The sequence below is a fragment of the Lygodium microphyllum genome, chromosome 30 (assembly GCF_053477565.2).
Source record: "Lygodium microphyllum isolate KBCC chromosome 30, Lygodium_microphyllum_v1.1.10, whole genome shotgun sequence".
NCBI lineage: Eukaryota > Viridiplantae > Streptophyta > Polypodiopsida > Schizaeales > Lygodiaceae > Lygodium > Lygodium microphyllum.
Window position 1 is genome coordinate 29369216 of NC_141164.1, and position 72089 is coordinate 29441304.

Genomic DNA, 72089 nt, shown 5'->3' on the forward strand with positions numbered 1-72089 from the left:
TTAAGATTAATAGCCGTCGTAAGGCTTATAGCCGTCGTAAGGCTTGAGCTTTATAGGGTGCAATGTCCCTTTGGTTTCAACTCCTTTCATGTCTCATTAGGTGTTTTCTCAAAAAGTCATACACCAACTATGCACTCATCAATGTCAAGCTAGTCCGCCGAATATTACTCACCCCTTAGTTGATACTCACTCTACACCTAGATTCACACCGATGTTCCCCCAATACTTTGCATCAAGATGTAAAAGCATGTTTCATGTGGCAAGAGGATTCATGGGAGGTTGACATAAGGAGCACAATGTAAACTTTGAAATCTTTGGCAACACGAACATTCGTGTGTGTGTGTGTGTACACGTGTGTGTTTGTATGAATGAATGGTACACACGTATGCACACACATTTTTTTCCTTTCCTCCTCTTCTTGTTTTTTCTATGCTCTCTCTCTTTATGTATGTATGTGTATGTGTGTACATACATACATACACATATATGTATGTGTTTAATAGGTGTGTCTTGTGTGGTCTCATAAATATGTGTCCTCTCTCTCACACTCATCATTTTTATTTGATTTCTTTCTCTTGTCTCTCGTCTTTCTTCATCTCATAAGTGTGCATGTGTTTTATACATGTGTGAATATTTGTGTAGTCTTATAAGTATGTGTATTCTCCTCTCTCTCTCTCTCTCTCTCTCTCTCTCTCTCTCTCTCTCTCTCTCTCTCTCTCTCTCTCTCTCTCTCTCTCTCTCTCTCTCTCTCTCTCTCTCTCTCTCTCTCTCTCTCTCATATGTATATGCATGTGTCTATCTACACACTCACACACACATTTTTTTTTCATCTTGTTTTTTCTATACTTTGTATATGTGCGAGTGCGCGCACATGCATATATGTATATATATATATGTGTGTACATAGGTATATATGTGTTTACATGTGTGTCTATTTGTGTGGTCTCATAAATGTGTGTGCTTTCTCTCGCTCTCACATTTTCACTTTCTTTGCATCCTTTTTTTTCCTCTCATCTCTCATATTTCTTCACTTCATGTGTTGAATATATATGCATGTGTATATATGTGTGTATGCATGTGTGTGTATAGATTACATATATATGTACATGTATATATTTGTGTATGGATGTGTGTATCTATATATGTGCATGTGTGCACATATGCAAGTGTGTGTTTTATAAGTGTGTATACATTCTATCTACTCTACTCTCTCTCTCTCTCTCTCTCTCTCTCTCTCTCTCTCTCTCTCTCTCTCTCTCCATTTTTTCTCTCATATATGTTTACATGTGTGTGAGCATCTATGCATGTATACATAGATGCATACATGTACATATGTGTGTATGTATACATGTGTATGTGTTCATGTATATTCACATGTTTTTATAGTCTATCTACATTTGTGTGTGGTGTTAGAGCATGTATACATTGTATAAACATGTTTAGATGTTAAAATTATTATCTCATCCCATATATTCAATTTTTTAAAAAACTCTTTTTTGTAGTGTGTGCACATTTGTGAATGTTTTTACAGTATGTATACATCATATACTTGTTCAACCATTGAAATATCATCTTGTTTTATATGTGAGAGAGAGAGAGAGAGAGAGAGAGAGAGAGAGAGAGAGAGAGAGAGAGAGAGAGAGAGAGAGAGAGAGAGAGAGAGAGAGAGAGAGAGAGAGAGAGAGAGAGAGAGTGTGTGTGTGTGTGTGTGTGTGTGTGTGTGTGTGTGTGTGATGATAGAAACTAAATATAACCCCCACTCACCCTTCAAGAAAAATCCCTCTTTATTTCTCGAATATCAAACTTATCCTCCTTATGTCACATAGGCTTGGGAGCCGTTGGTTCGTTAGGGATTCCCAAGGCAAATCTCCAAATAATATATACAATACAAGCAGATATGGGGGGGAAGTCCATGCTACCCATAGCACTATCATGATGGATTGAATTGAAACCCATCCCATTATTTGGCACACAATGCATGTGCAAGTTGCAACCTCCACTACTCTCAAACTCACCCCTCCTTCTATCACTCTTCACCCTAAGAAGCTTTGATAGATGAGCTTGTAATTAACAATAGTACACTAGTAGTTGATGAGGTACATGAACTAAATAGTGTTGTGTAAACCCAATCAAATAAGGTTAGTTTGAAACTGCAAGTTGGATAGCAAAGTTATATACTTTCTTTTTCCTCCCTTTGGCATAAGTAGTTGTGGTTACTCTATTTATTTGGCAATATAGGTAGAGGGTGTCATTGCATGATCTGGCTATTGTAACATGTGACTAGTGATCCAAATCTATCTACAATCTACTTTAAGCATTAGTTCAAATGGTGGTGGTAATATAATTAATACTCCTAGTAATAGTAGATGTATTGCTTCCACTTTCAAGCTCAGATGTTGCTGTATGTTGCATGTAATAATCACAAATGCCTCATTTTATTAATTATGAAAAACGTTTTTAACAACACATACAAAAACCTTGAGTTAGAAAGTTTAGAGGGATTTTTGGATCAAATCACATCTATTTTTTATTTATATAACTAAAACTAGTGTTTCTTGTGTGCTTCACATGCATAAAACACTATGTTGCTTCACAATAGCTTTGCTGCTACTACGGCGGCGAAGTGATGTTACGAGGAATCCCTATCGCATAGCAACTTTGCTCTTCTCTCCCCCTCTCCTCTTTTTCTTTTTTTCTCTTCTCTTTCCAGTTTTTCCTCTCTTTTATCCCCCCCTCTCTCTCTCCCTCCCCATTTTCTATTTTGATTCTCTCTCTCTCTCTCTCTCTCTCTCTAAGTTTCTTTTCCTCTCTGTCTTTCTTAAATTTTCTTCTTTTTCTTTTTCTTCTTCTTCCCCCTCTCTCTAAACTTTTCTCTCTCCAAATTTTTCATTACTCTTAAATTCTCTCTCCAATTTCTTTGCTCTCTGTCTCTCTCTCCAAACTTTTCTACCCTAAGGTCAATTTTCTTCATTTCTCTTAAATGCTCTCTCTCCTCTCTCTCTCTCTCTCTCTCTCTCTCTCTCCAATTTTTTCCTTCTCTATTTATCATTCAAACACATTCACTCTCCCTACTCTCTCTCTTCACACACACACACTCTCTCTCTTTCTCTCCACTTTTCCTTTTCTTTCTCTTCTTCTCTCTCTCTCTCTCTCTCTCTCTCTCTCTATCTATCTAAAAACTTTTTAACCCTCTTCAATTTTTTCATTTCTCTTAAATTCTCTCCAATTTATTTGCGTGCGCTCTCTCTCTCTCCAATTTTATTTCTTCTTTGCATATCATTCACACACACACACACTCTCTCTCTCTCTCTCTCTCTCTCTTTGTGCTCTTCTTTCCTCTCTCTTTAAGAAGTCTCTCTCTCCATTTTTTTCTCTCTAAATTTCTTTCTTTCTCTCTCTCTCTCTCTCTAAATTTTTCTTTCCCCCTTCCCCTCCCCCTCTCTCGTACCCCCTCTCTCTCTTTCTCTTTTGCTCGCTCTCTCTCTCTCTCTCCCTTCTCTCTCTCTCTCTAAACTTTTTTACCTTCTCCAAGTTCTTCATTTCTTTCAAATTCTCTCTCCTTTTTTGCTCTCTCTCTCTCTCTCTAAATATCTCTCTCTATCTCTCTTAATATTAAAAATTGTATTTTTAAAATAATAAATTAGTGTGTGTGTGCGTGTGCGTGCTAATCAACCACTTGTTTATCATTAACACTTGTCTGCCATCTTGTTTGCTTAGCTACTCGTCTAGCACCTCGCCTATCTGTCTATACCGCCTCACTTGCCTCACCTTGCTTCCTTCGACCACTTGTTGTAGTTGCCGCAACTACTTCTGCTACTCCAACCACAGGTTTTGCCCTGCGCTCGCTAGTCATAGAGAGTGCAATTGCCTTCATGTTTGCCCATCTTCCGCTTGCTCACCCCCATGCCTATCTTTGATTGTTGTTGCTCTATTGTCAGTCTCCTCGCCTGTGAGCCCATTAGCATGCATGCCTCCTATTTGACTTATAATCACTGCTTGTTTTGCCACTATGATCGCTCCACATCAGCCTTTTGCCAACCAATGCAGCTTGCCACTATGGTTGGTCGTCCTACCATTGTTGTTGGCTCACAACTACTTGTTGCTCCTCTAGACCAATGCACTAGTTGCTTTGTGCACCATCCATGTGCCCATGCCTATAGCCAACCCATGCATCTTGAGAGAGAGAGAGAGAGAGAGAGAGAGAGAGAGAGAGAGAGAGAGAGAGAGACGGGGCGGGGGCGGGGGGGATGTGTGCAACCTTACAGTGCCCTCGGCCACGCCCCCCCCCCCCCCCCCCCCCACACACACACAAATGTTGGCTCAAAGTCCATTCGCTTGCAACTTGAGAGAGAGAGTGTGTATGTGTATTTAGGAGGGGAAAAGAGGGAAAGAGAGAGAGAGCGTGTGTGTATGTTTATTTAGGAAGGAAAAAGAGGGATTTGAAATTCAAATTTGATCTAGAGACCTTTTACAGGTTTGCAATCACTCAGGAGGTTTGAAGATCATCGAACTTATAATGTAAATTATATATAATATAAAAATAAATTATAATATAGATATAAATATGACTATAAATATAAGGTTCTTAAACTTCTCTTAAAATTTGAAGGTTTATAAATAAACTCCTACAATTCATTTTAGATAAAACATTGGTTTTTCGCGAACACTGTTGACTGAACGCGGATGCTTTGGATGGGTGGTAAAAAGAATAGTGTTATCCAAAAGCAAGTGGCCAGCTCTCTCCGATCAATCTTTCACACTCCATTTCTTTCAATCTCAGTCGTGCTGCTGCAACAAGAAGGCTGCCATGGCTGCATTAATGAGCAGCTTCACGCCATCTTCCATTCTGGCACCGATTTCCTGCTTCAAAGGTCGTGCTTACACCGCTAGATATCCTCTAAGGCTTGCATGCGCGGCATCAGCAGACGATTCCAGCAGTAGCAGCAAGGGCCTCTTTAACTTCGTCACAGACAATGAATCCAGCAAAAGTGCCATCCAGCTCCCGAACTCGCCCGCACAGGATGGTAACCTTGGTCAGATGATCAGTGTAAGCTCGTTTTTCTGTCCATCTCTGCTTTCCAGTGCAATTACAATTCAAAATCTTCTTCTGTACAAACACGAGATTATGCAGTTGTTTTTGTTTTTGTTTGCTAGTTTTGTGTGTATGTGTGTGTGTGTGTGGAGCAGAAGTCTGAAGGCAAATCAATGCTTATTACGAGATGTTCCGTGGCTTCTAGGAGCATTGTAATCCTTTGGCACAAAGCGATACCATTTGATAACTGTGCAATATCGTTGTTACACTTTTTTGCTAGTTAACAAAAGAACTCTTGTATATATTGTAAAGTCTTAGCTAGTTTTGTTGTCAATGTGTTCTACTAGCAAGTCCGAGTTCTCAGGAAATCGTGAAGGTTCTGATATTTATTAAGTGACACAACGAAGCCTTTGATGCATAGAGTGTCAGAGTGCAGCGATGCGGAAGTGTAGGATGAAGACTGAGAGAGAGTGAACACAGAGAGAAGAGAGAGAGAAGGAGACACTGTAAACACAGAAAATCTGCAGTGTAGTATGCTGTATAAGAGTGCAGAAATGCACAAGGGGGCAGAGGAAATATCTGCGTATGTCTCCGACTTGATGACCTCGATCTCCATCAGCCCGAGCATAGTCTGTCTCAGCCAACAGATCTCAAGATCAGAATCTGAAATAATGAATGCTGGAGCGTCCACAAAATCGACTATAAATAGCCGAAAAAATAGGAATTCCCAGCACCAGGTCAGCCGGCTGACTGCAGAAAAACTGGCCGATTGCACAGCCCTGCTGACATGGCATCCTGCCTGCTGCCGTACGCTGCTGACGTGGCATCCTGCCTGCTGCCGTACGCTGGCCGACTGTCCAGGAAATGACACTGGCTAACATAGAGGAATTTGGAAGAGAAGAGGCTTGAAAATTTCCAAGTGACTTAACTCCAGGATGGAAAAATGCTATGCTATCCATCTATGTCATGGGAGCTAGATCTTCTAGAGGATTGCAAAGGACGGAATACAGGTGGATTCTTGTGTGTGCTCACTTGACACAGCTCATCATTTATCATCACCATTCCATCACATCAAATGTTTTTCATGATTGCAGTCTGAGAAGGGAAGATGTTCCTTACTCCCTGTAAATCCAAAATGAAGATATCTTCCATCAACAATATCAGGAGGTTTTGTGCAACATTAGAATTATGCGACCATGTCATGATCTTAACTAATACTGTAACATCTATCCATGCAGAGGCTGTTATTAATATGCTTGACAGCTTTTAATTTCATCTTATGTGTAGTTTTATCCCAACAATGAACGTGAACCACCGAATGCAAACCATAGGGTTTTGTGCTTGGCTAGAATGACCCAAAAGTTAGAAGGACGAATATTGATGACTGTTATGAACACACCTAAAGATTTTGATAGTATTGAGGATGAAACCAATGGAGCACATGCTATTTTTTTAAGTGGAGGATTCAACAATTGACAATGTTTGACAAGTCAGTTGAGGGTCATTCATTCTAGACCCCATGTCTTTCTTGTTGTGACCCAGGACTGCAAAGTCTTATTGTAGGGCATGGTCATGTACACAATCTCTTCAAAAACCCGATCATGCTAATCTTTTTGTAAAACTTAATTGGTGTTGTTGACTTGAGTCTCGACTTTGCTCTTCTTGGTACTAATCCCAAAAACATGGATCCCTAAGGAACTATTGTATCATCATCGTGCATGATTCAACATTTCATTCAATTTTTACATTTTTGAGTTGTGTGTCATAGTGTTTGCCATATACACATTGTATTTCTCCTGGCAAACCTTGTTAGAGTGAAGCAATGCAGAAGTGTGACCATGACAAAGAGTGAACAGAGAGAGAAGAGAGAGAAAGAGACAGTAAAATGTAGAAAATCTGCAGTGAAGAATGCTGTATAAGGATGCAGAATTATACATGGGTGCAGAGAAAATATCTACGTATGTCTCCACCTTGAGGACCTCGATCTCCATCAGTCCCGAGTGTAGTCTTTGTCACCAACAGTGGTGCGCAGATCGGATGCTGTACGCTCGCGTAGTGAATGCCGGAAGGTCTCCAAGAACAAAAGAACTCTACTTTTTGCATAAAACTCAAGGTAAAAAGCATGTACGACATGAACAAGAGACCAATTGGGTGCAATCTCCCTCCATGCCTTGTGTGAGTGCTCCACAAAGCATGTATTTTATGTATTAATCATCTTCAAGCTCAAATAATAGCCCAAATTACAAAATAGCAAGCTTTTAGCTTTTGAGTTTGCTTTAGCACAAAATAGGAATAAAGCTAACGGGCGGTACCCAAAGAGTCTGGCATACCCAATACAATGTCCAAGTACAAATAACATAATCGTGCGTCCATGCGCATACAAAATAATAAATAAATATCCAATGCCTCAATAAATAGGCATGACAAAATATAGGTGCCATGCCTAAGGTATGCGCCCATCAAAATATAAATGATAAATCGAATACTCGCTATCCTCCAATGCTTTCTTCCGCCACTGCTGCTATCTCTACATATCAACTGAAGCATTCACAATCGTTAGTAAAATAATACAATTAAACCGACAAAAGTGAATACCTAGCAGTCTTCAGCTACTTAAATAAATCAACTGGTGAGAAATTAATCCTAACCTTAATTTATTACGAGTGCGCACTCTAAACTCATAAACGTTTATTAATTTAATATGCATTTTGCGGAATCACCCGCTATGGAATCACCCATGTACACACTAAATTAATGAAACGCCCGAAAATGATAGGCGTCCCCATCAACTTCTCGCACAAAGAATCCACTTTGTGTATGAGCCCCGGTCATCAAAGTTTACGGAATCCATCGTAAAACCTCACGGAATCCACCGTGAAATATGCCTCCTGGCATCAAGCAGGCTGAAATCTGTCAGATACAAGTGTGGAACAATGTGTTGGAGAGCTGCTATATATAGCAAAAAAGAAATACCAAATAATGACTAGGTCGGATGCATTAAATGCAGCCGACTGGTGTAGAACTGTCCGACCTGTATTGGCCGACTGCACCTGTCCGATTGCAATCTACCACATGGCATCTGTTGGCAGTGATGGCGTGGCTGCTGACATGGCACCTGTGTGTCTGGTGCTCTGACCTCAGCCTGCTCCGCACACTGTAACACTCTCGAATGACTGCCTGGCTGAAAAATACACATGTACATAGCCTAATTGAGAAAAATGCCTGTCTAGGGGGCGACAATCTCTAACACCCTCTCTTAGATCTTGGACAGGACATAAGGCTATGGGATCTGGCATGTCTCCGAAGAAGAGCTTGGGGAAGCGTCTTTGTAAGCAAATCTGCAAGATTGTCCTTTGTCTTGCAGTACTCCACATCTATAGTCGCATTCAGAAGCGTCTCCCTGATGAAGTGGTATTGGATCTCTATGTGCTTCGTTTGGGCATGGAAAACAGGATGCCTTGCCGAGACAATGCAACTCTCATTGTCACACCGCAAAATAGTAGGACGAGTCTAGGGACAGTCAAGCTCCTCCAACAACCGCCGAAGCCACACAGTCTCACATGTGGTAGAAGATGCACCCTGATACTCTGCCTCAGTCGAAGATAGGGCTATTGTGGGCTACTTCTTGCTACTCTAAGAGATAGCACCAACACCCAAGGTAAAACAATAACCTGTAGTAGACCGCCTTTGTTCCACATTACGAGCCCAATCTGAATCATTCCAATCGGCAAGAACAAGATCAGTAGCACCCGTACCTACTGGATAGGAAATCCCTAAGTCGGAGGTCCCCCTCAGATACCGTAGTATCCTCTTAGCAGCTTGCCAATGCACCTGTTGAGGTGCACTCATGAACCCAACCAAAAGACCTATAGCAAAACAGATTGACCTGTGTGTGGAGGAGCCAAATCAATGATCCAATCAACTAACGGTAGCGGGTAGCATCTGCCAAAGAAGAATCTGTGTGAAGTAGCCTTCCAATTCGGATGCGGGCTATAAAAGCTAAACCCCTTCGCAGCCATCTCATACTCATCTTTCACCCAGTCAGAGTTGTTGTTCCAGCTAGCCTTAAGCTCTTTACCTATCTTCTGTCTAGATCGCATCTAAGCTTCACACAGTGGAAGTGCACGGGTGGACAGAGCCATCTTTGTATCAGTTGTTTGGAGTTAAAGAATTTACTGATTCTCCTCTTATCTGTTGTGTACTCTCTATCTCTTTCTCAGATTCTGTTCGCTGCGCCGTGTAATATTTTACATGGTATCAGAGCCCAAGGGGCTCTAGAGATCGGAGAGCGTGCAAGAGGCAAAGGCTTCAACAGCAAAGAGAAACGATGTCGACTCCGGGAAGCGGTTCTGGCGCATCAGGAAGCGGTGCTGCTGTACCGGCTATTCAAACACTGAGGATTCGTCCACCAACCTTCAGCGAAGGCAAGTTAGATGGTACAAACTACACCTTGTGGAAGTTCAAAATTACAACTATCCTTGATTCTTATGAGCTTCTGGAGATTGTGCTGGGGACTGACGCAGAACCACAGCCTACCCCCGACCCATCAAATCCTAGTGTGATGATTCCTCCGAATGCAGATCTTCTACGAGCTTGGAAACGAAGGAATGCAGATTTATTGTGTGCCTTAGTTACAAGCTGTTCTGACAGTGTTTTGACTTTGATTCAGCATACAACCAAAGCGTCAGAGGCTTGGAATGTACTAAGGAGTCAGTATGAAACACGAAACCAAACAAGGATTCAAAACTTGGAGAATCAACTAGCAGCGGAGAAGTTTGCTGAAGGAGAGATGGTTGAAGCATTCATCACTCGGATTAAGAATCTGCGCGAGATGGCTGGTGCTGGGATACAAAAGACTAGCGAAGAGCTAGCTCGAAGGTGTCTTCGGATTTGTCCACAAAAGTTTGATGGACTAGTAACTGCCCTTAATACTTAGGTGAGACCTCAAGCTTTGACTTTTGAGGAGTTTTGTGCATTATTAATGGAGGAGGAGTTGAGGCTGAAAGCCCGAGAAGGAAGCAACAATGGAGATGCTGCATTCTCTGCCAATGCAAAAGGCAAAGGTGTTTCCTCCACCAAAAATGATGGTGACAAAAAGAAGAAGGGCGGCAAGAAGAAGTTTCAAGGAGAGTGCTTCTATTGCAAGAAGAAAGGACATGCAATTGCAGATTGTCGTGTCAAGAAGGCAAATAAAAAAAATGGTACCCTTAAAAGTAAAGGGAAAGAGACAGCCAATACAGCTGAAGTAGAGTTGGAATTATTCATGGCGACCATTGAGGAAGTGTGCTCCTCGGCGCAAGAATAATCTACCACTGACTCATGGGTGTTGGATAGTGGGGCCTCCCGTCACATGACCAACAAGAAAGGTCTATACAGTTCTATGCAGCCTCTACAAGAATCCATCACTGTGACGGTTGGAAATGATGCTAAATGCCCTGCTGCGGGCACAGGTACTATTTCTTTTGTTGCTACAAATGGTAAAGTCAAAAAGCTTTCAAATGTGTTGTATGTTTCCGAAATCAGGAGAAATCTCTTATCAGTTGCTGCCATAACTGATCTTGGTCATGAAGTGAGGTTCAAGAAGACAGGTGCAGAAATTATTAATAGTGCTGGCACAATTGTTGGCAAAGGAGAAAGAAGGAACAACCTGTATGAGCTAAGTGCTCTTACAGCCGCCGCTGGAGTGGGCACAAGTAAGCTTTGGCATGAAAGGTTTGGACACATCGGATTTGCAGTATTGAAGGAGATGCAAAAGCAAGGTATATTTCCACAAGAAAGCAAGAATAGAGCACAGGCTCCTCTAGAGTTGGTGCATGCTGACTTGTGTGGTAAGATGCCTACACAGGCCTTGGGGGGATCTTCTTATTTTATGTTGATTGTCGACGACTACAGTAGGAAGATGTGGGTGTACTTCCTTCGTGATAAGGCTCAAGCTTTTGGTAAGTTTAAAGAATGGCTAATACTTGTTGAGAATGAAACAGGGAAAAGTGTGAAGAAATTTAGAACAGATGGTAGTGGTGAGTTCAACTCAAAGGAGTTTGAAGGCTTTTGCAAGAGCAAAGGGATCAAGCGTCAATTGACGACGCCTCACACACCTCAGCAGAACGGTGTTGTGGAACGCAAGAATCGCACCATTGTGGAGATGGCAAGGTGCATGCTAAAGGGCAAGGGATTGCCTAACCATTTTTGGGCTGAAGCTGTTAATACTGCAGTCTACATTCTAAATCGGAGCTATACAAAGGCTCTCAAGGGAAAAACACCTCATGAGGCTTACACTGGTAAGAAACCATCTGTCTCACATTTCAGAATTTTTGGATGTGAATGTTATGCACATGTTCCAGATGAGAAGAGAAACAAGTTACAACCAAAAAGCAGAAAATGTATCTTCTTGGGTTATAGTGATGAGCAGAAGGCTTACAAATTATATGACCAAGAGGCAAAGAAGATCATCGTAAGCCGTGATGTGGTGTTCAAGGAAGAGCCGCATACAGTGGAGGAGGAGAAGGCAAGTTCTTCCACTTTATCATCAAGCGAAGAAGTAGTCCACTATGAACCTGTCCCGAGAGCTATCCCTATCCTTAAGGAGGAGGAAGCATCATCTTCAGATGATGAAGAGAAAGTTCACCAACCTGACATCACCCCACCGGAAAAGCCATTGCCGCGCTGGGTGAAGCAGCTCTATGACCACAATAATCCTATGCCTGCATGTGTTGAGGAGAAGGCAGACGGACCAAGGAGGTCTCAGAGAATAGAGGAGCAAAGGAGGGCTTCTGCTCACATAGTCAATATGGCCTTGATGGTTGAGATTATGAGAGAAGTAAAGGAGCCAACTGACTTAGAAGAAGCACTTGCAGATCCATCATGGAAGGCTGCTATGCAGGCGGAGTATGACAGCATAATGAAGAATGATACTTGGGAGCTAGTGGATCGACCAGCAAAGCGGAAGGTTATTGGCACCAAGTGGATCTGGAAGGTAAAGTACAAGGCTGATGGTACCTTAGAAAAGTACAAAGCTAGACTGGTTGCCCAAGGATTTTCACAAGTTGAAGGGTTTGATTTTTAAGAGTCATTTGCCCCAACTGCCAGAATGACCACTATTCGCACGGTACTTGCAGTGGCTGCCCATGAGAAGTGGCCAGTGTACCAAATGGATGTTAAGTCAGCGTTTTTAAATGGTGACCTCAAGGAGGAGGTGTACGTGGCTCAGCCACCAGGGTTTGAGGCCCCCCATTCTGAGAACAAAGTGTGTAAACTGAAGAAGGCATTGTATGGGTTGAAACAAGCCCCCAGAGCATGGTACTGATTGAGGGTCCACCATAGGCTCTAGACCAACGACGAGGTTCCAAAGGCACTGAGAATCGAGATTCAAGCACTTGTTGCATGAAGTTTGACCAAGTAGTAGAATTAGACTCGTTATCCATGAAGGCATTCTTTGTAGCAATATGAGTGATAGTGTTGTAAGAAGGATAATGTGGGTAGGGGGATAGGTTGGGTAGGGTGTGTAGGGTGGGGGAGTGGAGTACACTTGGAAATTAATCCGAGAGTGCCCACTATGCATGTGGTGTTGAGGGTTGGAAAGGTCTGGGCCTAAATCCATTGGGGATCAAGGAAAAGAGATGATAGATGAAAGAAAAAAATATTGGAACAAGAACCCTTGAATACACTATAGAATACAAGAAACAAATAAACCCAACAAGAAACTGTATAACTCTTCCCTACAATGTCAATAAATCCATTCAAGCTGAATACACTGCGCCTAAGATGATAGCTTAGGCAAACTCTCTTTGAGATGATAGCTCAATACCACTCTTACAATCCAAAAGAAATTACAATAACAAGTATAGAGGAAAACTTTTAGTTCTCACCTACAGCAATAGGTAAAGAAATCTCCAGATCTATTCCAAAATAACTTCTTATAGGTAGTGTTCCAATAATAACCTCTTGTAAACATGCCTTTTTGGGCTAATGCACATGTAAAGAGGTAGAATCACTTATTTTTAACTTCACTCCTATTAATCACAACAATAGATCACTTGTTTATTCACCCAAGTTTGTAACAATGGCTCAAATCTCTATATATAACCATTTACAATAGTTATGGCTTGCTTTTTACTGTTGCTTTGTATGCATTTTGCCTTCTAAACTCTTGCTATTTGTTTTTTCTATATTCGTTTTTTGGGTGCTTGGCTACAAAACTTGTTTCGACCATAACTTTCATATAAAACTTAGAATAGGGTCATCGGGATACTAAAATCTAAGTGAATAGACATGATCAATAAGCCAACATGGGTAGAATTGCAAAGATCCCTTCAAAATAGTTGAAAATACCGTTTTTTTTTTGTAAATGCTTCACTTTTTGATATTTTTTGGCTTGGGAGACTTGTATCACTCAAAATAAGTCTTGGTACATTGGTAATGGTCTCTGACGATTTAATTTTCGTCACTTACATATCTGTCATAGTAATTGGTACTTCACATTGTGTCATTCACAGACTTACTCTTGATAGGTCACATAGATCACTGAATAACTCATTCCACAGGCACACATGGAAATCTTGTAACATTGAAGAACTTGTTTGTTTTCACACTTTAGACATGTAGTATCTTGATATCTACCCCCTTTAAACCTGCACATCCTTTGGCATGTGCCACTTAGTCTTCTATAGGTTCGAGGTCTTCATCATCTCCCATAAGCTGTGAATAATTTTCTTCTTCAATATCCTGCTCTACCTTTTCATCTTCAAGTTTTGGCTCCTTCATATTCTTTTGATTCTCTTCTCTTGAATATCTTGATTTTTTTACCTGCGATTGGAATCCTAAGCTTATCCTATCTAGTTTACACAAGGTATATTGTATGGTTCAAATTACCTCTTGGATACCTTCTTGAGTTTTTTGTGCAGTTTATCTAAACTACTGTCATATACCAATACCCAATCACCCTCTTCAATAGCTCTGGGTCTCAACGTGCGTCTCTTGTCAAATATCTCTTTATTCTTCATTCTTGCCTCATTCAATCTTTGCACTGCAACTTCAATATTTTCTAGTCTAATCAAAGCTCCCTGCCGTCGCATCGCGACCGTTGCCCCCCCTCCCCGGTACCATTGCGCCAATTGGGCCGTCCTCGCCTGCTCCTGGCCGCAGCCCCCTTGCGCCCGACCTGCCGCTCCGCCCGCTCCACCTACATCCAACCTGCCTGCGCCCGACCTACCTTTTCCTGCCTGTCTCGCCCGCTCTGATCTATAGGAAGGAGTTGAAGAGTCAGATTGAGCAGATTTGGACTAGGGAGTGGGGCATCAGGGACCGGCGAATCGCAGAGGAGGTGGCAGATGTCCTAGCCGAGTCGAGCAATATTTGCTAGGAGGCAGTCCCAAAGGCTAGGCAACAGAGCTAGAAGGAGGAGATAGCACTCCGGTGGGACCTAGCAGCCACGCAGAGATTACTACAGGAGGCACCAAGGTTACCCATCCTCCACGCACAGGAGGTGCATGCATGAGCAGCCATCACTAGCTCAAAGGACAAGCGCTCGGAGTTCTCATTCTGCACCTCAGCAACCTTCTAGGCGTGGAAGGGAGACACAATGTGCAAGGAGTTTTTCCAGGCACATCAGCCCCACACCTTAGGAGAGTAGATACGTAGCCTTCAGGATTAGTATGGGAGGATTCGCTCTAGCCTAGACGAGGTGATGGAGACTGCCACCGACTACTACAAACGCCTTTTCCAGTTGGAGACAGACTCAACCAGAGGACAATGATGCAAACAACAGGTCTGGGATCACATCCCGTCCCTCATCATAGAGTAGATGGGACGCTCCCTCCTAGACCCCTTCACAGAGAAGGAATTAGAGGAGGCTTTCCACACACAGGATGGGCCAAAATGCTCGGGAGAGGATGGCCTCTCTAAGGCCTTATTCACCACCTACTAGGAGGTTGTAAAGGACTCCTTATTGCGGGCTTTCTAGGAGATTTTCAGCTTAGGACGGATGTCAGGGAGCCTATCGGCATGTCTTATCAGTCTCCCTCCCAAAGGGGGAGACCGGTTGGAGCTATCCCAGTGGAGACCGATCACCCTGTTGTCAATAGCCTATAAGGCACTAGCAAAGATGATTGGTAGGCGACTCCGACTTGTGCTTCCAGACATCATTCATGACACATAGACAGGCTTTGTCCAGGATAGGAGCATCCTAGATAATGTCTTTACCTTCTTTGAGGTGATAGAGTGGGCCCAGCACAATGGTCAGAGATTGGATGTACTACTTCTGGACTTCAAGAATGCCTATGACAGGGTGGACTGCAACTTCTTGGACGGCACCATGGTGAGGTTGGGCTTCCCCCAGGCATGGATTTGTGGGGTCTCTGCACTTTACAGATCGGCTACCAGCAGGGTTTTCATAGGTGGCAGGCGAGGGGAGGACTTTCGGTTGGAGAGGTCGGTACAGCAGGGCTGCGCATTGGCCGTGTATTTGTTTCTACTCTTTGCAGAGGCGATGTCTCACTTCCTCAGATCATAGGTGAGTGGGTTACGCGGCCTTCGACTTCCGGTGAGAGAGCAGACGAGGCTGTTAGACTCAGAGTATGCAGATGATACAACACTTTACATAGAGGACGATGAGTTGATGTTGAAGAGAGTGAGACTAGCTCTCGAGGTGTTCTGTACTGCAGCGGGAGCGAAAATCAACTAGCGAAAGTCGGTTGGTTTCCTTACAGACTCGGACTCTAGCATGGAGTGGGGCATCCACTTGGGATTTAGATGGGTGTGCAGAGGGCAGACCGTTTGTTACCTAGGGTTCGAGGTGGGACTCGACATCACTCCTGCCCAACAGTTTTTTCCAGTCCTCGACTTGATTCAAAGGAAGCTGACCTACTGGACTACTGCTCGCCTTTCCCTAGCTGGCCGAGCCCTGTTGGCTAACCAGGTCCTCCTAGAGATGGCCTGGTACATCGCCTCGTGTTGGTGCTTCTCCTCATCCTGTGTAGTTTAGCTTCGCTGCCCAGTGCGGAATTTCCTCTGGGCTGGCGGGTTAGACAGCTCCAGGGACTCTTGGGCCAAGGTGGCACGGGTGACCATCATCCGGCATTGGTCAGAGGGAGGGCTTGGGATCATAGACCCATAGTATCAAAGTCAGGCCCTTTTGTGCAAGCTCGTAGTCCGTGGTCTCACACCAGCAGGGCAGACCTAGAAGATCTTATTGCAGGAGGGTCTCCAGGAGTGTAAACCGAGGCTAGGCGGTGATTGGAGACCGTCCTTGAGATGAATCTTCACAACGGCCCAGATCACACCCCCCAAATCCCCCTTTCTACGCAGGGCCTCTGTAAGGCCCTAGTTCAGAGCCCCCCAGGCTGCCAGGAGGAGATTGACCAATAGCCAGTGATTTGAAACCCCCAAGTCACAGATCAGGAGGGGGTACAGATTGGAGAATGCCCCCACATCTAGTGGGCTGGTTGCGAGGCCGGCGACTCGCACTATCAGGATGTGGCAAGAGGTATACAAGATGGTGGATGAGGAGGTGTTGCAGCGGGTATTAGGTTGCCAGAGAGAAGTTGAGCCGAGGAGAAGGGAGATTGATGCAGCAATGCGTGAGGAGTGGCTTGGCCCCCCGAAACAAGAGCTTGAGAGCTCAGGGAGGTATGGGCCGCTAAGTTTTCACCGACAAGTATCCCCCCTACAGGTGGCAAGTAGAGTGGGTGGTGCCCCACATGGGACCTTCTTCACTGTATAGGAGTGGGGATGTTTGGCCCTTGATAGAGGGCCTCAAGATGAGGGGATAGCTGTCCTTTCGTGGAGGAGGATTTGGGTGGTTGGCCTTTAGGGGAAGACATGGCGGCTGGACCCCTATGCTTTCTTGGAGGAGCTTCGAGAGTGGTGCCTCTGGATTTGGGAGGGCAGGCCACTTGATGAGTTGGAGTGGGATCCAAGAGAGTGGCTATGGCCAGCTACTGCGGTCGCCAAGAAGCCACCAAGGTTCCTGGAGTACACAGCTAGGATTAACAGACACGTATTGATGCAGGAGGACATGGACTAGGGGCCGTCGCGTAGCAAGTACTGGGCAGAGCACAGCATCACGGATGCCTTCCGATGGACTTTCTGGCGCCACCTATGGGACAGCTGGAGGCCAAGGAGGGTATCGTATTTCTTATGGCTAGTGGCACATAGAGGCCTGGCGGTGGGGAACTAGTTAGCCCAGATGTAGAAGGATGGAGGGTGTAAACGCTGTATACAACAGTTTTTGGAAACTCCAAAGCACTGCCTTTGGTTGTGTGAGGTGGCTTAGCTTGTGTGGAGAGGAGCATGCCCCATCCCCCATCATATAGCACCCAGCCTTGGATGTATCTTATGGGGAGCAATCTGCTGGCAGGTAGTCAGCTAGGGCCGTCACCTACTGTATGAGGCTGGGATGCAGGACATGATATTTCTTATTGAGGTTGGGTCGTGCGCAATGGTCGACTTGGAGGCCCCACCCATCCGCCAGATACTAGAGTCCACAGCAGATCGCTCTGAGGTATGGGAGATTGTAGGGAGCCTCACTGGATGGCATATCTGGAAGGCGCGGTGCCAGGAGTTTTTTGGCGGGGAGAGACTTTCTATATAGGCAACTTGAGTAGAGCTCTGGATCTCCATCATCCACTCCCTTCACGGTCAATGGGACTAAGTGCAGGGCAAGTCTTGAGCTTGTCAAGAGCTCCGTTTTCATTTTAGGCGCACTTGGGGTGGCCATGACTTGTTTTTCGTGATGCAGGCAGGCAGCCCCAGATGGCAATACACCCCCCCTCCATGGCTTCTTGTTCACATCCCCCCTAGACCACCCTAAGAGGCTTGTATACTTGATATATTTGCGACTCTGCATCAGCTCCAGCTAGTTTGTTGAGCATGAACACTTCTTTGTATTCAAGGTTTTTTCTGAAGTAATATAATTAGCCACACTTTATTTGCAAAAGGAAAATATTTTCTAGTCTCTTCCCTAGCTGTTTCTAGCTCTCTAGTCTTCCATTCTATAAATACTCCTTACCATGACATTGATATTTGAACCATGGTCTATCAATGCAACACATGGAGTTTCTAGCTCTCTAGTCTTCCATTCTATAAATACTCCTTACCATGACATTTATATCTGAACCATGGTCTATCAATGCAACACATGGAGTTTCTAGCTCTCTAGTCTTCATTATAGTCTTTGTGGTAGCATGGGCCCAATGGTTCTTGGAATAACGACTGGTGGATATCACCCTTGAAGCCACTTTATCCTCTGTATAGTACATAGGCTGAACGTCTTTTGTATTTTTACTGCATGTCACTCTTCTTTGCAACATCTTCTATAAAAAGCTCTTTTGCTTCTTCACTAGCAGCCTCTGCATCTATATCATCTTCAAAGACCAATTGTATGCCTTGTAAACCCATTTCTTCTTCACTTTGTATCATAACGTGAGTTGATTCACCCACAAACTATCCTTTTTTTTATAATATCTATAATTTCTTCATGGGCCTCTCTTTTTTGCTATTTCAAGGATTTCACCCAATGTAAACTCGATTTTGTTGTTTAGAATCCTCTCTTCTAAAACCTTTTAAAGATTTATAGCCATCTCCATGTCAGAGAACAACTTGTATCGTGGTTGTTTTCCTTTTGGCTTTTCTTGTTTCTTTTCTTTTTGCTATTTCTTCTTGTGTACATCTTTCATATTTTGCTTTGGACCGTGTCTAGTAGAATACATCATCTTGCACATCTTTCCATTCAGCCAGCATGAGTAGCCCATGGAGGAGGATAGGGACATGTGGAGCAGAAGTTTAAAATCCTTGTGTAGGAGTGATGCATGGAGTGTGTGATGATGCACCATAAGCAAAGGATAGGAATGCCTAGGTTTGGAAGGTCAATAAGCGGGGAGATAAGTGACTGCAGGTAGAGAGGGAATGCCCATCACAACTGTTCTAGGGTGAAAAGAAGTGCTCACTTATGGGTACGTGGAAGGCACAATGTTAAAGGGTGGCATTCCCCCTAAAAATATACCATGGGGCAAAGAGATAGTGAAGTGAGGGTAGGTAGAATATGATGTGGAGAAAGAGAAAGTGCTAGGAGCAGAGATGGAGGATCTGACTCCTAGTGTGCTAGAGGAGGAAGTAGAGTGCAATCTGATGTTTTGAAATGAAGAAGAGAGGAAATCGATATGTGAATCAGAAGATGGTGGGATGGGAGGGATTTGAGAAGAGTGGTTTAAATGCAAAAATGAAATAGAAGATACAGATATACTTGATGAAGAATGTTTGCTTCAAGAGCCCCCTCTATTGAAGTTTATGTATTGAAAATCATCCGGATCCCGCAAACCAAAAGAAAAAACAAGAGAGGGTTTTGATTCATACCACTTAAAGGGATTGTATGAACCTGACATTGGGCTTGGCTTAGACAAAGAAGATGGGTCGCTAGTTGACCCAAATGTCGAATGTTCTCCATGATTGGAGAGGTGATGAGTTTCACCAACCGGTCTAGATATAGTAGCAAAGTTGGTGGAAGGGGTGTAAGCTCTCGACTATACGTGTTGTGCAAGTACTCTTTAAACTCCTCGGCTGGCATGAGACTAAAATCTAGAATAGGAGAAGAAAAAGAAGGTGAAGGTGAAGGTGGGGTGTCATCTTCCTCGCCGAGCCCATAATGCCTCCTTTTTGGGCCTGCAACGATGGAGAAGCTTGATAAGATATCATGGATCCTAAGAAGAAGGTGTTTGAGACATGAATCAATTACATGTCATCATGTACTGAGCACAAAACCAAGCCTCCACAATATTCGTAGGAGCCTGTTTACAAGAGCATTGGCTGTGATACTATGTGAAGATATGCTAGGGTTTGCATTGAGGAAACACAAAAAGTACAACCACGATTGAAACACAAAGACTTAGATAATGACGTGCAAAACTCAAACCCTAAATGCAAAAGTCAAAACTCAAAACACAAAAACACAAACACATACAGATATAGAAGAGAACTTTGAAGTGAATGAATTAATGCAGTAAAATGAATGTATGAATGTGCAAAATGCTCAAGTGCAGAGCAGTGAGCGTTGGAGTGTGATGTCCATCGAAGATGGATCCTAACTTCTAAGTACTGAAACCACGAGTTGGAGATATCAGAGTGTTGAAAGCTAGTCACCAAAGGCTATAAATAGCCAGATGATAGTAGACAAGGTGGACAATGATGCAAGTGGCTTGCTGGATAGAAAAACACAAGGCTGCATCAGTCATCGGAAGGGGCAGCAACCTGTCACTTGCCTCCAGGGGCTGAAAACGTAGGGCAGGCAGCTGGAAAAATGGCGTGCACTGTTGGCAGCTGCAGGTAGACAGCAAACACAGCAGGCTGAAGGCTCTAGGCAGTAGGGTGGCAATTATGGTAGGTTGTCAAGTGTTGGAGGAGAAAGGGCTGCAGTCGGCAAGGTTTGGACAGGGGAGTTGGTGGCTGAAATCTACATATAGATGTGAGTTGCACGGAAGGACGGGCCTGAATGGTGGGCAGCTTGTCAATTTATAGATGTGGAAGGATCCTCCCAAATTAGGGTTTTGCATGTGGAACATAGAAACTCTCTAGAATCACTCCCCGTTTAATGAAACTTTTGGTAATTTACTGCTTTGGGACCCTTTAAAGAGCTAATCTATGGGTAATGAATTTTTAGCTCAACATCCAACCTGACAATATTTGCTAGGACTTTCAAAGTCTTACCTTCAATATTAAAGAAATATTGCAAGGGACACTCACCCTGAGGCTCAATTCGGTGTTGTCTAATGTGCCAGAGTGCCCTAGCTCTTAGATTTTTATTGTCATTTAATTTGTTTGCTGAATTGAATAGTATGTGTGCTGTAAGTTTATGTTCATTGCCTTATAGATTAGATCTATGCACTGGTTGCACATATTCAGCCCTAATCAGCTTTGATGATCGAGTTTCATTGCACGGAGAGATTTGGGGTTGTTGGCATATATGGACCGTGAGGAATGCAATCATCTTTGATGATTCATTGGGTGTGCATAGCCTGCTTGTAAGGGCTTCTTCATTGGCAGAAGCTAGACTTGATTGAGTTAACATATATTCTCCCTAGACAGGATCTGCTTGCTTTTGGCACATTGTGGTTTCTTGTGTTCTGCTTTAGTCATTTTGATTCCTTTGTACCTTCATTGTGATGTCTTTGATTTTTATGCACAATGGCCTAGATCCATCCTATATCTTGTAGTCTTGTACTTTTTTCATAATTAATACAATTACCTTTTATGGGGGGAAAAAAAAGAGAGAACCTTTTGGCTTGACTTGTGATTGTTGGGAATTTTAAGGGTTTTTTTAAACGCTTGGCCAGAAGGCCTGACGTAAATGCTTTCATTTAATTTAAGCTTCTTCACAAAAAAAAAAAAGAGAAACCCCTGATCTGATCCATCATCTAAGACAGCAAACAAGCATTGCAATGCTGCTTCAGATGTTGATGCTGTTGTAGATGACAGCTACCATGCTTTTATAGCCCTTCTCACTGCTAGGGAATGACTTCTTTGCCCTAGGAAAATTTCAGACTTCTTAGATGCAATGGCTTGCATGCCTAAATGAGAGAGATGAAGGTGAAAATTGGAAAGTTTTTCCTTCATAGAACAATGCATAAATTCCATGTGGCTGGCCGCCACATTTAAACTTTAAGTCGGCTGCCCAAAACTTTGGCCCAAACTTTCACATCAAGGTCAAAAACCACTCTTTTGAAAGTTTCATATTTAGCGTTTGGAAATTGATAATTTCAAGGTCTTGCCCCAGCTCTGCTGATGGAATGTCCATCATGCCAAGGGCGTAGAGTAAGTTCAGATGCTTGTGACAAAATGGTTTGGAAAATTATTCCTGCAAAATGTATTTGGAAAGTTAGTTGAGCACGCGTGATATTAAAAGATGGTTTAAAATCTGAGGTTTACAGTCTTCTGCTGATGTGGGTAAAGGTGTTGATATGGCAGTTTTGTCAGACGTTTTTTGCAGGAAATAGAAAACAAAGGCAGGGACTTTGGATCTTATAAACGTGCTGGAGAGTACAGCTGGTTCGTTCGAGAAACAGGTAAGCTGATGTGCTCTGCTTCTCAACAGTTTCTGCTGTATGCTTACGGCTTGTGCTTCTGGACTCGAGATTGGAATGAGCTGATCCCTTGTTATTTCATTCTAGTTCTATTATGTTGCAACTATTCTGCAATTTTGGGCTGGCAAGAAAGTCAGCCTGCCCTAATCAGATAGATAAATGCAGCGACTCCTGTGCATAACCCTTACAATTCTTGGTTTATTGAAACACACTTTGTCAGTGGATCCTGCTGCAGTTTTTGTTTTTACAATTGCTGTTTACTTGTTACAAAAAGAGTGGCATGGTGTTAGTAGCTGCTGCATCAATCTTCTGCAACCTCAATAGACCCTGACCACAGATGAATCATTTCAATATCAACATTGAATTGAATTTTCAGATTGATAATATTGGCCGAAATAGCATGTTATAAGTAGTCCTTGACTGGTTGAGGTACAGTGGTTGATAGATAGGCTACAATGTTAGACTGATATCTTAATTCCACTAGCTAGATGGACCCTTAGAGAAACCAAAATTTACTCTGTTTATATGCACTGAACTAGACTGAATGGATGCAAATAACGAGTGTACTGACATTGTAAGCCCAAATGTTATACCTTCATTTCAGGGTCTGATTTGTGCATGAGAGAATTGCTCACTTAGATCAGTATGTTAATCACATGTAAGAAAAAACCTGCTTTCTTTGTATGTATGCAGACTGAAATGCTGCAATTATTAAGGCTGGAGTGCATTGGGACTGTGAGCCCAAAGTCTTTGGTCTGATTAGTACACATATGAAAGGTTGTTGGCTTATCCTAAGGTATGATGTTGAGCTAAAACACGCTTTACAGCTGATTAGCATTTTGAAACACCCCCAAAACACGCTTAATCAATGAAAAACACAAATTTGGTACGCAGTTCGAGAGAGTTTCAATGGTTCCCCAAAACCCTAATTTTTTGGGACACCCTTCAACATCTATAAATAGATAGGCGGCCCACCATTCAGTCTCATCCTTTTGTGTAGGTTTCTCACTCTGCCATGTAGATTTCAGCCATCAGCCACCTACGATCTGCTGTCTAGCCATCGTTGACTGCAGCCCATCACTATTCAACCCTAGGCGGCTTGTTTTCAGCCATCACCTTGCTGTTTGGATGTCTCCAGCTGCTATATCATCATAGCACTTGATTAGCCTACGTTTTCAGTACCTCATACCAGGCGATCAGCTATTGCCATCTCTTGCACTAGGCGACTGCTGTAGTACGTGCGTTTTTGCTGTCCAACAAGCCATCCACATCTGCAAACACCTCTCTTGTTGTTGCCTCGATTCCCTGACACTCTGGTGGTCAACGTTTGGTGTTTCCCACACTCCAACACTTTGACTCGTAGTCACAACACTTGGGGATCCATCTTCAGTGGACATCACTCTTTGACACTGCGTTGCTCTGCCCTTGGGTATTCTGTACACTCTTACATTCATTTACAGCATTCATTCACTTCAGAGTTTCTTCTCTCTGCGCTTAAGTTTTGAGTTTTTGCGTTTTGCGTTTAGGGTTTGAGTTTTACTTGTCTCTATCTAAGTCTTTGTGTTTAAGACTTAATCGTACATGTTGTGTTTGCTCAGTGCAAACCCTAGGATATCTTCACATGGTATCAGAGCCGGTGCTCTTCTAAAGAGTATCATGTGGTGATTGTGGAGACTAGTCTTTGTGTGAGACTCACCTGCGACTCGATTCTAACTCAATGTCTTAAGCATCTTCTTCTTCAGATCCTATAACGCCCTATCAGGCTTCTCCATCATCGGAGGCTGTGAGAAGGCGTTATGGTCTTGAGGAGGAGGTAGACACACCTTCACCTTTACGTTCTTATTCTTCTCGTTTTGGTTATCTTATAGATAAAGAGTTTGAGAAGTACTTGCGTATCACGTATAGTTCAGTTTACACTCCTCTAACAAGTATCACTACTCCGTCTGGACCGATTGGTGAGATTGGCACTCTCTCTAATCTTGGAGGGATTATGATATTCAACACGTCTAGCAATCCATCTCCTTTATCTTCGCCAAGTTTTATATCAAGATTGTATAACCCTTTTGAGTTATATGAGCGAAACCCCTCTCTTGTTTCTCCTTTTGGTATGCAAAAGCTAGATTGTTTTCAGTATGTTAACTTTAATAGAGGAGGCTCTTGAAGTAGATACTCTTCATCATGCTTGTCTTTACCATTTGTTTCATTTGAGTAAGTAAATGACACTTCTGAACTCCCTCCCATCCCACCATTATCTTCTCCATATTTTAATCTCCTCACATCTTCATTCCAAAATCTTGGATTTCATTCCAGGTCCGCTCAAAGCACACTTGGGGTTGAATCTTTCATCTTTGCTCCTAACACTTTCTCTTTCTCCATCCCACCATCTACCTACCCTCCATTCACTCCACCTCTTCATGCATCGTTAGGGGGAATGCCACTCTTTAACACTGTACCTTCTAGATACTCCCACTTTACCATATACTTCCACTTTGGGATGGTTGTGATGGGCATCCCCCTCACTATTGCCAAACACTCACAAACCCTTCCACACGACCTTTCCATCCTCTGGTTATGGACTATGGTCACATATATTTTGGGCCACTTCTATGCAAGGATTTCCATTCTTTGCTCCATATATCTCTATCCCTCCACCTTGGACTCCACATGCAGTTACTATGCCCATATCTAATCCGCCCTTGCCCACATTTGGATCTGCTATGCACACTTCTCGTATGTATGGTGGGCACTTTGTGGGATTACTTTCCAAGTGTACTCCACTCCACCTCCCTATCCACCCTACCTTCATTACACACCTCCATCTCCTAGCAGTAGCACTCCTGTTGCCACGGCCAAGAATGTCTTCACGGACAAGATCAATTTAACGGGTCAAATTTCACCACTTGGTCGAACTTCATGTAACAAGTGCTCGAATCTCAAGGACTTTGGGACCTCGTCATTGGTACCGAGCCTATGCTATGGACCCTTGATTAGCTCAGCCTAATCACATCCGTCAATGGAGAGTCTGCAATGCCACAATTAATATTGAGTTAATGCAGGGGTTGCTTCTTGAGTTCCACTCTCAAACAACATTTTTTCCTCGCATTTGAGCATTGGAGTCATCTCATTGACTGCTATGCGGCTTGAGATCGCACTCCACATATCAATCTCGATTTTGAGCTTCAGGAGTTTTCCATTAAGGAAGGGAATGATTTGAAAGTCAAGTTGGCCGAATATCAGTGGTTACTCGCTGAGTTTGCTACTCCTGACTTCCTAAAGTCAGACAACGATTAGGTCACATTTTTCTTGAACAAGTTGCCTGACAAATACTTCCTTTTTATCCAGCACATTATCTCACTATCTAGATTACCAATGTTCTACGAGTTCAAGTGTCAATTCTTGTGTTACGTGTGAGGTTGCATGATCAAGTCCACAAGAAGTCCTCCATACATATCCATTCAGAGGGGTGAGGATTGGTTCTCTCTTCTAGGGAAAACCAACAATGGCAAGAACTCGCAAGATACGAAGGCAAGCCAAAACAAGGGTGACACCACTTTCCGATGGAAAGAAAAAAACATGACTCCTTTGGTAGCAAATTCCTAAGAAAAATAGGTTTTGTATGCATTATAGATCATGTGGACGAGGAGTGTCATACCAAGGCCCAAGGTCTTCCTTCTAGAAAACTACAGTAGATTGCTGTGATTGCCTCCACTTCGGCTAGCCAATCCAATGGGGCTAGGTCTCTCGTTGCTACCATCTACTCCATCTACCCCAATGGCTACTGGATATATGGCACGTGGACAGCCTCAATAGCCTATCTCCTTCACTACTCTTGAAGAATTGGCTAATTGGTTCGCCAGTGACTCACCTATTGCACTTTACGTATCCATTGCTAGGATATCCACTGCACCTTCTAGGACTACTTTCCCACCTTGCCGTATGCGATGGTAGCCACACACTTAGCCTTTCTCTTTTTAGACTTCCGTGCATACTTCTCTACTCATTGCATTGCACTTAGCTTTGCTTTCTTTTATTTTATTTTCAATTTTGTTTTTTGGAGCATCTCACTACTCACATCTGTACTTGCAAATTCTGATCTCTTTTGCATGGTTTTGTATTTCAGCGTAGGGTTAATATGCAAGCTTGCACCAGTCCTTTCTAAGTTGGAGACAGGAGATACTTGCCGTTTCTTTCATGGCTCCATCTACTTGGAGTTTTGCTCTTCTACCAGCATAGAGGCTTTCCCTCCTACGGGGGATCATGAAGCATCTCTCTTTATACTATCATGGCAGTGACTTCTATCCTTGCTCTTGCAATAGGAATGTTTATCATTTTCATCCACATGGTTCTCAGTACCACATGAAGACTGGCATCCTCAGGCTTCTCTTCCTTCTTCGGCATCAACATTGAGGTTAAGACGGGGTTCCTACCCTTTTGAGTATTCTACAGGTTTCAGTAATTGTCTTCGATATCAACCTTCCTCCCTTGTATCTTCCCCTATGCATTGCATGATTTCATTATCTTTGTACTAGGATGCTTAGGCAAGTAAACAATTTTCCCATGAGGAACACAGTCCAAGTGGCACCTATTGCATGAGCATTCTTCTGCATGTAGCATACTATGCATCTCATTGTGCAGAGTACCACTTGATGGATAAGTTGTTTCCATTGTCGGATTACACCGCTATCCTTCTTTACATGATACTTCATCGCCTTTTCCTTGTCATCGACATTCTTGAGTGGTTGGGTAAGCTTGTATTATTTTGTGATGTGTTGGGTATACCATCCCTATTCTCATACTCTGGGTCATTGTTACTTAATTAGCCACCACCTGTAAAATTAACTTTCAACCATAAGAAAAAAGAACAAAAAAAAGGTTCAATGTGGTTCCATTCGCCTTTGTAGTATTAAGCTAAACCATGCATTACTTGTTGATTAGCCTCGTAAACAGCCCCAAAACACATTGAAAAATGCTCTTTTAGAGTAAAAACCCTAAAACGGGAAGCGGTTCGAGGGAGTTCAATGGAAACCCTAATTTTTGGGGCATCCTTCCACATCTATAAATAGACAGGCTGCCCCCATTCAACCTTATTCTGTCTGTGCAGGTTTCACACTCTCCAGTGCAGATTTCAGCCACCAGTCTACCTCCACGTGGCTATCCAGCCCTCGCGACTGCTCCCATCTCTCCCTCTAGCCTCGCAGTGCCCTGGCACCTTCTTCTAGCTGTCGCCTACTGTCAGGCGCCATCTCCCAGGCTGTGTTTGGCCTCCAGTTGCCATCGCCAGCATCTCCAACATCAGGCGACATCCTACAGCCTGCGTTTGCATCCTTCTAGAGCGGCCTGGTGTCATCTCGCCACTTTGCAGCTATCGCCTCTGTCTCTGGCAGCCCCTGGTGTCAGTGTTTTGCAGTTTCCTCTCTCTTCACACTCCGACTGGTGGTCACAAATTTGGGATCCATCTCCGGTGGACGTCACACTCCGACATTGCTTTGCCCTTGAGCACACTGTACACTCTTACATTTATTTATAGCACACATTCACTTCAGAGTTGTGTTCTCTCTCCCCCTTCTTTTGTTTGTGTTTGAGTTTTGAGTTTTGCGTTTAGAGTTTGAGTTTTGCCCTATGTGTCTATGTCTATCTCTTTGTGTTTCTGTCAGGGTTGTACACTCTGTGTGTCCTTAGTGCAAACCCTAGCAGTTTTCGTAACATATGGTATCAGAACCGGTGCTCGTGTAAAGAGTATCTTGCGGATATTGTGAAGAGCTAGTCTTTGTGCGAGGCACACAATACGACTCGTAACCAAATCACAATGTCCTAGGCACCTTTTTCTCTAGTTCCTATGATGTCTTATCAGGCTTCTCCATCATTGGAGGCCCTGAGATAGCATTATGGACTCGGTGAGGAGGACGACACTCCACCTTCACCAGATTTCACTAACATGACAGAGGACTTTGAGGAGTACTATCGCAACAAGTATGGTGATGTTTACACCCTTCCTACCAGTTTTGCTAGCACATCGGGACCGGTTGGTGAGGCTGGCCACCTCTCCGATCATGGAGGACATACGGCATTCGAAACTTCTTGCGATCCATCTTTATCATCTCAGCTAGGTCCAATGTCAGGTTTGTACAATTCTTTTGTGTTGCATGAATTAAAACCCTCGTATGTTTCTTCTTTTGAGGTACAGGATCCGGATGGCTTTGCGTATGTGAACTTTAATAGACGGGGCTCACGAAGCAGACGGAATTCAGATACATCTACAGCTTCTGTCTCATTTGAGCATATCACATACACTTCTCACTTCCCTCCCATCCCACCCTCTTCTATATCACACCTTGATCACCTCTCATCATCTTTCCAAAACCTTGGATTACACTTCACATCTGCATCACACACCCTAGGGTTGGATCTTCCATCTCCACTTCTAGCACCTTTTCCTTCCCCCCCCCCATTCTCTACCTCTTTGCACCATGGTACTTCATTAGGGGGAATGCCACCCTTTAACACAGTGTCTCTCACCTTTTAGCAAAGGAGCACACCCATAACTCCTGGGTCAACTATGATGGGCATCCCCCTTATTATCCCCAGCTTCACTTCTCCCATGACCACTCATATGCAGGGGTTTCCATCCTCAGCTTATGGTGCGCCTTCACAGTCTCCTTGGGTTACACCTACACAGGGATTCCCATCTTCTGCTTCCCGTGTTCCGTCCCACCTCCTTGGGTTCCTCATGTGGCTACCATACCCATGCCTAGTTAGCCCATCCCTACCTATGGATCCACCTTGCACACTACCCGTATTCCTAGTGGGTACTCTGGGGCCCATTCCCCCATCCTACCCATACTACACTTTTTCACACTATCCATCTTCGAGCACTACCACTCCTGTTGCAACGGCCAAGAATGCCTTCACGGATAAGACACGTTTTAACGGGTCAAATTTCACCACTTAGTCTAATTTCATGCAACTAGTGCTTGAGTCTCAGGGTCTTTGGGACCTCGTCATTGGTCTAGAGCCTATGCCGGACCCTTGACTAGCTCACCCTGATTATATCCGTCCATGGAGAGCCCGCAACGCCACAGCCAATGTTGAGTTGATGTAGGGATTGCTTCTCAAGTTTCACTCTCAGTTGCAGCACTTCTCGCTTGCGTCAGAGCGTTGGAGTCACCTTCTTGACCACTATGCGGCTCGTGATCGTATTCAGCACATCAATCTCGACTTTGAGCTTCAAGAGTTCTCTATTAAGGAAGGGGATGATCTAAAAGTCAAGCTGGCTGAATATTGGCAGCGGTCACTTGCCAAGTTTGCCACTATTGGCTCTCCAAAGTCAAATGACGATCAGGTTACATTCTTCTTGAATAAGTTGCTCGAAAAATACTTCAATTTCATTCAACACATAATCTCCCAACCTCGATTACCAACCTTCTACGAGTTTGAGTGTCAGTTCTTGCATTACATGAGGCTGCATGATCAAGTCCACAAGAAATCCTTATCACAGCCTTGTTCAGAGCAGAGGGGGTTGGTTGCCTCTTCTTCGGGAGGGAAAACCACCAGTGGCAAGAACTCGCAAGATGTGAAGGCAAGCCATTCAAAGGGTGACTCCTCTTCCTCAGATGGAACCGAAGAATCTCGATCTATCTGGCAACAACTCCCTAAGAAAAACCGACTTTGCACACACTGCCAGAGAGTAGGCCGTGTGGACGAGGAGTATCACTCCAAGGCCCAAGGTCTTCCACCTAAAAAGCCTCAGCAGACCACTGCAACTGCACAGTCCAATGGGACTACACCTTTCGCTCCTGCTTCATCTGCTCCTTCAGCACCCATTTTTGCTATTGGACATGTGGCTCAAGTACAACCTCAACAGCCCATCTCTTTGGATACCCTTGAGGGACTAGGTGATTGGTTTGTAGGTTCCAATCCCATTGCACTTCATGCATCCATCTTACCTTCCTTTCCATCTCGTCAGGCGTTCCCTTGGTAGAGCCCTGCTACTAGACGTATGTGTTGGTAGCCACCTTCTTAGACTAGCATGTCTCTAGGTCCTTTCGGATACCCTAGGTTAGTCTAGCATTCATTTCTTGCACTCTTAGAGTCAGGCCCATAGGATTCATTGTCCTTAGCTTTTCCATTCTTTTGTCTTCCGATGCATTTACTCACACACATACACATTCATTGTATTTATTTTGAGTTAGATTTTCGTTCTGCTATGTTTTGCTTTGGAGCATCTCACCACGAACCTTTGTGTTTGCAGATTCTCATCTCTTTTTTGCAGGGTTTTGTCTTTTAGTGTAGGGCTAACTTGTAGATTGCTTTGGTCCTACCTAGGCTAGAGACATGGGGATGCACACCATTCTTTTCATGGTTTCATCATCCTAGGAGTGCTTGCTCTTCTTCCAGCATGGTGGTTTCCCCTCCCGAGGTGGATTGTGCAACATCTCTCTCGATGCTATCCTGGTGGTGACTTCTACCTTGCTCTTCTAGCGGGGTGCTTCATCCATTTCCTCTTCTTTCATTCCTTATGGTTCTCGGCACCATCCAACGATCAACATTAGGCTTCTCTTTCTTCTTCGGCATCTACATCTAGGTTGAGAGGGGGTTTCTACCCTTCTTGGTATTCTACAGGCTTCAGCACTTTGTCTTCGACATCGGCTTTTCCCCCCTCTATTATACCTTAGCCTTTGCATGCATTCTTCAGCATGTAGCATACTTTGCATCTCATTGTGCAGAGCACCACTTGAGCGGATCCTAAGCTGTTTCCACTGGTAACTGTTGTTACCACACCACCATCCTCTATCACATGGATACCTCATCACCTATTTTTCCTCGTCATTACCGCCTTGAGTGGATGGGTTAGCTTGTACTATTTTGTGATGTGTTGAGTGTACCCTCTTTACTTATGTCTTCTGGGTCACTTTTACTCAATCGGACGCATCCCATAAAATTTACCTCACTTATTCAAAGAAAAAAAAGAAGTTCCATGTAGTTCCATCCGCCCTTGTAGGGCTTGGTAGGCCATTGGGCAGCTGACGTGCACCCTTTGTCCGATGCCTTGTCCTCTCTGGGGCGACTACTTGGATTCCCTTGGTAAGATAACTATTGCCTCTGTAGTCTTAGTAGGCCACTGGGCAGCCAACATGCACCCTTTGTCCGGTGCCCTGGCTACTTTGGGGTGGAACACCTTGGGGTCAAGAAACATCACAATGGCTGGCCTAACCTTTCAGCTCAGTTTTGGGCCCGAGAGGGGGTGTTGAGGTAAAACATGCATTACTTGCTGATTAGCCTATTAAACAACTCCAAAACACACTAAAAAATGCTCTTTTAGAGTAAAAACCCTAAAACAGGGAGCGGTTCGAGAGAGTTCAGTGGAAACCCTAAAACGGGGAGCAGTTCGAGAGAGTTTAGTGGGAACCCTAATTTTTGGGGTACCTTTCCACATCTATAAATAGACAAGCTGCCCCCATTCAACCTTATTCCATCTATACAGGTTTCACACTCTCTAGTGCAGATTTCAGCCATTAGTCTACCTCCATGTGGCTATCCAGTCCTCGCGACTGCTGACATCTCTCCCTCCAACCTCGCAGTGCCCTGGCGTCTTCTTCTAGCTATCGCCCACTGTCAAGTGCCATCTCCCAGGCTGCGTTTGGCCTCCAGCTACCATCGCCAGCATCTCCAACATCAAGCTACATCCTACAGCCTGCATTTGCATCCTTCTGGAGCCGCCTGGTGTCATCTCGCTATTCTACAGCTGTCGCCTCTGTCTCTGCAGCCCCTGATGTCAGCATTTTGCAGTTTCCTCTCTCTTCACACTCGGAATGGCGGTCACAGATTTGGGATCTGTCTCCGATGAACATCACACTCTGACATTGCTCTACCCTTGAGCACATTGTACACTCTTACATTTATTTATAGCATTCATTCACTTCAGAGTTGTGTTCTCTCTCTCCCTTCTTCTGTTTGTATTTGAGTTTCTGTGTTTGAGTTTTGAGTTTTGCGTTTAGGGTTTGAGTTTTGTCCTCTGTGTCTGTGTCTATCTCTTTGCGTTTCTGTCGTGGTCATACACTCTCTGTGTGCTCAATGCAAACTCTAGCAGTTTTCTTCACATGTAGGGCTTGGTAGGCTATTGGGCAGTTGATGAGCACTCTTTGTCTGATGCCTTGTCCTCTCTGGGTGACTACTTGAACTCCCTTAGTAAGATAACCACCTTTGTAGTCTTGGTAGGCCATTGGACAACCAATGTGCACCCTTTGTTCGATACCTTGGTTGCTTTGGGGTGGGACGCCTTGGGATAAACATTGCCGGCCTTCCCTTTTAGGCTTAGTTTTGGGCTTGAGAGGGGGGTGTTGAGCTAAAGCATACTTTGCAATTGATTACATATTTAAACAGCCCCACAATACGCTTAATTAATGAAAAACACAAATTTGTGTGCAATTCGAGAGAGTTTTGATGATCCCCGAAAACCCTAATTTTTTGGGGTACCCCTCAACATCTATAAATAGACAGGTTGTCCACCATTCAGTCTCATCCTTTTGTGTAGATTTCTCACTCTACTATACAGATTTCAACCATTAGTCACCTACCATCTGTTGCTGTCCAGTCATCACTGATTGCAACCCATCACTATCTAGCCCTAGGCATCCTATTTTTAGCCATCACCTTGCTGTTTGGAAGTCTCCATTTGCTGCGTCATCATAGCACCTGATTAGCCTGCGTTTTCAGCATCTAGTGCTAGGTGAAAGGCTGTTGCCATCTCTCCCACCAAGTGACTATTGTAGTACCTGTGTTTTTGCTGTCTAGTAGACCGTCTACATTAACAAAAATCTCTCCTGTTGTCGCCTCAGTTCCCTGATACTCTGGTGATCAACGTTTGGTGTTTCCTGCACTCTGACACTCCGCTCTAGTGGATGTCACTCTTTGACGCTGCATTGCTTTGCCCTTGGGCATTCTATACACGCTTACATTCATTTACAACATTCATTCACTTCAGAGTTTCTTCTCTCTATGTTTGTCTTTGTGTTTGAGTTTTGAGTTTTTGCGTTTTGCATTTTGTGTTTAGGGTTTGAGTTTTGCTTGTCCCTATCTAAGTCTTTGTGTTTCAGACTTTGTCGTACATGTTGCGTTTCTAACATTAGATTCTCACAAAAGAGCACTTGATGGCATGGCTCTCTCAAGAAATGGGCTCTTACTTTGTTTGTTTCACCTGTTTATTCATAGCCACAAAAGATGCATTTCTAGTGTCTTTGATTCTCGGCCCGATGTTGGCCTTTCGGCCTCAAACTCATACCACCATGACGAATAATTGATTCCTCTACCCTTGCCACCTGTATGAGGGGTAGGAGCTCAAGAAGATGTTGCGAAGGGGACCTACAAAGATGATGCGATAGTGAACAGGTCTGGAAAAAGGGCGAATAGGTGAGGGCCTCAGCCTACAGGGCAAGTGCAAACCCTAGCATATCTTCGCAATGGCAGCTTGTGCTAAGATCAAAACTCCTTAGAAATGCTCATAGGAACTTTTCAGTAGGTTACAACCTACAGGTTGGTGAAGAGCTTAGGGGATGTTGAGCCACTAAAATTAAGGCATGTGTCTATAAAAAAGGATGCATTAATGCCTGCTATTCTCCTTAAGACAGCTTCAAAAAGATATAAACAGCAATTTACCAAAAATAGAAGGCTTTATTTTTGAACAGTAGGACAACTGCCGAAACATTCTACATAAATAGAGCATGTTGTGGGCATCTTGTCTCATTCTTGATCAGTCTAGCAAGCCAGCTCCATTGACCTGTTGTCCACAGTCTCAGAAGGTCATCACCAGCCTGTCTGCCCCAGCCATTGCCGCCTGTTGCTACTTCGCCCACCCATCCGCTGGAGTCACCATGAAGACTCGTCTAGCCGGCCAGCTCCATCAACCTGTTGTCCACAACCTCGGAAGGTCATCACCAGCCCGCCGAAGGAAGTCTGTCCCAGCCATTGCTGCCTGTTGCAGAGTTGCTGCTTTGCGCACCTGTGTGCTGAAGTCACCAGCCATTTTGGAGGTCTTCCCAACTGTCACCATCATCATCTACCCTCTGCCCAGCTGGTTGGAGCGGTTGCCAGCCCATCTACACCTGCTTTTTTCATTGTCCAAAGGATTTTCAAGCTGCTGTTGTCATTAGACAAGCTGCCACTGTCTGTGTTTCATCAGCCAGCTGATGACATTATTCCTCCTCTGCTATTTGTGGAGCTGCCACCTTAGCCAGCATACTTGCGTTTTTGGCTCCAAGAGTCATCTTAGACATCTTGCTACTTGGAGGACTGTGTTTCACTCCCTCCACTGCTGCCATGAAATCATCTTCATCAGTGGACTGCTGCGGTGTTTCGGTATCCATCTTGAGTATGGCACCATTGGAGCTGTTCTTGGCAACTTTGACACCACTCTTAGCTCACCTCATCCCTAGTCCTCCGGACACGGAGGCTTGAAGTCCCAAGTGTACCATACACATTCATTATTGATTTTCATTGAGCATTTTTACAAATTGTATTCCATTGCTACTGTACATTTTGTGTTTCTCTTGGTTTGCCCTAGCACTTCTTTAGAGGGGCTGCGGGCAACAAGCAAATGGGAACTTTGTGAGTCACCTAAAGAGTTATGAATAGCATAATGTTGGATTGCCTCTTGTCTAATTCTGGTCTTTCTAGATCCAGAATGTGCTTCGGGATCTTCTCCTTTGGTCCGGCCAAGGTTATCCCTTTGAAGCATTTGCAAATTGACTAGCTCTATCTCAATGGGCAAAAGTGCCTCTTGACCATAGCCCAAGATAAACCAAATCTGACCTCTTTGGATGCACCCATATGAATTGGAATTCTCTAGGTGTTAAGGGTGGAGTGTATTGATTTTGTAGCCCATAAGGTTTAATATCTTTTTCGGGTCTGATTAGTGCATGATAGGATGTCAACTTACTATAAAGCAATGCGGGTTGCACTAAAACAGAAATTCTTCACTAAACCCTCATGGACAACTCTTTTAGGATTGGGGGTTAGTGAGAAGGTTAGATGCAATAAGCAAATGGCAAGTCTGTGAATCACCTAAGGAGTTACGGATCTCCTAATTGAGAGAGACCAACAAGTGGCACATAGGGAGTGTGCTTCAACCTGATACTTGAGGCTTGGCACTATGGGACACCTTACAGTGTTCACATATGTTCGAATGAAGGGTAAAGAGTTTGGCTTGTTTTTCCACTCTTCTACCTTTCTTTTTGGCTTTTGATTTGCAGAACACCTTTGGCAGATCCATTCTTCATATGAATTGTCTTGGGACTCTACTTCTTCATCAGCTCAACCAAAATGGAGCTGAAAACTAACAATATCTTGCCATGGGCATAAGTACTGTCTAGGTGGTTCATCTGCCTAGACAATCTCAACATGTTTTGCATCTTTTGGTCATTTATAAGCCAGACTGAAATAATCAGTTCAATGATTGAAGTTGTGTTAATGTTAGTACAAACAGGTACAGAGTTTTTGCAGGGTCAGGGTCCTTCAGTATTATCTATTATCTTTGGAGTCCCTTTTTGCTTAAATTTTAGCTCCTGCTCTAGTCAAAGTCTGCCCTTTTAGAGATACATGGTTCAGAGGCTTTAGTTAGTTTGCAATCACCTCAAGACCTTGATTGCTCCTTATAAGTAATGTACTGTTTCAATACATGAACTGGGGAGGTATTGAGGTGAATAAATCATTGGTCTTACCTTGTTTTGATTGTGAGGTCCTTGTGTGCATAATTCTGTAGTGCTTCAAGTGTCTTCAGAGTCCCATAGTGGGGTTTTTGCGAGGAACAGCAGACAGGCCTTAATATAGTTACTATATGAATGGCTTGATAAGGCAAGTTCCCAAAAGTGCACAGTGTAGCAATAGTCAGGAAGGGATGGCGAGGCGACTAATAATAGGTGGAGAATAAAGAAAGCTTTAAGGCACATACAGATCACAAATAGGGCAAACATGATAATTCAATAAACAGGCATAAAATCAGGTGCATATCACAAACACAAAGAGAGAAAGGGTTCAGCAGGGTGCCAGTGGGAGCGGCACTCATGTGTGGCATAGTAGCTTGAAAAGAAAATTTGAGTTCCAAATTGTTCAAACCTGATACATGGGTTGAACTTCTTGAAACCAAAATTGACTTTTTAAACTTGCTTGAAGATGGAAGATTATGGGCTGAAAACTGAATGAGAATGGCTTAGCTTACATACATGAACACTAAACTTCTGACAAATAGTGGGGTTCACATACCAAATCATAATTTTGGCGATTTCTCTTAAGAATTGATATTGAATTATCAGTGTGGCCATTTCTTGTAGAAGTTGGCATTCACTGTTGACTGTCATATTGGATAAAATACCTTTGTGAACTTGTAGGAGGCTATCAGTTTTCCTTTTCTTCAAATTGACACTCAGTTGAGGCTATTTTCTCCAAATTATTATTGTTCTGTGGGGAAATGTCCAAATCGGTACTCAATTTGGTGATATGACATGACATTATGTGCTCATGTGGGTCTGTTTGAAGTATGGAGATAATCTTGACAGGTTCAGGGACATGTTCAAAGTGATCTGTGCTGTTTTCCTTGATGAATTTGAATTTTTTAAGCAAGGCAAATAAAGATTTTGATCATAAACCGCATTGTGGATTACAGGTTCACCTCTTGCAAAGAATGGTACCATCATTTTCCTTCACGGAGCACCTACCCAATCCTATAGTTATCGTGTAGTAATCGAAAAGGTTTTCTACTGCTTTCATATTTATATTGTTCACATAGTTTACTGCCCTTTTGGCTCATCTTCTAGTTGGTAGGGTCCTTTTTGAGGTTCACGTAGTTTGGTCTTTACCTTTGTGCATGACTGTTCTTCCAGTTTAGCTTGATCAAAAAGTGCTGAGGTGTGACTTAAATGTTAAATACTTGGTCATGTGCTGTGTTACATATGTGGAGCTTTTCAGATGGCAGAAGCTGCTTACCACTGCTATGCACCAGATTGGCTAGGGTATGGGTTCAGTGAAAGACCACAGCCTGTTTATGACTTTGCATATACAGGTTTGAGTCAAGTGAGAGTTTATTGCACAATTAAGGCTTGTTTTGGCTGTTTGGGAAAAAAAATCTTATCTTTAGGTGCTGTAACTGCAGAGGAAGCCTATCATGAGGAGTTTGACAAGCTGCTCAACAGACTTGGAGTTGATTCACCCTTTTATTTAGTTACACAGGTGTTCTTTCCTCTGAATGGCTGTGGTTTCAGATGTTATTCATTTTTATTTTGAACGTCTATCCAGCCATCTATGTGCCTGACCACAACTATGCAGGGTTTTATAGTTGGCTCATATGGACTGACCTGGGCACTGAAGAATCAAGGCAGGGTCTCCAAGTTGGTCATTTTGAACAGCCCACTCACTTCTTCTGCACCACTTCCCGGGGTTTTTCAACAGATGAGGTTCGATTTTTAATTCTTATAAAGTACTTTTGATTATGTGCACTACATGTCTTGGGATGTTCAGATGCTAGACCAATTTTGTAAATTTGTAGTGTGGATACAGATGCGATACACCTAGGTCTTCGTAGAATGATCTAGGGCTTTGGGTCATTTTCAGCATATCATCAATAGCTTTTAGGTGAAGTTACCACTGCCATTTTTCTTGCATAAAGGTTCACTGTCTGATTACCTGCAAGGACGGACATATTTAGATCAATGGGTCATTTTCAGCATATCATCGGTAGCTTTGCAAGCATGGGCATATCTGGTGTCAAGTAATCCTTTTCCTTGCCTTCTTATTTCCATTGAAAGAAACACAATATTTGTTTGAGTCTAAGCTGAACAAACTAGCCTATGCATCTCGTAAGCCTTTTGGGTACTGATGCGTAAAATAGGGAGTCAGAGTCTAACTCATTTACTGTCTAATTTTGGTTGAGGTGTTCTAATAGTTTGTTTTGCTTTGCTAGGTTTCCTCTTGTTGGGGAGTTTACATGCCAAAATGCAATGCTGTCTGAACGGTTCGTGGAGGGAGGAAGCACGTATGTATACTAGGTCAATGGTTAATGCATTGGATGATTTATTGAGTTTGTTATATTAACATGCTGTCAACTTTTGAGAAGCTACAAAATTACTTTTACAGTAGCAATCTTTGAAAATGAGACCAAAAGCGTGTAAACGTGTTGAGTTTCTTTGTCAATAGGTGGAAGGGCTTGGGTTATACTGTTTTCTCCTCCAGTAGCACATGCTTGGTCTTTAGATAGTTTTGAAGTCAGCAGGATCAGAAGAAACCTAGGGATCCAGGTTCTGGAGTGGCAATGGATGAGGAATCGACCCAGTTGGGTTCTTCCTTGGGGGTAGAGTTTTTATGTGTTCGAACTCTTTAAACCCATGTCAGAAAACTAGGGTTCTAATTGGTTTAACACTTCAAGCTAGAAGTCTTATTAAGTTGTCTTACACTTGTGCTTCACTTAGGGTGCTCAGTCAACAGTGGCATGGAATCGATTTGATGATAGCTTATATGGGCATTGAATTCAGAAGATAATGGCACCATGAATTATGATATCTAAATAAATATTGCATATGAATTTCATTACAAGTGATTATTTTTGTTTCTGGATGATGCAGTCTGCAGTCTAAACCAACCTTGTCAATTGTTGCAGATATGTACTTGATCTTAATGATGCAGATGTATACAGGCTTCCATATTTGGACAGTAGTGAGCCTGGTTTTGGTGAGTTTCAAGCATATGCGCTGTTTGAGAAGTTCGACTGTCTTTTTAAAACCCTTTCACACATGAAGGAATGCAAAAAGTTGTTTTGAGCATCCTGTCTGTTTACATGCAATGACAAATGCATTCTATTAAACTTTTTATTACTTTACTTGCTCGCACAAACACTTTTTTTAAGTGCAGAGCCTTTGTCCAGTCAGTGTACTTTGATTTAAAGGAGGTGCTGTTGGACTCGTAATGGTGAGTTGGTTCCAGTTTTTTCGCTTCTTGACCTGTTGACCCTCCATGCTGTTCCTCTTACTGCCTCTGGGTGTCCCAAGGTGTACACTTGCACCCTTAGCAGCCGCGATTTCTGTTGTGCTAGTCTGTGCTTCTTTGTCATATGACAGTTTTCGCTTCACTGGATTCACTATCCAAGCACAGGTTTTTTGGATTTTCAGCTGTTTATTGGCTCACCCCATTAGTAGTCATTTTTCTCACCATCAGGTGAAATCTTTGAAACCTTAAGCACAATCCTCAAACTTGAGCTTTGCCTTTATCATCCTGATTGACTCAGCCACATGTGAGAAATTCATGGACTTTCTTCTTGTCTCGCCAAGATTGCCCTATTTATGCTGGCATTCAAGGCCTTGTGTGCTAGTGTGCAGTTGCAATCTCCTCATCTCTACATCATATGTTACCTTGTTCAAATCCCATGAGATAGTGTATCATGGGTTAGTCTGAGCTTTGACAGGAGGGCCCAAAAAAAACATCCTTCTTTTTATGAGAGCTCTTCTTGATACTGAATACTGCCTGCAGCTACATGTATGTTTTAGGTTTTCGGTACTCATTGGGAGGATTCCCTCCTATGGTCAATCAATCCTATTATGGTGTCTGAATATAGTGGCTAAGCATCTTCTTCGAGTAAGTAGCAGTGCTTTTGTCCTACTATGCAGTCTTGTACATCTTGGAGTAAGTAGCGGTGCTCTTGTCCTACTTGCTGGTCATTGGTGTTCTGCTGGTGACTGCAAGGTGGTATAGTTGTCAATACTACCACTGTTATTGAAGTGCTTGCCTGTTAAGAGCTGCTTATGATTAAAAACATTCACAGGACCCTTGGCTACTATGGGGCATTTGGCTGTTCTAAGGACAGGTTATGATTTCATCACAATCAAAGCATTGCCAGCATGGCTCTATAGATTTCAGCATTGAAACCATGTTCTACAGTATCAAAACAGTGGTGTCTAAAAGTGTGGGCACTATTGAGATCCTGAAGCTTCAGAAGTAAACTCATGGAGCTTCATCACACTAGTGAACTGTAAATGTACTCTCTTTCTTGATCATCTTTTCTCTTGGTTCATCAATGTGCCTTATCATTCCCTAGCTAAAATTCTTGGATCCAAGTGGTTGCCTATACACACTCTACAAGCGATCATGTGTTTATGGTGGATTAAACTGTTTGGCTCTTTAGTGAGGGATCATTTTGACATCACATTACTGGGATAATATGGAAGATGATCGCACTAGGACCACTGGAATTTTTGAAGTGTAAACATATGTTGGAATTTTGCAACTTAAGTAAGTCCATAACAGGTAGTAGACCTGCAGGGCCAGCAATTGTCTCTCTGTAAAGTGCATCACATGTTGTCATGTTTCTTAACGGGTATGGTTGGACTTTTTTTCAGCACTTCTGGAATCGACAAGGAAGGCACCGTTGAAGGACTTGCTGCCTAGAATTGAAGCTGGATTTTCCTCTGGCAGGTTTGTAGCTCTTATCCTGCTTGTTTATGAATGAGAGGTGAGGCCTAATGGATGCAGTTCTAGAGTTTATGTTTAACCTCATCCGTGATAATTGCTGCTCAGGACAGATCTGGCAAATGCAGCAACCTTAAGTTTTATTGCTTCCCTCTTGGAATGGTGTGACTCAAGTATAAATGCAAGTGGCAAAACTTTCAAGGAGTACTGCAGTTTGATCAAGTATAAATGCAAGCAGCAAAACTTTCAAGGAGTACTGCAGTTTGATCAAACACTATTGAGAACTGTATGAATTTAGTTACTCACCTTCAAGATTGGAAAGTTTCAAGGCTGGTGATTTGAAAAGTCGTTCTGTTGCCAGTTAGATTCCCAATAAATGTGGTGTGCTTGAGAAGTGGCTAATCAAGTAGTCAAATAACGAACCCTTAAGTCAAATCAAGTAGTCAAATAATGAACCCTTGAGTCAAATCAAGCTGGAACAGGACTGAAGGCTCCAGGTGGAGGGCAGTAATGGGATCACAAAGGGGCCAGGGATGCTTAAAGAGTGGTTTGGCCTGTGTGGTGCTGAAATCAGAGGGATGACACCATCACAGCAGGGTGGGTGTATATCATCACTCGTATGGATCCTAAATGCAAGCAGCCAACCAGCATTCAAGGTAGGGGTACCTGACTGAGAAGAGATCTGCATTTGGGTGATGATGCTGAAGAAAAATCTGTGTTTGTCTTCAGGTAGCAGATCTAGCAGTTGTGGCTGCATTTTGGCAGCAGGTGGCCGTGTTTTGTGTGCAGGCTGTAGGTGGAAGTAGCAAACCATAACAAATATGGTAGTAATGACTGCATTTGCAGCAGGCAGGGAAATAGAAGCTGTGTTTTTGACAGAATCCAGCATCGAAGTTGCCTGATAGTTGGAGCAGGTGTGGGCACTGCTGAAGATCACATGGCAGCTGTCACTGATGCAGAAGATGTCATGGCAGCAACGAAAGCAGTCACAGCAGCAATAGGAGTTGGTTTGCACTGCAGGACTCCGCATGGAGGCTGGTTGCACAATAGAGTAGGGTGATGAGTGGCGTGGGATCACATAGGATAAGATTGTTAGAAGTGGTCATTTCAAGGTTCATAAGCATCCAAACCCTTATTCATGGGTGGCTCTTCTCGAGTCTCATCCCACCTTGTAGGTTGTCTCACCCTTTTGCCTATAGGAGGGTCTGTGGCCTCATTCATTACACTTACAGATTCTTGATGCGGAGAGAGGGAGCTTGTGGACTGTGCTAGCTGGCTCTCAGCCATTGTAGTGTTGATTCTCATAGTGGATTCCTATTCTGGTTCATTGTTTCTTGTGTTTAATATTGTGTATTGTCTCTTTCATCAATCCTGTGTCTCCCATTATACTCCTCGTTTTGCTCTTCTAACATTGTATCAGATGTGTAGATATTTTGAAGGACAAGATATGCCTATGTTCTCATGATTAATTTCTGATGTTGATAGGCTTGTTGTCTATTGCATTTGTTGCTGAGCCATGTTGTTGCATTGCAGCTGCACAACTTTTTGTGGGCAGGTGACATCTTTGTCTTGCTTGATCTGCATGCCGCAGCTACTTGGGCAATCATTTTGGTGGCAGCTGCTAGTCTAAGTCTCTTGTGCATAGTGCACCCAGGCTTGTATGTTTGCCTTGAACTTGAATGCTCGTACTGACTCTGCACTTTGTGGAACCCAGGTTGTTTAACACATTTGTTTCTGTGTTGATGACCTGAATGGTGGTCTTTGTTACTGTTAGCATGCCATTTGTTGACCTTTGTGATTCAAGCCTGCTTACATTGACCTGCTGTTAGTGTGTTTTGAATAAGAATACTGTGAGATTCTTATCCATTGTTCCTATTCTGCTTCCATCTTGATGCGAAGGAGTGGCAATTATGCATGTGAAGGCGAACGCTATGGTGATTCCAAACCTTGGATTGAAATTCCATCTTGATGCGAAGGAGCATCAATTGTGCATGTGAAGGCGAAGGAGCATCAATTGCGCATGTGAAGGCAAATGCTATGGTGATTCCAAACCTTGGATTGAAATGTCTAGCACCAAGTTCATGAAGGGACATGTGACATGATGTGTTCATGTGGTCTCACATGAGGGGACCCAAAGGGCATACGTATGCTCTAATGTAGGAATCTTGGTGTCACAACAAGCTATTCATGGAGCTTGTATGCAAGGTGGCTAGCTTGACAAGTTCACCTTTAGAGAGGGATTGTGACATTTAGATGTCTTCTTGACGGTGCTTTCTTACTGAGGCACATCCAGTGGAGTGCACACTAGTGGAGTGTCCATGGTGCATCCTGTGTTCTCATTTATCGCTTGATCACTTGTGCTTTGAGAGAGAGTGTTAGAAGTGGTCATTTCGCAGGTTTGCAAGTGCCCAAACCCTCATTCATAGGTGTCTCTTCTCAAGTCTCATCACACCTTTTCGTAGGTCACCCAACTTTTTGCCTATAAAAGGAGGGTTTGTGGTCTCATTTATTATGCTTGTACTTGTAGATTCTGGGTGTGAAGAGAGGGAGCATGTAGTGTGTGTGATTTGGTGCTCTACCGCTGTACTCTTGATTCTCATAGTGGATGTCTATTGCTAGCTACATCATCTCTAGTGTTTACTATTGTGCGTTGTCTTTCATTAATTTTTTGTTGTTCGTTATTTCAGTGCTTGTTTTGCTCTTCTAACAAAGGACACATTGTGCTTTTGTGGAGCTTGCCGTAACAAAGTACCACAAGGTAATGCAGTGGCACTGAAACCAGCCTTCCTTCTCGGATAGGGTGGTTTAACTTGATTAAGCACTTTAATTACAGCAATTAGCAAATGAAAACTGAAATGCTCACTTTACCTTCATAAACTTGGACAGTGGATACCTTGTTGGCCCCAAAACTAGCACCCCTTTCAGTATTTCTTTAATTTCAATTGCTGATGGATAAATTACAAGCTGAGATTTCACGATCTCCTTGGCTGATTCAAAAGCCCCTTGCTATTCCAATAATCAGCAAAGCATTCAGACACTGATTTTCAACCAATGCCAAGAATTTTTTGAACTTGTCAAGCACTTCATCCTTGCTACGAATAGAATAAACCCATACCTTTCGTGTAGCATCGTCGACAAAGGTAACAAAATATTTCTTTCCCCCCTAAAGATAATCCTGGCATCTGATATACATTTGAATGTACTAACTCTAGAGGAGAAGATTTCAGCGAAAGAGACTTTTTATGAGACGTGTGTGCATACTTGCTATAAATACAATGATCACAATGTTCAAAATCAGCATAACGAAGACTGTTTGACTCATGTGTCCCAACCGGCCATACCACAAAGAAATGCTTGGTTGCTCGGTCACAGCAACAACATGGTCACGCATACTAGACACATGAAGTGGATACAAAGTATCACTCTCGCAACCTCTGGCAATCACTCTAGATCCCCAACAAATCTTCCATTTTCCATCACCAAAGGTGGTATGAAAACCATCATCATCTAGCTACCCTGTGCTAATCAAGCTTTTCTTAAGCTAAGGTACGTGTCGTACATGCTAAAGTGTAAAGACAGAGCCATGCTGAAACTGCAAGTGCACACTGCCAATACATGCAATGTCACATGCATAGTTGTCCCCAAGATGGACAACACCATGTCGACCCCCTGTATAGTCAGAGAACCACTTACAATGAGGGGTGACATGAAAGGAAGCACCTGAATCGAGAATCCAAGTATGCATGTCATCATCTGTATCTGCAAGTAAAGCATGTGCACCAAAGTGTGAAGAGACAAAGAGTATGTCACTCCCACTATCACTATCATGAGTGGCCACATTCACCTCTTCAATTTTTACACTGTTTTTCTTGGGCAGACTGTCCTTCTTTTCTTTCTTGCTATCATCTATCTTCTTGCCTTTTCCTTTCTCTTTCTTCCATTTGTAGCAATCACGCTTAAAGTAATCCTTTTTACCACAATGGTGGCATTCAACATCTTTGCCACATGATTTACTGCGTCCCTTGCTATCAGATTTTCCTTTTTGCTGTGATCTACCCCTAGTATGCAAAGCATTGGAAGACTTATTGGGTGCATTGTTTTGCCAATTCATTTCTTCCATGAATAGAGCACTCTCTACATCAACATACAAAAGGATCGCATTAGAATTGCTCATAGCAGTCTTGAATGTATCCCAACTCTCTGGTAGAGTGCAAAGCAAGAAAGTAGCCTTAAATTCCTCATCAATCATAAACTTCAATGCAACTAGCTGGCTGAAAATGGAGTTAAACTCACCCAAGTGAGTAGACATTGCTATACCCTCTTTCATATCCAAATCCATAAGCTTTTTCAGCCAATACACTTTGCTTGCAGTACTCTTCTGTACATATAGTTCTTCTAGTCGAGTCCATATAGCATATGCAGAATCCAAACCTTCAATGTTAAACAGCAAGGCATCAGAAATCAATAGCTCGATGGTTGAGCATGCAAGCTCATTTAACTCATTTCAATCGTCTTGTTCCATATCTGCAGGCTTTGCCCCTTGTGTCTTGATCGGCTTTGCCTGCTTCTTTTGCAACAGGATATTGTAGCATTGTTTTTGCCAAATTGCAAAGTTATGTGCTTCTTCAAGCTTCTTTATGTGCATCAAATTACTACTGTCATTGCTGCCAGCCATGATTTTCAGTCCAAATGTGACCAAAAAACCAGCAAATGCAAGCCCAAGACTGTCACCCAAGTGACCAAGGTACAAACAAGTATCAACTAGCAATAAATAACCACGTAGAAGCGCAAATTTCAGATTTGTAATTAAATTTTCAGAAGCACCAAACCATGTGCTACAACATTCCACAACTGATTACAGTTGTTCCAAGGGCATATGCATCACATTACATGAGAAATCCCAAATTTTAGCTGCAATTTCTATTGTGCATGTATCCATGGGCATAAAATTTGACACAAATGGTCAAAAGCCCTAAAATTTTTGTGCTCGAAGCATCAACCACACATCTGCATTTTCTCTGTCATGCATGGAACAAGCCAATTTTGCCAAAATAGAGCAATTTCAGCAAAACCCCCTAATTTTACCAAGTAGTGATGTCCAAATTGTGTGGAATTCAACTTGCATGCACATAAACTGACCAAATGCTGCACAGATTTTGCCCAAACTGCGAAAGCCCCAAATTGCACAGGGTCCAATGTGCATCAATGTCGAGAAATTGGATAAATTTCAGCCCAATTGGTACATGTACATGAAAAGCCCCAAATTTCGGGGACAAAATGTCAGAAATTCATGCAATTTCTAAGACAGATAACACTGTGCATCTTGTTCGCATCAAATCTAGACAAATCCCCAAATTTTCCAAGTCCTACATGCACTAAGTGAAATTGAAAGAATTTCACTAAAATGTGAAAAGCCCCAAAATTCCCGGGTAAATGTGCACCGACTTTGCAATTTCTGAGTCAAATTGTCCAATTCTGCATTAAGATCCCCAAATTCGGGAAAAGCCCCAAATTTCTGGCTCAATTTTGCACAGATATGAGATCTGTGACTCCAGCGCGTAAACCCTCGGTAGGGGGAGAGGACTTTCAAAAAGAATTTAAAGAAGAAAAAAAAATGGATAATGGGTCCATTGACCTTTCAATCGTGCGTCGTGAGCCCCACTGCCAGTTCTGTCCGTCACGCGTCTGCTGTCGCACATCGTCAATGCCCGTTGGTCATTAGTGCAGCCGTGAAGCACACCTCCAGTCTCGTGAGCTGCTACCCCGTCACGCACCGATTGCTGCCCCTGTCGTCCGTTATGCGGCAGTCGACTGTAACACACCTGACTGTCCGCTTGCCTGAGCCTTATCGCACAGCTGTCGTCTGTCATGCACTGCCAGTCTTGGACTTGACGCTTGTACACACATCACCTCAACTGTCGACTGCTGTGCAGAAGCAAACTTCTTCTCTTGTGCAGACTTGATTCGCACTTCTTGAGAAACGCAAACACCGTTACCAACGCTCTGATACCAGTTTGTAGTGACGAGAGAGGCACGAAGATCGAGACAGTAGGTGTTCGTTGCACCAGAGAGACAGAGAGAGTGAGAGAGAGTAGAGTAGAGAGTGAGCACGTTTGTAGGTACAATGACAAGAGTGTACCTCTAGGTTTTTAGATAGATATATATATGTGTAAGTACAAGTGCTAAGGGTGTATTCACACCCGAGCACATTTTAAGGCATGAGGCCTTTATTCCCAACACAAGATCTTTGATCCTAGCTCTGCCCATCAGATTAGGGATTCACTTTTCACTTGGCACAACATATCACTACGTGCTCTAGACTGGATCGTATCTATGTCATGCATGATGATGCCTTCCATCCTTCCCCTACCAGTGAGAATACGGTCAAACTACAACCTCTATATGGTTAGAGATCCGCAATCCATTGTGTGCATGTGTTGCGATTATTTTGTATAGCTTCTTGGAAAGGCCCAGCATCCCTTTGAGCATATTTCTAAAGCCCATTTGGCTTTCTACAATTTGGTTCAGAACCACATTTCATCTAACATACAGGTTGCACTGGAAAGTTATATTTATGAGGATGAGGTCATGGATGTCTTATTGCACTTACCCATGGATAAAAAGCCTGGTTGGGATGGCCTCACTAATGAATTTTTTGAGACCTACGCCACTCACTTGGCGAAACATTTGGCTGTGATGTGTCAACAGGTTTGGGAGGCAGAAGCTATGCCAACATCATGGAAGGAAGGAGTTATTAAATTGATCTCGAAAGTGCCATCTCCATCAATGTTGAAACATTGGAGACCCATCTCCTTAATGGGCTCCATGTATTAAAAATTTTCTAAAGTACTAGCTAATCACCAAAACATCTCCTTGCCATTGTGCACCCCAATCAGTATGGCTTCATTAAGGGTAGAAACATTTTGCATAATGTGTGGAATGTGTAGATAGCAATTGACTATGCCAAGCACTTTGACAAGGAGGTGGTACTAGTGCAATTGGATTTGAAGAAAGCTTTTGATTATTTGGACTAGTCCTTTCTTGTAGAAATGATGCATAATATGGGTTTTGGGCCACATATGTCCTAGTTGACCTGTACCATCAGTGCTAATGCTTCTTCGAGGGTTATGTTAAATGGTGATGTTACTGACCCCTTCCCCCTTGCACGCTCGGTCCAATTGGGCTATCCATTGAGCCCTTTCGTTTTTGCCTTGGCAACACATCTGGTGCTAATCATGTTATCTCATATGGTGAGCACTAGGCAATTGGCAGGTTCATCTCTTTCTTTTGGACAACATTTTGTTGTGTAGTCACTAGCAAATGACACCTTCATGATCTTGCATGTAGAGAAGGACAATCTTTGCAAGGCTTTGGATGTTTGGATAGTGTTTGGGTGTGCTTTTGGTCTCCATGTTAATGTTGCAAAATCATCCCTCGTCAGCTGCACGGAATGTGACATACAATCTTTGGGATGGCAAGGGGCACTACTGCACCGTGCCAATGTTGTTAGACACTTGAGATATCCTTTGGGTACTGACGTTCAGTAAAATACTTGCTAGAATGGATCTCTCAAAAGATGGGAAGCAAAATTTATATATTGGAAAACAGAGGCATGGCCCTTTCATGTACACCTCAAAGTAGCCCAAGCCATCATGCTACCCACGCTTACCTATTTTTTACCACTTCTACCTTCAAACACCGCTTCTTTGAATGCACTCGCCAAACTTATCTATTTTATGTTGTGGAAAAAGGACTCCTTGCATGTAGGTATCTCTTGGATTTCTTGTCTACACCCTAGAAAGCATGGGTGGTGGGGCGATTTTGGATGTACAGACCCATATGGTGTCCCTCCGGTGATCACTTTTCAAAGCAATGTGTACGGATCCATCCTCCTTGGGTCTTTATAGTTCGCTCTTTTCTGGAAGACCCGGGTATTGTACATGATAACACTTATACAGGCATCATGGTGGTATGTTCTTAATTTGGATACTCGTTTTTCCAATACCCCCTCCATCATGGTAAATCATTTGGTTTCTTCTTGGAGACTCGTTCTTCAGAAGGCCCGTTGGCATCTTGTAGAGGATCGTTTGGAGGCAAAATCATTTTGTTGGATTGTTGGTAGTGTTGTGGCTGCTCTCTTGGGATGGGAAATAGGAGGACAGATCCAAATTCAATCATATGGCATGTTTAGGTGATACTGTGACTTATGGGGCCGGATTGAAGGATTGTTCCAGCCTTTTCCTATACTTGACTCGGACTGCCCTTGGCAAGATTGGGATCTTGCTAGCCGTCTTTGTCCAAAAGGCTTTAGTTAACCAAGTGTATTATCTCTTGATCAAGGACAAGCATTGTCTAGTTACTAAAGCCAATGTTACTAAAGCCAATGCAATCTGGGCATCCATACCTATGCCCTTTTGATTGGGTTTTTTTTAGGGCCAATTGTCCCATCTTGGTGTCGCCAAATATGAAGATCTTGTTCCATTTCTTCAGATTTTGGGGCTATTGGCATAATTGGATCGCCTATAATGCCTCTGTCTTTGACTCTACCGCAAGCATCCAAGGACATACAGCAAAACTCAAGGGTCTTTTATACTAGCAGTTAGATCTTGTGCAGCATGCTGATCTTCTCCCTAGGGAGGATTTAGCTTCTTGGCATACAACAATCTCTGCTGCTTCTTTGTTGTGACTTTTGTAGTCTTTTAGTTATTTGATCTTCTATAAAGTGAGTTTTTGCGCAATGGCCTAGAGCCATCCTACATCTTGTAATCATGTAATCTTGTACCTTTTTTTTGTAATTAATACAATTACCTATTATGAGAGAGAGAGAGATGGCTGTCTTCTTGTAAATTGAGCAGTTTTTTGGTGTGTGTTCTTGGAAATATTCTCATTGGCTCTGCCAATTTGAACTTCTACAAAGTGTTTTCTTGAAAGGCACATGTTGTATGACATTCTTGTACAACATTCTTTCATGGTATCAGATTAAAAGGAAGAAAAGTACCAGTTTTGGAGCTAGCAGCATAGTACAGGTTTTACTGATTGTTTTGTGCATTATGACTTGACTTGTACTGAAAGTTTCAATCAATTGAAAAGTTTGGAGCTTCCAGCATAGTCCTATGTGTGTGTGTTTTTTTTTTTTTTTGGGTTTTTATTTCTTAACCAGTACTGTATGTTTCATTTTATAGCATCTTGATTTCAAGCATTAGCGAGCCACAAAATAACTTTGAGCTCAAGTTAAATTTTTCTCAGGTGGGATAAGCCGGTACTAGTTGCATGGGGTAAGACAGACAAGTACTTGCCTAGTTCGGAGGCAGAAAATTTTGCTAAAATCAATGCTGATACAATTAAAGTTGAGATGTTGGAGGGGGCAGGCCATATGCCTCAAGAAGACTGGTAAAACAACTTGTTTGTCTTGGGTGATTGTAAGTGCTTGCATGCGAAGGGGTTTCTTCCAACATCCTCAGTTGTGCTGTGTCAATTTTGCAGGCCTGAGAAGGTAGTGGATGCTTTGAGAGGATTCTTGTCACAATAGTAGTTTCTTCATATGTAAAGGGCTTCTGCCAGAAAAGTGAAAATAGCTTTGTTGAAGGCATCCAATTTTTTGTTAAACAATTTAATAAATACTCACCTCTGTAAGAAGAGTTGCAGAACGTCATGTATGATTATTAATTTTTACTTTTTGTGCTGTCTGCCCAAGGTGAAATGCAATAATGCGATAGTCTTGCTCTTCTAAGGTATCAAGGTCGCATAGTCGGTGTGACCATTGGCCTTTTGGGCTCTCTGTGTCGTACAATTACGCTTCAGTTTGGTTCTAGAGCTTATTATTCCTTGTATGTCACGACAAGAAACCATACGAGTGACGGTGGCGCTTTGCTTACCCATGGTTGAACAATATGTTCAAGGTCTTAGAGGCCTGTTTATTCACCCTTTGCGGGTGAAGTTAATTACCATGGATTCAAGTTACTGTGTACTCTCATGTTCAGCAGGGTGGCTTGAACCTTGCCTTAGCTAATTTTCTGTGAGATTTGATGTACTAAATCACACTCGAGGCTCATAACCAATGCAGTGGCCTCAGCATAGCAGCTCATGGGCGACATGGCCTGCCTGTTCTGGCAATCCCCGTGGCCGGGGCCACACTTACGGCTGCTGACAAACAGGCCAACTGCCACCTCGATGCTTACTCTGATTTCCTATCCTACATGTACACACACACACACACACACGCAAACCACGTTTATATGTATGTGTGTGTAGCACCTTGCTTGCCGCAAAGTTGCCTTAGGTTTCTTATCAATCCAGGTTTCTAGACACTTCATTGGAGGTCAGAAAGAAAGGACGTATCTTCGTCTTTTTAGAAACCTCCAAAGTCAGACAAACACATCAAGAACTTAGCTGTAATCCACTTCAAGGTGCCCTTGGCACAAAAAGAAAACCAAATGCTATAGGTATAAAAGTTACCAAATGCATCACAACTCAAAAGTAACTTAGTGCTTGGGCTTTCTAGAGTCCTCTATGATGACTACATCCCCTTGATAAATTGTCCATTTTGCCTCCTTTCTAGTTGTCCACATGTTGGCAATTTCATTTGGTCTTGCTTTGAGTTGTGTTTTGAGAGAGAGAGAGAGAGAGAGAGAGAGAGAGAGAGCACCTTGCCACAAAGTTGCCTTAGGTGTGTTACACATGGGGCAAGGGGTTGCTAGCCAAACCAAAGAAACTTGTTTGTGAAAACATGTCTTTAGTTGATATGCAACTCCATGGTTCAATGTTAAATTAGCTAGATGTATAGTACTCGTGGACCATTGAGTTCATAAGCACCCATTTCCCTAGAGGATAAGTTACTTTTGATTTCAAAACGATGTTATGATTTGAAACTTCACCTCGAATCCAACACCACAAAGTTTTATCCAATGGGCCAATTTTTTTTGTTGTCATGTTTGTGGAAGGCACTTGTTATTTGGAAGTCTAATTTCCTATTGCCATGCTAAAATAAGCAAAATGGTGGGTGAGTGTTTGACACTTTCGTTGCAAAACCTTATCTTCCTGGATAAAACGTAGAGTGTCCACTTGGTTTCACATAATTCCAAATGGTCAAGTGGCAAACTCGTCGGTTTAGATGTGGCTAAATGCTTGGACACCCTTTTAGACCAGAAGCTAGTATCACTTGGACTTTTGCCAAGTTTTGACCAAAATACCTATCCACATCTAATTCAACTCTCATCACTATTCAAATCAATGTATAATTGAATTTTGTAAGTCAATGTATAAGTTGGTCTCTCATATACAAAATAAACATATAAAGAGAGAGAGAGAGAGAGAGAGAGAGAGAGAGAGAGAGAGAGAGAGAGAGATGAAAAGTCAACAAAGAGAAACAATGTTCTCTTTGGGTTCATCGTGTCCAATATGCCATATCTAAGTTAACAAAACGTGAGAGCTTTTTTTATAGTAGTTCATTGTAATAAATCAATGAAGACTTATTAAACTCGTAAGCTATTTAGTATATGCATGTGCACACTATATGTTTGTGTCAATGGGTAAAGGCACCTGTGTTTAGCCTATGTATGTCACATTGACAGCACTCATATATCCGCACACATGTACAATGCATGTGATGTGCGTCAATCATTACTACTTCATTATTTATTCTTTCATTGACATTTGAATAAAGGAAAGGTTAGTCATACATTGTGACTGTTGGAGTTTCCACATCTAATCTCTCTTGATCTTGCTTTCACTCTGTAGCTTCATTTCAAGACTCACTCTCTTCAACTTGTATTAGAGTCATTGTACTAGCATCGAGAAACTCAACCTGACATTGCTTTAGCTTGTGGAGAAAAACTTCAAATCATAGTTTCAATGGTAGTCATGGATTCTTCATCTCGAGGTATACATTGGGCTCCATCTTCTTTCTAGCTTTTTCCCTCCTCTTGAGGCCTAATCCAAGATATTGCTAAAGGTCATTCATTATTGTTTGGAGTCCTATTGTGAATAGCACAAGCGGTAATATCAATGCCATTTCCAATTGTTTGTTACCCCCTTGTTCCCAATTAGTCTATCTCAGTTCTTGGCTCTTGGCAAACTTTCGAATTTTTCCCGACATTGATCTTGACATCTTACACCTCATTTTGAAGCTCTCGAAATTAGTCATCGATTCATGGTTTGTAATAGTTGTTATATAATTCATGATAGTATTTCATTTATTGTCTAAAGATCACTTATGCTTTTCAAGTTGTTTATTTGATACGAAATCATTTGGAGATCTTAGGCCAATGTATTGTAATGCAATGGAATTGATTTGAGTGCTCTTTTTGCTTAGTTTTACAGAGGTTTTTTACTGTTGTAATAATCAGTGAAATACATGTCTATTGCTCTTAAGTACTTACCAACTGTGTGGACTTATGTACCAATGCTTATGCCTCATATTATATTCTTGGTTATGCTTTCGGGTTGCCTTTTGAGCTAAGATTGGAGCTTTGAATCTTGACATTAGTTGTCGTTCATTGTTATGTATGGCTATGTCTTGCTCTAATAATAAGAGCTTTGCAAGTTACTTGGGTCGGATGCTCTCGGATAAATGTTACTTGGATCTTTTGGATGTTTGGATGCCTTCCATATGATGTCTTGAGCTTTGTTTGCTTTTTTAGCATTCGACTTTTATTCCAATGGAAGCCACTTCTTAACATTTGGATATTACATTAAGCATTTGGTAACACAGTTAAGCTTGAGGGTCTTACAGTGAACCCTAGGATATGGTGACATGTACATGCTCATGTTTACTTATGTTTATAGTTCATACTCACTGGGCTAATCTGACATTACTTTTAGGTCGGCACTTATCTCTATCACGATGTTGTCAGTGATATATGCATCTTGGTTGTTTATGTACTGAGCTTTCGATACATTGCTCAGTCCATTGTTGTGCCTCTAGTTGATCTCTTATATTACCCGTGAGACCCACTCTATGCATGATGGTTATGCCTATGGGATGTATATCAATCTAACACATTGATTCTTTGACAGTTCTCGATGCATGTCGCATCTTCACTTACTGCTAGTTAGAGCTATTCCGTGGCAGTTGCAATTTAAATTATATCAGTGATTGTCCCTCTTTCACATTGATTTCTTACTGATATACTTTATCTTTAGCATGCTATAATTATAGTTTACTACATTGTTTATGCAAGCAGTCACCTTCATTTGACAGTCTTTGTATTGAATATTGTGGATAGTTTATTACTTTGTCAGTATCCCTTATTTTTAGCTTGATTTAGTTATAGTGGTTGGTGCACTTGTTTGCCTTCATTATGGCTGGTGGCTCGATTGATAATGCTATCTTTAATATTGACAAGTTGGATGGTACCAACTACAACTACTAAAAGGCCCAAATTTAACTAGTTATAGTGCGAAAAATGCATATTAGGCCTTTGAAACATAAGGGTGTCAAGCCTAAACTTATTGATGTAGATGATTAGGCTGAATTAAATAAGCTATGTAAGTCCATCATCATATTTGCATAAAGGAAAACACTTCTATGTTAGCTTACTTTAATGAGTTTCATTCCATTATCAGTCATTTGTCTTCGCATGAGATTGAATTCAAGGGCACTCTTCTTCCCTTATTTCTCTTAGTTACACTATCTAAATCATGGGATACATTTTGTACTGCTATGTGTGCCAACATACCTATTGATGGGTTACAGTTGCAAGATGTTGAGGGTGCACTTGACTAAAGAGGTTAACAAAAAGAATATCGATGCTTCCACATCTCTCATACTCTGATTGTTAGTGGTAATAATGGTAGGAGCGGTAATGATCATTGTGGCAGACTCTAAACAATCTCGCTCTCTGTCACATGGACAATCTCGTAGTAAATCTCGTGGCCATAAGTCCTCGTTAACTTGTTACTACTGTGGGAAAGTAGGGCATTTTCAACCACAATGCCATAAGATACACGAGGAGAAGCATAAAGAAAAGGGCAAGGATAAAGCATATGACAAAAATGATGATTGCAGCATTGTCCCTAGCAAGTCCAATGTTAAGATTGAAGAGATTAACATTGCGTAGACTAATTCTAATGATGATTTCATACTTGCAGCTTCTTCTCTTGATACTTCATAGCTAATTGATGCTTTGTCAAGGTATACGTATCACAGTACGACTAGATCCATCCGTTTCGATAATGGCCTAGCATTAGAGATAGTTTGTATTGGTTATATTCAACTGCAGTTTGGTTCAGGTCGCATATTCTCTTCATTATGTATGTCATGTAGTGGCTCTCACAAAGAGCCTCATCTCTGCTAGCACTTTGGATGGTACAAGTTATGTAGTTTCTTTTGGTGATTCCTCATGGAAGATTACTCGTGGGAATCTTGCCATTACACATGGTACAATGTCCAATACTCTCTACGTCTTGCTTGTAACTGGATCAGTGAACCATATTTTGGCAGTGAATGCAGTTCCACATGTATCTCTAGGGCATCATCGCCTTGGCCATGTCCTTGAAATGAATGAAAATGCTTACTCGTTTGCATTATCTTCCGCCCCTTGACTATAAATGCTTTGAGTCTTGTGATCATTGTTTATATGGCAGGCAGACATGTAATACACATAAAAAGTATAGTATGAGATGCATGGATGAGCCATTGGCTCTTGTTCATTTTTGAATGTATGTAGTCCCATGCCCTGCAAGTTATTAGATGGCACGAAGTATTTCATTACTTGCATTGATGACTATACGCATGAGGTTTGGGCATATCCTATTAAGTAGAAATCGAAAGTCTTGACTACATTTCAATGTTGACTTGCTTTGGTGGTTAACCTGTTTGGGTATATGCTAAAATGCCAAGTTCAAATTATGGGGGTGAGTATATCTCTAGAGCCTTTGAGTAGTTTTGTGATAAGAGGGGTATTAAGCATCAATTGACCACCCCGTGTACCCCACCCTAGAATGGTATGGCTGAGCGCATGAATAGGTCAATTCAGAAACGAGTTCGTAGTATGCTTAGCTAGATAGGCTTACCACAGCATTTTTGGGCCGAGGCAGTTACTATTAACATACACTTAATAAATCGGTTACCATGTAATACTACTCTTGACTATCAGGTTGCAGAGGAGATATGGTTTGGAAAACCTCCCTCATATGCTCATTTGTGTATCTTTGGTTGTGAGGCTTTTTGCCAAGGACAAGCGCATTCTCAAAATGTGACGTTCTCTTGATGAACTCGTCAACAGTACATGATCAAGTTCCAAGTCAAAAATGTATGTCAACTTCACTAATATCATCATTTATCGCACTAGTTGGAGCACAACAAACCTAGAGCATTGATGACCAAATCTACCGATGATTTAAAAATCCTTTTTTCCAATGTTGTAACGTGTACAAGAGAGCTAATAAGGTAAGCATAGATTGTATTTCTTTATTATTTGATCTCTATAATCCCACGTTATCATTGATCTTGTAGTGTTACTTTTTAATTAAAGAGCCTCAAACATAAACCTAGAAATAAAGTGGGTTTGACGCAATGAATAACTTGATCTATAGGTTGAGAGCTTGGGAGAAAAGCAGGGCTTCCATAAAAAGAGATGTGATAAACTAATTTCTATGTTGATGCAATTGGAAGTCATCCATGTTTGTAAAATGTGAAATTTGATAGGGTCAAAAGCAAGATTGAAGATCTTACATAGTTGATGCACAATGTATTGATGCATTCTTTGCCTAATTGCTATAAGATGAATTAAAAGTCATTAGATTCTAATTTGATGTTGAGCTACACCTTCAAGTCATCTACTTGATCTCTCTCCTCCACTTGAAGATAATATTTAATCTATAATAGCCATATGAGAACATTGTCATTAGGATTACTTATAAGGGCACTAAGTATAACCATCAAGTATAACCATAAACATTTAGCTCTAGGCCTTCCATAGTTTTTAGAGAAAGTAGTTATTGCCTTGAAGCACTTCTTTCCTTTGAAAGGGTGAGAGTATGCTTTGATGATATTTGCCTCCATGCAACCTTTGCTTGGCTCAAGTGACCACCTTCACTTAAGAATAATGTGTTGAGCTTGAATGGTGGTGGGCCATACTTAGCTCTCTCAACTTGAAGCATTGGAAAAATCGTCTTCCTTGGGACATGATTGGAGGCAACAATCTTTGTCTACAATCTCAATTTAGGCTTAGGGGAGATTCACCAAGAGCCATGATTGGTGTAGGCACAATCTAACTTGAGAGCTCTCTAGGCATCTCCTTTTTGGTGATTGTACTATGTGTAAAGTTGCTTATCCAAGCTCACTAATATGTGTTGCATGTCAAAAAAGTCGCGAACTAGACACATAGAAACCCATGCAATGTTCTCCTTTACTAAAATGGTACATCACACGTGCACACACACTGCAACTATTAAGTGGGTTTCTTGTCCTGTCAGCCCTCTCTCCAACCCTTCTTCTTGAAGGGTTTTTCCCAAATTGCAACATTTTTTTTTCGGAGCACTTCATGTTGCTAAAAGCAACTTGATTAGTGTTTTCAAAAACAAGGCACTTGTTTGAATTTTCCTTTAGATGCATTTGTTCTCTCCATTATGTTCTATATTGAGAGGGGAAAATGCGCATAGTTTGCCAATGGTTGCCTAATCATAAATGGGTGCTTCAAAGTTGGATTATTCTTTATGTACGTGATCAATTGTAGTTGATAGGGTGTTGGTTGTTGCTCAAGGCCAGTGACAATTGCATGATACACAAAGAACTCTCTTCCAATAGTATAATTCCAACTATCCATGATGCATATGAGTGATGCCCTTCAAATATTCTACCCTTTTTGTGAAGACCATTTATCAATTGTATTAACACATGCTTAAACTAAGACTCAATAGTGATTCCTATTGCATGCCATGATTTTGATGTTACTTTGCTTGTACTTATTGATATGTTATCTAGTTGACCAAAAGGCAAAGGCAAACAATACACTTACCAAGGGAAGACACTAGAGAAGCAAATGGTTTACTCTTATCAAGGCAAAGCATTAAAGAAGCAAAATGTAGACACTTTGATCTAGTAGGATCAATATAGAAGTCTCCTTTGATATTGTGGTTGAAACATTACGGATTCCAAGAGTATAAACAACCATACAATCTACCTATTGAAAAAATTAATCGTTTTGAAGTTCATAAAAAGCCAATCTTCTCAACCTTAAGACCAAGCCACACACGAGATCATCTCTATTATCCAAGATGGGGAGGGGAATACTACATCAAGACATCTCTATCTCCAAGGTGTTCATCAACCGCCTATTAACCATTGTTGGAAGTGAGCCAAGTACCCAACAAGCTGTGAGGAAGCATTGCAAACCATGTAGAACAAGAGTCCCTTAGAGAGGTATATTGTTCATTGGATCAAGGAGCTATAAATGGTGGCAAACTCTTGTTCTCTATTGACTTGGCCTTGGAAAGAGGCGGCAATTTATTGTTGGTGAAAATGTACATAAAGCCTACAACATAGTGAGGTAATCTTCATATTGCACATGTTGGAAAGTAGGGGATTTCTGATGCATTTTGCAAGATGATTGCAAGGCTATTCTCAAATGCATCAACAATCAATATCAATGGCTCCAACTCATAACTTCTAGCTATGAAGATCAATTAGACAAGGATGGCCCCCAACACCATGTCATTTGTTGTTATTACAAATATTACAAATCCTCTCCAAGACCATGAATCATAAAATCCAAAATGGTGTTAAAGAGTAGTGCCCTCACCCAACACTAAACCCTTCTACACAATTGTTTGCCAAGACAACCCATAAGTGGTTGAAAACGTTTCTAGATTATCTATTGCACGTCTATGATTGCTTGACATATATTCCCAACTCTATGGTTGAGAACAAACTCCTTTTCCCATACAAAAGAGATAAGCACACCAAATCACTCATTATGAACTTATGTAAAGAAAAATCTAATGCTTTAATATCTAGGCCACCATATGGGAGTCCATCACTAAAACTAAAGACTAATCCAACCCATAAGTGGTTGAAAATGTTAATCTAGATTATATATTGCACATCTATGATTGTTTCACATAAATCCCCAACTCTATGTTCAAGAACAAGACTTGTGACTCCTTTCCTGTACAAAAGAGATGAGAACACCAAATTACTAATTATGAATTTAAGATGTTAAGAAAAAGTCTGATGTTTCAATATCTAGGCTACCATATGGAGTTCATCACTAGCTACAATACATGTACAAAAATTACAGCCATTCTCAAAACCATAAGGGGCGCATTCACATGCCATATTTGCAAAACAAAAGCTTATGGGTCCTAGCAAAGGCATCAAACAAGCTTGCATGTCTCCTCTTTGGCCTTAATGGAAGGAGAGTATCACTTAACCCTTTCACTAACTCCAACTCAAATAACATGGTCTTCCAAGCACACGTCTTGTCAATGTTTGGTGGTTCAAAAGATGGGATGCAAACGTACTCTTTCTAAGAGCAAAGATAATAGTGGGCTTAAGGTTGATTTGCTGGCTGATGAGACAAACAAGCTAATGTAAGGACTGCCAATATCTTCAATAATCATGGGCTGTGATAATGAGAGTTTGGCTAGAAGCAGCACAACCCACAACAGGCACAAAGGGCAAACAAGATGATATACTAGCATGACTAAAATTCAAAGTCTCCCAATCCAAAACTTCTAACGACTTGTTCAAAACTAGAAGACTGTTATCAAAAGACCTTAGTGGTCACAAGACAGCCCAAGGGCAAAGACAGATCGCATGCACAAAACTCATACATGTTCCCCATCACGTTGAGAGTGAAGCACTTGCATTAAGAAATTATGAGCTGGCTAGAGTGGTGTGAGAAAGGTATCAACTAAGTGGGTTGATACCTTGGATAGACTAAAGGCCTGCTTCATGGACATTCCACTGATTTGTGAAAGGAAAGGTGTAACCTAACAAATAAGTAAAGTGGGTTGAGGAGGTGCTTCAGGACAAGCTGGAGTACTAGCCAAACTCACCAACGGTGAAGACAAGGTGGTCTGTTACAAAACTTCAACTCACATAAAAGCAAAACACCCATTTCCTTGAAAAGCCAGAAACTTTGAGAAAAAAGTCCATATGTTTGCAAAGGCAATAATGGGCTGGCATCAACAAGTCTCAACATTAACACACAAAACATAACTTGAAAACACAAAAAGGGTGGTCATACACCCCCTTAATCAAGTTAAAATTCTTGGTGTGGAAGAGTGGCAAGGAAGGCAATAGTGGAGTAGCACCAACAAGTCTCAACATGGAGAATCAAATTTAGACACAACATGACAAGGGTAGACATGTGGCCCCTCAATCAAATTATAACATCCTTTGTCCCTACGCAGTCCTAAAGAGAATAAACGTGTACAAAACTAGGTGACGATCCACTCAAGGAGACAAACTTGTACATAATTATTTATAGTCTACTCGGGCTCGTAACTAAACGCTTATTCGATAACATCACTTAGATGCAACTGTAGATACTCCATATTAGTAATATCAGTTCGTTCCAAAATTTATTTTACAAAACTACGAAAAGCTCTTGCTTCAAATCTCAGATCAAACTCAATAACTTTTTAAGAAAGCTACCTACTGCAGATAACAATTGCTGTGACTGATCCTTCTGAAAACAAGTGTAGCAACCATCCCTTGGTTCAAACCTCAAATAATCATTCATAAACAATATTTAGTTCATTTCTCTTTTCCTATTATTGCCTATAACTGATCAAGGACTGGGGAGTTTGTAGTTTCCTAAAGCCAAATAAGAAACCCTTTACTACTGCACTTGCAAAATCAACAAAGTCATTACGGTACTATCCAGGCATTCAATTTCCTTTCAATGGTAGAAAACTCACAATAGAACACTTCTACCCTAATAGGAAGACGAATGGTGCATTATGCTAGCAATCAAAAAATAAACAGTGGCAAAATACAGGGGCAAATCAATTGGGTGCAAGGCCCAGGTAGAGAAATTAAAACTAGTCCAACATATAGTAAAATTTTGAAAGGAGATTCTCAGCTACAGAGCAGAGCTGAGCTGAACCTTAGATCTTCAAAATAGTGGCCATATGGTTAGTTCTCATTTCAAAACGAATTACATGGCCTTCGCATACCAGGTCCCACAGTAGATTAGGCCTCTTATTTCCATTCAGTGAAAAGTAGAGCTCCACTTCACTTATGAAGCAGGAAGATCCTCCAATTGTCAAACCATCAATGTCTTGCACGAGTAAGGAGTTGCAAATCTGGCCTCAAAGCTCATCCCCTGGTCTCTGCTCCTAATCTTCAAAGCAAGAATGGAGTTTCCTGGACGCCATTTAAACAAACATGCAAAATTTGGGCCAATCACAAATCCAAATGAGACAATGCGTGAGTTAAAACTCCCCTACTCCCCGAAAAAATCATGTGACATGACCGGGACTCCTGAAATTTGGTCGTTTAACCTCCCAAAAAGGGACACTTGAGCCTAATAGTACAACATTAAAATAAAACTAGACACTAGAGAGCTTCCAAGAAACCCCAAAGCTAGTGGAAACAATCGTGGAAGAACAAAAAAGCTATAACCCCCATTGTTGTATTTATAACCTCCAAGTACAAACCTAGTGCAACCATAATATATCAGCAGGATGCTTTGCAGCAACCATGTTAGGTAGAGGACACATCGGTCCACAATCCATCCATTACTGTACATGATAACTGTTTTAAGCCTGTAACATCCTGGATAAATAAGCATTTTGCATACTACTAAAACCCCATGCACAAAACTACAAACATACTTCAGGCTTCACTAGAAGCCATATTTTGAACAATAAATCCTTAATGCCCAGTAATAATTGGGGGCTAGCATGGACTTTGCTAGTGTGCATTTACGAAGATCTTACGTGTGACTGGACAATAACTTAAAGCCAGCTAGCCTGACCTGACTCAAACTTAAAAAGTTATTGCAGGAAGTGCACAGAACTCTCATTGTACAGACAGACTCCAAAGCACACTCTACTTACTTGGCCTGAACTTACTTCCGAGCAGGGCACAGTCTGACTAGCAGAGCAACTACCACAAACATAATGGTAAGTCAGCCTTTTACTTTACAGTTAACTGCCAAGGTCAGCAAAAATAACGCAGTGCAAGTACACAGGAAAAGCCATCTCGAAGAGCGTGTTACAGGCATATGTTAGAAAGTCACAAATGGCTCACACAATCAGATTCTATGGCTGAATTGAGACTGCTCATACTACTTTCAGGAACAGACAGAACCAGCAGACCCTTGGTTTCATCATGATCACCCCCAGACGCTTGATTTATCATCATGTTACTTCATAGGCAGCAAAATACTGCAGAAAGAATATGTTTTGCCATCACACAGCTGCAGAATGAATATATTATGCCTCCAGAGCACCCGGTTACCAAACAAACCAAAAACTATAATGGCCGACATAATCCACGAAGAGCCTCAATAGGTGTAAATAAAGCTAAGTAGGAACTCCAGTAGCACTCCTTGCAACTACTGAGGGGAAAAATGAAAATTCTGAGTGTTTCAATTTGAACACAATACCAGAAGTGTGCCATTTCATGGTAATAAAAAGTACAAATCCCTTACATAGACAAAATTCCTTTCTTATAAAATAGGGACCATCCTCTATTGACTTGACTACACCGGTGGATGTGATTCAAAAACAGATAACTATGACAGTTCAGCCTCAAACGACATCTTCAATTTACTTCTTAGATTTCTTTGGAACCCTGAAGAACAAAAAAGCAATTGTCAGAACGTAATCCAAATGTAATGCATTAAAAATGCTAGCATTAAAACTTTGAAGCCAAATCTCATCATTTGGACACAAGCACTATATACTAGTTGCACATACTCAGAGGCAGCAGGAGCTGGAGCTGCAGGCACTGCTGTCTCAGACCCTAGTCCCTGTGACATATCACCTCAGACAAATCAGTGTTACAACCCTCTCTACAATAAACTAAAAGTAAAAACAAAGAATGTAAGCTACCTGTGCAAGACGTTCTTCCCTCCTAGCACTCTTCCTTTCACGAATAGCCTTGTTCTTGGCTCTGCGAGCTTCAAACTGATCAGTGAGAGTCTTCTCACGGGCCTTCTCTGCCTTTGATTTGTGAATGCTCTCCATAAGCACACGCTTATTTTTGAAAACGTTACCCTTAACCTTCATATACATGTCATGGTACATGTGCTTGTCAATCTTTTTTGCTTCTCTGTACTTTCTCAATAGACGACGAAGAACACGCATACGCCTCAACCAGAGTATTTTTGATGGCAACCTAGCCTCTCTTGTACCACGCCTTTTACCTAACAATTATAGGCAGATGGGTAAAACTGCTTGGTTATACAATGTACAGGGGCATCTACCGCTATGCCGGGAGAAGGACCTACCATATCCAGTGTGACGACCTTTCCTTTTGGCTTCAAGAGCTCGTCTGGCCCGTGCACGAGAGTGAATCTTGGTTGGCTTCCGAATAACAAATCCATCCTTTACCAACTTCCTTATGTTTTGGCCTGAAAAACACACAAAACAAATTAGTCCCTTTTCTGCACAAATGCTTTACAATAGCTCTAACCATCAAATAAACCTTTAAATATATAATGTATGCCACGCCTTATCATTCTGCCAACTATAAACATTATCTTCCCTATCCATAAGTCAAGGAGAGTCAAGGAGAGGCGCTAATATACTATGCATATTCATAAAAAGTGCGAGTTGATTGGTGCTGCAAGCTTCTTTAAAGCTCATTGCATTACACGAATCCCAAAGGCATGCAAGGCAATGATAACAAAGCATGGCACAAAACGATTCGATAACGTTGATGAGATTGTGGACTTGGACCATGTAAAAATAGGTGCTGGTACTTCACTGGCCCGTAAAACAAAGGGATCTCACAGGGACAAGATGGCAACTAGCCACCCCACACAAGACACGGTATAACCGTGCACGCGGATGCTTAGCTAACAATACTCCGAAAGCAAAGACAGGTAACAAGCACACCGCGTGATCAAAATAGTTTCACAGGCGCCAGCAGAAACGGTCTTTGAGCGACACACTTCTCCATAGACAGAAGCAAAGAAAGGGATCCTTGACAAAATTGAAAGAAAGAGAAAGCGAGGGCATACAGGCAAGGCGCACAGATCCTTAATACAATGTTTGCAAGGAAGAAAAATACCAACAAGGCACACAGCGCAAACAGAGGAGGCTTACGTGAGTTCGCCATGGAGATCTCGTTGACCTCATTTGGATCGAGCCAGACTTTGCGTTTGCCGCACTTGAGAACGCTGGCCGCTAGACGCTTCTGCAGCTTCAGCGACACCATGGCTCCCTCCTGCCACACAAGCCCTCGATAACCCTAAAAGAGAAGACCCTGCAGTGAAGACGGGGGGTTTTATCTCGATAATATAAACCCCAATTTAAACTAATTTATAAATTCGCTAATAATTAGACAAATTTAGTGATGACTATAGATGTTTTGATTCTTGTGATCTTTGTTTTTATGGTAGGCAGATAATTCGCATAAGAAGTTTGGTATTACTTGCATGGTTGAGTCTCTGGCTCTTGTTCATTCTGTTATTTGATGACCTATGCCCTATCAATCATTAGGTGGCGAAAAGTATTTCAATATTTTCATTGATGATTTCTCACATAAGATTTGGGCATTCCTATAAAGTAGAAATTGGAAGTATTGGCTACGTTTTAGTATTGGCTTACTCTTGTTGAGAACCAATTTGGGTATAGGTTGAAATGCCTACGATCTAACAATGGAGGTGAGTATGTATCTAAAGCCTTTGAGTAGTTTTATGATGAGAAGGGCATTAAGCATGAGTTGACTGCCTTGTATACCCCACCCGAGAATGATATGGTTGAGCACATGAACAAGACGATTCAAGAGTGAGTTCATAGTATTTTGGGAGTGAGGCAATTACCATTGTTGTACATTTTATTGATAGTTTCCCATGAATTGTTGTCGACTACCAAGTTACAAAGGAAGTATGGTCTATAAAACCTTCATCATATCCTCATTTGCATGTCTTTGGTCATGAGGCTTTTCACCATGTTCCCAAGAACAAGCACAATAAGCTAGATCCTAAGTCGGTGAAATGCATCTTTCTTGATTATGAAAATGTAGGTGAGATAGACTATTACCTATGGAATCTGTAAACTCGGTCATTTGCAACCATTATATTTTTTTCCACGAGGAGAAAATGCATAAGCAGCATGAGTAAGCATTTGAGGTATATGAGGTGATATTTCAAGAGGAGCCTCCACCTTCCATACAAACAGCTAGATAGCTTGCAAAGATGATGCTCCAATGGTCCATGACCATGATGTTAAACAAGATTTATAGGCTCCACAACCTGCTATGAGATATTCTACTAGAGATAGATATCCTCCAAGCAGTCTGCACCCTCCATGGACTATGTTATGGTGATAAATGATGGTAAGCCTCTTACTTATGATAAGGCCATGCACAGAGATGATAGTCATCTTAGACAGCTTTCTTATATAGGGATTTGCATAATAAGATTTATATGTAGCCACCTAAGGGCTTTGAGGAAAAAGACAGGAAAAACCTAGTGTGCAAGTTGAGAAATAGCATTTATAACCTTAAGTTGACACTTAAAGGAATGGTGCAGTAAGTTTAATGATTTTATGCATTCACATGGATATACCTACAGTGATATGGATTAGTGTTTATATACGAAGAAGACTTGTGATTGTAGCCTTATGTTTTTAGTACTTTATGTGGATGATATATTGATTGTTGGGAGTACTCGTGATGAGCTAGCTGCCTTGAAAAGTCAACTCAAGAATAGCTTTGAGATAAAGGACATGGAACATGCCTCACATATTCTTGGAATGTGTATCATATGTGGTCGCTCTAAGAGGATTCTTTACTCGTCATCACAAAAGTACATCTGGAAGGTCCTTAAGTAGTTTATATGTAGGATGTTAAGCCTATTGGTTGCCCTTTACCTTCTCATATAGAGGTTACTTGGGCTCATTGTCCATAGTTTGATGATGAACAAAAGGCCGAGATGGCCAAGATCCCTTATGCATCCACAGTAGTGGGCAGTTTGATATATGCCATGCTATCCACTCTTCCTAACACATCATTTGTAGTGGGAGTAGCTACACCTAGCAAGCAGCATTGGGATGCTGTGAAGGGCATAGACAATAGGAAGTCCACCTCTAGCTATATCTTCAACTTTTCCGAAGATGTTATTTCTTGGATGTCAAGGGTGCAAAAATGCATGGCCTTATCTCCTACAGAGGCATAGTATATTGCAGTCATTGAGGCTTGCAAGGAGACCTTCCAGTTAGGCCATTTGGTGGTAGTGGACCTTGCTATTACTGATGTAGTCCCTTCTTTGCATTTGGATTCTATGAGTGATATTTGGTTAGCCAAGAATTTGGTCTTCCACATGCAAAGACAAAGCACATTAAGATGCGCTATCACTTCATCAGGGAGATAGTAGAGAACAAGTCTAGTGAGCTTATCAAGATCTTGACTCACGAGAATCTTGCTAATCTACTCACTAAAAGTCTCTTAATGGAGAGTTTTGTCTTCCTTAGGAAGATGATGGATGTTGGATTAATGACATCTCTCATCATCCTATTGTACTTTAGGTACATTTGTACTTTGTTGTTTTTTCTTGTTCTCTCCTCACTAGACGCACATTCACTTTAAAGTGGAAGGTTAATGGGGGTAAAGGCACCTATGCCTACACTGCCTTTGTATTCACTACACTTATAGTACCCGCATACATGTACACTGCAAATGGTAGAACTTGCATAGTTGTACACTTAAAGTGGTGGACACCCATCACTATCACTTCATTTTTTATTATTTCAATGACTAATGAATAAGTGAAGGCCAATCACACATTGTGACTATTTGAGTTCCCACATTCTATGTTTATTTGTCTTGCTTTCTTACTCCATCCTCCATAGCTTGCACCTCCCTTGCTTCCACGTACTCATGCTCCCACTCGAGCTTCTCCCTTCAATTTCAATAAACTTTTATTTCTACTAGTGGCAACTAATAAAAAAGAAATTATTACCTCTAGAGACTTTTTAAAGGTTTTCGGGCATGTTTAACAGTGCATTTATGCACACACTCAAAGTGATCCCTTTTATGTGAATTTAAACACACCCTTAGGCTATTAAGGCTATATATACATTTGTCATTTGATTGGAACTCTAGTATCTCTCTTGATATTAAATGAGATGTTTCATGGGTTTTGAAATGCGGCTACAAAAGTGCATTATGCTCCCTCATCTCTACTTTGATTCTTTTATAGTGGTCCTTTATTGATCTCTTGCTATGGCTTGATGATGAAGCAACTACAATTGCATACACCTTAGGTCGAGTGCTCCATATTTCCTCTATGGCTATGCAAAGAACATTCCACCAAAGTGATGCTTTACCCATCAAATAATTGTTTATGCACTTGATCATGGGGTCTTCCCTATAATGAGAGGAAGGTATGCATTCTTTGGGATAAGCATACTAAACTACCTAAATGAACTCCAACAACTTTTTTGTGAGTAAGTATACTCATGCATACTACCACAATGGTGGTGGTTGTTTAAGTATCCCAAGAGTCTCTTTGTGTTGCTACCTTAATCTTTTGACACTCTTCCTAATGCAACACACTTAGTGCTTGCACTAATAATGACTTAAGAAAGTGTGGGAGATCAATAGAGAAGTCTAATGAGCAATGACATTGATTATGGATAGGGATAGTACTATTATGACATGCTCTCATGGGTTTAAATAAGTTGCAAGCCCCTCTTTTGTTGTTTAGGGAGGCTCGATTGGAAAAAATAGTGATGGTGAATGGACCTTGTGAACGTGCTAGATCCCATAGTGTTTGCCTAGTGGATGCACTAGGAAAGTTTTTTGGTAGGGAAGCTAATATTACCTACCATAGTTATAACTTCTATGCATGGATCACATTCTACGGGGTTTGGATTCATGCTAAGTTGCGTGGTTAACAAAGTTCTACTAAATAATTCAACCCTTCTTGCATGAAATTTATGCTAAGCACCAATCTAGTATCATTTCTAAAGTGTAATAATTGTTTTTCTTTTCTTCGTATGCAAATTAGCTATTCAAGTTCAAGAAGTTTGTAGTAAAGTAGGATTACGTATGATTTCATTTTTTCTAATATTAAGTTGTAAACTTTTTAATCCTTTATACTTATGGGAAAAGTAGTGCTAATTGAGTATGAGAACAATTGAAAACTCATAAAATGTGAACAAAAAATTTCTAGCTATTATGATAAAAGATACCATAAATAGCAAAAATGAGCTAAAGTGAAGCTACAAAACCAAAGAAAGTCTAATCTATGCCTTGTTGCCATGATTTGCAAAAAAGGCAATTGCTAAAAATAACATGTATAAACAACAGTAGCTAGTGCTCGAAATGGTTCAAATGGTAGAGTTGGCAAGTTCCATATAAATTATGGAATAGCTTTTGGAAAATATTATGCGCTAGTATTAGGTTATTATGCATGTGTATTCATATTTTTACCATAAAAATATAGCAAATTGGACCACTATTGTAATTGGTTTTGCGATTATTGTAGCATAAGAAGCATGCCTAATGTAAAATTTGAGCAATGTGCTCACTATAATGCACTTTAGAACAATTTTTGGGTAAAATATAAGATTTTATGAGCTACTTGGAATCTTGTATTTTTAATGTAAACCTACAGTGATAAACATTAAAAGAACTGGTGCATGCAACTTAGAAACTCCTGGACAAGCTACAAAGGCATGGACCTAGAGTTTGGGTATTGTAAAGAGCCAAGTGAGGGAGATATAGGGTGGCATATGTTAAAATATCAGAGTGAGAGCAAGAGAGTGTGCACCAAGAGGGAGAGAGAAAGCTCAAGTACAAGAAGAAGATCTTGCTTAATGAGTTATTCACAAGTACAACTGGTACACTCTCCTCTACATTGAGAGTTACCTCTAGGCTATTTAAATATCATGTTGAAAAATTGGAGTAAGAGCAAGAAAGTGTGCACGAGAGAGAGAGAGAGAGAGAGAGAGAGAGAGAGAGAGAGAGTACAAGAAGAAGATCTTGCCTAATGAGTTGTTCACAAGTACAAATGATACACTCGCCTCTACATTGAGAGTGACCTCTAGGCTATTTAAATAGCCTCTAGATGTCTAGGGTTAGGGTTTCTCTTTGCCCTCTAATTCATTCACACCCAGCTATCCTTATCCACCCTTGCATACATAGGGTTCACATGTCTATGTCTCAACACCCCTCCTCAATGCCAGAGTGGCATTGGACTACAAGACATGTTAATGCCCCACCTCAAACAAAATGGAATGCATTTATAAATCATGTTATAAGAGTGCTTATAAGTAGAGGATTTTATAGTTTTAGAAAAGTCAATCATCATATGCTTTGGAGAGAAAGTTGGCCTCCAATTCTTTTGGTACTTCAGGGGTGGTAGGACACTTACTGGTAATATGCCATGTCTTCTTACATTTGTTGCACTTCATTTTGTCAGGATATTTTTTCCAACAGTTACTGGCAAGATGCCCCTTCTTATTGCAAAAGGAGCATTTGGTGGAGATAGTATGAACCAAGAGTTGCTCACGAGCTATTGAAGTAGATCCCTGACTAGTGTTGCCTTCTGATTTCTTTTCTCCTCATCTAAACAAGATTGGATGGTGCTTCCTAAGGTTGGATTTGGGATATTTGTAAGAGTAGTTACAAGGGTTGGGAATACCTTCTTTACTAAGGTTGGATTTGGGATATTTGTAAGAGTAGTTACAAGGGTTGGGAATACCTTCTTTACAATTTTTAAGAGATTTGCAATGGCATTTTCATCGTGAACTGGAGCTTAAACTAAGGATAGTTGTGCCATGAACCCCTTCATGTGAGAAATGAACTTACCTAGGTCTTCTCCTTGTTTATACTTCAGACTTAAAAATTAGATCTTAAGAAAAATTTTAGAGCTCTTTCTTGTAGCACCATAAAGCTTTTGAAGCTCATCCCATTTGTCCTTGGTAGTGGAGAGTTGGTCATTGTGATGGATTAGGGATTCATCTAGATGAAGCATGATTATGGCTTGGGCTCTTTCATCATCTTCTACATCAAGTGGGTTTGATGGATCAGTAACCTTGGTCCCTTTAATGAAGGGCTAGTAGCCCTGTTCCAACATTTTATACTTCACTAGTACATGCCGCCATGGATGAATGGCTACAAGTCCACCAGCATGTGATTGGTTCCTGGTTTTGTCCTCCTAGACCTTTACCCCTTTCTCGATCCAAAAGTTCGATTTCCAATCGTCTGATTGTTGATGGTCCGATTGTTTGAATCAGACTAGCCACGTGTCCAATTAGATGGGTTGGGTGGTGTCCGAGTGGTCTAATTGTTGATGGTCCGATTGTTTGAATCAGACTAGCCACGTGTCCAATCAGATGGGTTGGGTGGTGTCCGAGTGGTTCGATTTCCAAAATATTGGACCATCCGATTACTTGGAATCGGACATTCGAGTCCAACTCTGGGAATTGGACTCTGTAAAATGTGTTTGATTTCGACAACTGTGGTTCTAGAAGAGGCAAAAATCAAATCGACGATAGTGATTTTGGACATGCAAAGCCACACAAACTTTCATAATGCAAGAATAAACCAAGGATAAGGTTTGTATATACCTGACGCGGTTGGAAGACACCCATACACAATGATTGATCTGTGCTTTGCCCTGGAAGTCTCTCTCTCTCTCTCTCTCTCTCTCTCTCTCTCTCTCTCTCTCTCTCTCTCTCTCTCTCTCTCTCTCTCTCTCTCTCTCTCTCTCTCTCACTACTGAGATTGAAATTGAGCCTTCACCCCCTCCTCCTTGGGTTTTAACGTCTCGTTCTAATGCCCAAGTGTTGCCGTGTTCATACTCTTGCCTTGTCAATAGATTTCAACCCATTTTTTCCTTCTTTTTGCCCTGTTTTAGGCCTATTTACAAGAACAACCCTAAGGTGATTCACTTCGATTTCTTGGTCCTATCCTACTCTAAATGCAACAAAAATAAAAGCTCAAGTACTGAAATGATTTATTCTACTTGTGTAATCATTAAAAACTCAAAATACTTACTTGCTTGAAAGATTAAACTCCCAAATCTTCAACCTATATCAGGAACCAATTTGAGGATGAAACCCTACTTTGACATTCAATTTGAAGTGTGTAAGTGCTCAAGCTTGAATCCATTGTCTTGACAATAGAATCAAGCTTAAGTGGGGGCTCACACTTATTGTTTCAAGCATTTCAGGAAGCTCTAATGGCTATCTCTCACCTAGTTGTCGACACGCTTCTGATCCTACAAGTGTAGTGAGCTTACCTTGATGCTCAGATGAGTAGCCTCTTCCCTCAAGCACTCCGGTAGCTCCATGATCCATGATGTGAGCTTAAGCAAGCTCAACCCACTACCTTCAAGATCCATCCACCATAGTCATGTGTGTGAGACAAGAGAAGAGAAGAGAATAGAATAGAAGTCTAGAAGAGAAGAAAAGAAGAGAGGAGAAGATGGAGAGCTTCTCCACCACGGTCCCTCACCCTCACACACTCACTCCCTCACATTCTCACACTCCCTCTTTCAAGCACAAGCACAAGCACAAGCAAGAGGAAGAGAAGAGAAGGGAAGAAGAAGAGATATACTTTTGCCACACACCAAGAATGAGCTTCTCATTCACTTTTTGAGTTTATATACAAGCCCTAAATCCCTTGGGCACTCATCCCCTTTTTTACATGATCGGGTGTCTTGCCAAAGTCCTCTTTTCCTATTCCCTTCTATTTACCTTATCCCTTCACCTATGCCCGTCTAGATTTTACAATTTGCACAGGAGGGAGCTTGGCCCTCTTTTACAAAATTTTAGTGGCATCTTTCATTTTAAAAATATGCCTTTTTTCTTTTGCATTTTTCTGAGGTCGCCTTTGCGCCTTTTGCCTTCACTCCTTTGTGTTGACTTCATTGGGTCCACATTTTGAAATTTTCTTGAATTTATTTTTTCTTATTTTTCTTATCCCTGCATTGGGGTTAACACAAGCCATCCTTAGGTGCATATTAGCACACATGGTAGTGCAAAAAGTGTCCAATGACTTGGGAAGTGTCAAAAGCAAGAACAAGGGAGATAGGTTATCCTTAAACTCAATGCCTTATAAAGTCAACTAGCTGAAAATTGAGTGAAATCCATTCAAATGCAAGGACACATTAGTCCCTTTCTTCATGCAAAGGTCCATGAGCTATTTCAAGCAATACATATGTGATGCATGACTTATGCTTGTCATAAAGATTGTATATATTTTCCCCTAACTACTAGGCATTATCCTCAAGTGCAACAACATTGAAGTAAACTTATTTAGACAATGATAGTATAAGGGTGGATCTACATAGTTCATTGAACTCATCCCAATTGATCCATACCTTTGGGCTTTATGCTGTTGGTTTTCAACGGCCTAACGTGCTTCTTTTGAACTAGTACTTTCCATATTTGTGTTTTTCAATAGGTGAAATTTG

At 41.7% G+C, this 72089-nt stretch overlaps 2 protein-coding genes across 2 annotated transcripts; one reads left to right on the plus strand and one right to left on the minus strand.

Moving 5' to 3' along the window:
- Positions 1 to 4684: 4684 nt before the first annotated feature.
- Positions 4685 to 50244, plus strand: LOC148009663 (alpha/beta-Hydrolases superfamily protein). Its single transcript, XM_087672402.1, has 11 exons — positions 4685 to 5047; positions 22005 to 22080; positions 36752 to 36837; positions 37054 to 37147; positions 37238 to 37314; positions 37411 to 37538; positions 38045 to 38116; positions 38738 to 38808; positions 40470 to 40545; positions 49786 to 49929; positions 50023 to 50244. Exons 1-11 carry the CDS (start codon positions 4808 to 4810, stop codon positions 50066 to 50068), a joined length of 1110 nt encoding a protein of 369 aa, XP_087528528.1. The 5' UTR covers positions 4685 to 4807; the 3' UTR covers positions 50069 to 50244.
- Positions 50245 to 62003: 11759 nt separating this feature from the next.
- On the minus strand, positions 62004 to 63925 carry LOC148009664 (large ribosomal subunit protein eL19y-like). The gene is made up of 5 exons (XM_087672708.1): positions 63766 to 63925; positions 62946 to 63068; positions 62548 to 62861; positions 62413 to 62465; positions 62004 to 62287 (listed from the first exon to the last, which is right to left on the minus strand). Exons 1-5 carry the CDS (start codon positions 63875 to 63877, stop codon positions 62263 to 62265), a joined length of 627 nt encoding a protein of 208 aa, XP_087528834.1. The 5' UTR covers positions 63878 to 63925; the 3' UTR covers positions 62004 to 62262.
- Positions 63926 to 72089: the final 8164 nt, after the last annotated feature.

Excerpts from the sequence above, each read along its gene's own strand:
- LOC148009663 (XM_087672402.1), top strand. The coding sequence starts at position 4,808 with ATGGCTGCATTAATGAGCAGCTTCACGCCATCTTCCATTCTGGCACCG. Across the intron at positions 5,048-22,004 it reads ACCTTGGTCAGATGATCAGT|GAAATAGAAAACAAAGGCAG; the intron begins GTAAGCTCGTTT and ends CGTTTTTTGCAG. Across the intron at positions 38,117-38,737 it reads TTCGTGGAGGGAGGAAGCAC|ATATGTACTTGATCTTAATG; the intron begins GTATGTATACTA and ends CAATTGTTGCAG.
- LOC148009664 (XM_087672708.1), bottom strand. The coding sequence starts at position 63,877 with ATGGTGTCGCTGAAGCTGCAGAAGCGTCTAGCGGCCAGCGTTCTCAAG. Across the intron at positions 62,862-62,945 it reads AGGTCGTCACACTGGATATG|GTAAAAGGCGTGGTACAAGA; the intron begins GTAGGTCCTTCT and ends TATAATTGTTAG. Across the intron at positions 62,288-62,412 it reads CCAGCTCCTGCTGCCTCTGA|GGTTCCAAAGAAATCTAAGA; the intron begins GTATGTGCAACT and ends TTTGTTCTTCAG.